General features: G+C 39.6%; 1 pseudogene; it reads right to left on the reverse strand.

Annotated features, from left to right (window-relative positions):
* Positions 1-2,999: 2,999 nt before the first annotated feature.
* LOC145099743 (uncharacterized) lies at positions 3,000-48,656 on the reverse strand (annotated as a pseudogene).
* Positions 48,657-72,089: the final 23,433 nt, after the last annotated feature.

Genomic DNA, 72,089 nt, shown 5'->3' on the forward strand with positions numbered 1-72,089 from the left:
TAACTATCCCTATGATAGTTAAATGGAAAGTAATTGGTTGTTCAAGTAGAGTTATGCACCCTTGATACACCAGGGTGTGGGAAACTGAACGAAGGATAGAAACTATAACATCAATACATACATAAGAACATATGCGTATAAGTGTAGTTTTGTTCAAGAAGGTAAAAATAATGGTTTTGCAAGATATCTAGGAGTTTTGAACAATAAATAAGAGTGACTTGATGTCATTTTAATAAACATTTCAAAACTAATACTTTTGTTATCAAGGTATTTTAAGATAGAAAACCATTTCATGTGTCACCTTTTGAAATATGTGAAATCTACTGAGTGAAAACACAGTTATAAAATACATAAAATTGATTTAATAACATACTGTTTTCTACTTGTATTTTCCCCATTAAAGCATTTAAAATCATTTAAAACATTGATTAAGGGGTATGAACTCACCTATTGTGAGGGGTTCTAGCGGGTACGCGTGTAGGGATGAGAAGTTCCACGAATGAAGTCTCGAGACACAATAAGTCCTAAATGATATTTAAGGACACATAATAACATGAATATAGTGTTTATAAACAACTATATGAAAGATAATACCTTCTGGGACTAGGAAACACCTTGACCAAGTGTTGGAATCACATGTGATTCAACATTGGGAGGTATAAGTCACACATATGAGTTTACTACCATGAGTTCACGGCCCAAGGGAGTTTACGGCTGTAAACTCATGGTTACTCATGGGTTAGTGCAAGTATGAAAGCTAAGGAATGATTTAGGGACATTAGCTTTAGCCTAGGATGAGAAAGACCACTTCTTTTGGCACTTTTGGGGTGTTCACGGCCCAAATGAGTTTACAACCATAAACTCATGTCCAAATATGTTTATGAGGGTCTTAAAGGTCACAAGGAAGCATTCTAAATTCATGCCTAAGCCTTAAGAAGTGTTTGTGGCACCAAAACACCCCTAACTTGAGTTTTCGGCCCATAGACCATTTGGTCATGTGTTTGCGGCCGTAAACACTTGTGGGTGTTGGTATTTTGGTTGTTTTGGGTCTTAGACACATCAAGGTAAAAAGCTATGCTAGATTATTGGCTTAAGGGTGGAATTTAGGGCATTTTGACACCCTAAAATGGAGTTCACGACCCAAGAACTTCCTTGGCTGTGAACTCACTTTCAACCCTTGATTCTATTTGTTTTGGATGCCTAAACATGTCATGGGTAGTATCAAGGTTCATTTCTAAGGCTTTGAGGGACATTGGGACACTTTTGGCCCTTAAAATGGAGTTTACTCTCCAAAAGGAGTTTACTCTCCAAGATGTTCTTGGGGAGTAAACTCTCAAATCTTGTTGCTTTGAGTTTGTTTTCTGTCCCTAAACTCGTTAGTGTACAAGTCCAAACTAGTTTCATGGCTTAAGGAAGGACTAGGCATCATTTGGCTTTTGAAAAGGAGTTTACTCTCCAAGGTGTTCTTGGGGAGTAAACTCACAGATCTTGCTGTTTTGTCATTATTTTGATGTTTTTAACTACAATCTAAGCTATATAATACAAATAGATTGAAGTGCTCACGATTTGGGATAAAAACTCGAAGATCCGTGAGAGAGAATTTGGCTTTTCTCTAATTGGAAATGTAACTAATGAGTTATTTGGTTCAGATTTCTATATACAGTCCTGAGATATTTTTTGGCATAAAATATTTTTATTCCTGAAATGATTTCTAATATAACAGAGTGTTGGAATAACAGTGTTGCACAAAACCCTAGTGCATCCACTCTCCTGATATTTCCTGAAGTGTAAACCCTGAAAAACTGCCAAACTTACACCCAAAGTCTGGAATTTCATTGAAACTGTTCTAACCTCTATTGGCTTGATATGGTTTGTTCAGAATGGAAATTTCAGGTTGTCACACTGAGGCTGACCGAACGTGAGATGAAAATCAATCAGTTCACAGTCAACTTGAGGATGAGGAGAAGGAACCTCAACAGTTGAATCAAAGCAGTGAAAAACGAATGCCTTTCGTGTTATAGGCATATCAAACTGTGAATCCTTCGTATTATCACAGTCAAACGAAGCCACAAGTTCAAGCCAGAGTATGCTTGGAGACTCTATGGATTCTTTGACCAGTGTCTCCTTAGTCCAAGGAGGGAACAACATATTCTTGCAACTTAATGCATCATCCTCTTCTTTCTTCTTCTTTTCTCTTTCCTCAGCTTCCTTAGCAACCTGAGGATTTTCATATATCTCCTCATCCCTCTTCTTTCGTTTCAGGATCTCAGAGATAGTTTCTTGATCCATGTCACTATCATCGTTTTCACCAATAACATGCTTTTTCTTCTCTTTGATACCAGAACCCGAAGCCAAATTATCTTTCGGTTCGGTTTTGACCTTCGATTTAATTAGAATTGGTTATGGCTTCTCTTCTTCTCCCCTTGTTGCGGAGGAACAATACTCTCCGAAACACCCTTCATTTCTCGTAAGAGTTCAAGTGAGGGAAGGTGTTTCGAGGTCAAATGATTGCGAATTGTAAGGGTCAGAATTGGATCATGAGCCTGAAGAACGCTGTGTAACTGAGACAAAACATCCCCATCACAACTGCGAAAAACAGCTCTTTCAGTTTTCAATAGGGAAACTTCACGCTTTACTTTTGCCAGTTCGGCTTTCTATACCGCATTGATAGCAGTCTGTTGGGCAAGATCATCTATGAGTTTCCTTTCCACGAGAAGATTAACTATGACCTTTTCAAACTGAGAGCCAATGGAAGACAGGAAGGTCTTGTTGTCAGTAGAGATGTCAGAACGGACAGTCTCAAACTTGGTTTGTTCGGCTTGAAGGGATTGAGAAAGCAAAACGACGGAGTCTGTGACTTTGGCAACATTTGAATCAACATGACCCTTGAAAGAGTCAAGAAAAACCTGGGAGTCACGGATAAGATCTTTAACCTTGGAGGTGGCTCGTTTGCACATGGAAGTAGAATCCTCCATAGCCACAGTACATTTATCGATTGATTATGTATATTGGTGCAGAGCTGTATCCATGAATGCTTTGAGCACACCATCAATATACTTCTTGGTTGAATCGATTAGTGTATCAAGCTTTTCATGAACACTGTCGATTTGCTGCTTGGTTGTAGGAGCAGATTCATCTTCCTTACTGGGGATTCGGTAGGCGCTATAGTAGGTGGAATCAAACTCAAACTCAGCTCTTCCAAGAACTGGACTAGAATCATCAGAAGGAGTTGGGGAAATTGGCTCGGTGGTGACTTTAAGAGATTCTTCAGTCTTCGCCCCCACATCAGATGTGTTCACGTTGACAGAAGAATCTGTTGTAGAGGTGATGATAGGTGTTGTGGTGAAGGCTGCTTTGGAGAAAACAGGAGTTGGTATTGAAGCAATGATGATGGGAGGAGAAGTAACAGGTGGTGGTGAAGCAATTATAGAAGCAGGTTGAGATACAGGTGGAGGTGGAACCGAATCTTGAGCTGTTGTCTTGGGTGGAGATGAAGGGGGTGTAGGAACAGAATCATCGACAACTTCCTCCGGAGTTGGAGGCCGAGGAGGGGTATTACCCCTGGGTGAATGACACACCCCAAAACCGAAAATGGCAGAATACGTTCTGGGGTGGAGGACGTCATGTACAGTATCATAACAATGCATAATAGTAAAGACAAGCAACAACATCCATTGCATTAATATAATAATTGTAATACAAGCGTGTTCTGTACAGTTTGTTAGACACCAAAAGTATAATCAAAATAAAAAGGTTTCTTGTATGTGCTCCATCTTCTCAAAAGCTGCATCTGTACCTGTCTACTGATGACCTGAGAATACAAGTTATTTTGAAAACGAGTATCAGCATAAAGCTGGTGAGTTCATAAGTATTTAGTGTCATTGTTTGTATAAAAGTGTTTACAATCATGTAATATAATAGCTGTCATCAATGTTTGAAAATAGTGTGTTCCCTAGAAAATCCTATATTTTCTAGTAAAAGTGGTCTTCTACCAAGACTCGGTTATTTGAATATTTGATCCTTTCGAAAGTGTAAAAGTTTTCCTAGTGAAACTATCAGTATGAAAATATAGTTTTAGACTTCATTCATGTAAAGTAATTGGGAAAATAATATTTTACCCCAACATTGTCACTGTCGGCTGAATGTAATAAAAATGCAGACTCCAGGTAGTATTAAATATACAATACACCTCGGGGAGTCTGTTTTGCCTTTAATTCTTAATGTGTTAATTAAAGGTCCGAATGTGAACTCGTATGTAACCATGCTGATTGACGATCGAATAACGGATGACCCTCCAGGTCACACGTAGTATGGTGACATTTTGTCACCCCTGGGCCTAGTCAGCTTGGACTGTAGCTAGCCGTCGGGATGTGGGAGTGTATGTCCCGTATAGATCTATACACATAATGCCCGGTCTCCCTCCAGGAGACTCTGGTTAGGAGGTGATGGCACAATGAAGTGTCGTATCGAGAAGTAGTATGTCACATTCTGTTTTAGTATATTCTCTTGTATTAGAGTATGATGTATTTCTTGTTATAATGTATAGAATATTCTCTTGTATAGTATATAGTATTCTCTTTGCAAAGTATTTAACCTGTATTGATTCATAACTGTACTAATTGCAGTAAGTGTCATGGTAATAGTAGTAATGAGCGGTAATCCTTAACTATACCTATTATAGTTAGAAATGTGAGTTGGATGCCTTTGATACACAAAGGTATTGAACTAGAGTGAAGAATTTTATATCCAACACAAATATATAATATATAACTAAGAATTCAACGATAGTCGAACAGATAACAATATACCCTAAGTCCACATCAAACAAGAACAAGAAGTAAGGTGAGCTATCAGTCCTAAGTCCTTCAAGTCTTACTTATATAAATATATTGGTGTAGATATGGTTTGGAAACAAAAGAAGTTTAAAAGAATTTGGAAATAGTTTTATAACAATTTTACATATAAAAATGAGTTTGATAATTTTGAAAGCAGTTTTGTTGGAAAAATAGTTAAAAGTATAGAAAATCCTCTTGGTTGCAAGTTATAAATCACATGTGATTGATACTATAACTTGTTTGATTCAACTTGTATCCCCCCCATAAAATCATTTAAAAACATTTAAAAGGTTGATTAAGGGGTATGAACTCACCTGTAGTGAGTAACTCGTATTAAAGATTGCTATAGGATTGTTGGGTGTCAAATGGGGTGTTTTAGTAAAGATCTAAGGGTGTTTACTTACTTGATTTGATGATTAGAGAGGGAAACTTAAGGAAATCTTGAGAGAGAATGTTCCAACTTGAAGGAGTGTGAAAAAGGGTGTAGCGTTGACTTAAGTCCTTTATATAGGTTGGAGTGTAAGGCTAGGGGGGTGTGCGGTTTGCTGTGTGCGGCTGGCTAGCCGTACACACCTTGTTGTGTGTGTTTGGCCCGATTTTGTGATGTTTTACACATTCTAACCCTCCCTAAGACTTTTATCTCGATTGTGTTAAGTCTAAAGCACTTTATATGGACCTAAAACTTATTACAGAATAGCAAAACGAGGCTAACTTTTATTAAAATGAAGGATGTATCGGTTAGTAAATTCGGGTTGTCACATCATCCCCCCGATAGAGGAAAATTCGTCCTGAAATTAGAGTTCAAGGACTAAATTATTACAACACAACTAAGTAAAAAGATGAGGATATTTAATTTTCATTTGATCATCGCGTTCCCAAGTGAATTCAGGTCCTCGCTTGGCATTCCAGCGAACCTTCACTATCGGGATACGGCTTTGTTTTGTTCGCTTGACCTCTCGGTCCATAATCTCCACAGGCTCTTCCATGAAGTTGAGGCTCTCGTTGATCTCGATCTTGTCGAGTGGGATTACGAGAGTCTCGTCGGATAGGCACTTTTTCAAGTTCGAGACGTGGAAGGTAGGATGTATGTTGCTGGGTTCGCGGGGTAGATTGAGTTTGTAAGCTACGCGGCTGATTTTAGCGAGAATCTCGAATGGCCCTATGAATCTTGGATTCAGCTTTCCACGCTTTCCAATGCGTATCAAGCCTTTCCAGGGTGAGACTTTTAAAAGGACCTGATCTCCCACCTGGAACTCCAAGGGTTTTCTTTGTTTGTATGCGTAGCTTTTCTGTCTGTCTCTAGCGGCTTTCAATCGTTCACGAATCTGAACGATCTTCTAGGTCGTCTCTCGAATGATATCCGGACCCATGAGAGTGCTGTCAGGAACTCGTCCTTTAGCTAACTGAGTGTCACCCACCTCAGCCCAGCACAGAGAGGACCTGCACTTTCGGTCATAGAGGGCTTCGAATGGAGCATCCTTGATGCTCGTGTGTCAACTGTTGTTGTAGGAAAATTCGACAAGGGGTAAGTAGGTATCCCACGTCTTCCTAAAGTCTATCACACAAGCTCATAGCATGTATTCTAAGGTCTGGGTAGTTCTCTCACTTTTTTCGTCGGTCTGTGGATGGTAGGCTGTACTCATGTCCAGCCTCGTTCCTAAGAAGCTTTGCAGTGACTGCCAGAACCTCGAAGTGAATCTGCTATCCCTATCGGAGATAATAGATATGGGAACACCATGAAGTCGTACGATCACCCTAATGTATGTTCTTGTGAGTTTCTCCATCTTGTCTGTTTCCTTGATGGGTAGGAAGTGCGCGGACTTGGTCAATTTGTCGACGATGACCCATATGATATCAAGCCCACCCGTTGTCTTGGGTAGCTTGGTTATGAAGTCCATAGTGATCTGCTCCCACTTCCATTCAGGTATCTCCGGTTGCTGTAGTAGACCTGATAGTTTCTGGTATTCAACCTTGACGTTGGCGCAAGTAAGGCATTTACTCACGAAGGTAGCAATCTCTACTTTCATGTTAAGCCACCAGTATAACTTTTTAAGATCCAAATACTGATGGGTTTTGAGCATTCTAACACTTCCTAAGTGTACATGCAACCCTAATAACCTTGGATCTATGTTTGTCTAATTATCATGCAAAGTTGAATTCCAAGGTTATATTCCTATCTAGCATACATGGGGAACAATTTTAACTTGAATCATAGATAGAATAACTTACCTTGTTGTTGCTTGTGTTCCTTGAAACCTTGTGAGCCTAGCACCCCAAGTGTGATGCCTTAAATGCTTCACACAACACCAAATGCTCTTGGAAAGACTCTTGAGATAACACACACTTCTCAAAATCGGCCAAGCCCTCTAGTTTCTTAGTGTTCAACTTGTGTAGCCAATTTTGTGGAGAATGGGACTCTTATATAGTGTTGGCACATCTAGGGTTACACCATGTAAACCCTAATGTGTCATGACTCTTCATTTCCATGACCCATGGGTTTGTAACTCCCATGGAGCATCCATAAAGCATCCTATGGGTAGAACCCAACTTGATAATCCATGGAGCCTCTTAGCCCACTATACAAGATATGGATGATTTACATAATCAACCCATATATTTAATTAGTTATCCTTTGATCACTTAATTAATTCCAAATTAATTCTTGATCAAACTAATCAAATAATATTATTAATATATTAGAACTTATAATATATTAATAATCTCCAAGTGTTATTTCTCTCATTTAGTCTATCCAATTGCATGGTGCCATGCAACCCAAATGGACCATGCCGGGTCGGGTCAAGTACAAGCCCGAAATAGTTATGGACTTAGACACCTTATCCAACAGTCTCCCACTTGGATAAGTCTAATAACTATATCTCTAGTACTTCAGGAACCGACCGGCAATCGTAGCTCTTTCAAGGTCTCTCGGAACTGAGAAGATGATGGTACGCCATTTAAGATAAGTGATCATATAATCCTTTGTTCTAGATATCAGCCGGACAAGTACATGGAACATTGTCTTGCCTTTTGTCCAGCATTTGTTTCCCGATTTCCGATTTGTTTGATATAGAACTTAATTGAACACATCAACTTAGTTCTGACCGGGCCCGGTACATGGGTCAAAACAAAATCATCGAGGGGCCCAGATATCAGCTTCTAATCCAAGAAGGAACAGATAAACTTCGACTCATATGTTTGTTCTACCACTCATTGAATTACACACAAAAGTACGTTTTATAACATCGAGTTACCAATGCGGTTTCGTACAGTCAATGGATAACCAACTTGTAAGTAACAAATCATATCTCTTGGTTTGAAGACTTATATGATATTACCGTCTCACGATCACTCGAGATAAAATTCCATGAAGTGATTCCAGTGAGCGTGGGTTGAGTCCAATGCTCAGAACTTATGAGCACTCATGATTTTTGTAGCCTTGTCCAAGACCTCTACAACCAAACATGACAGTCTTGATTCATATCTACTTCCAACATATGACCGACTGTGGAGGTTTGAATAATATGTTATACCAAACAAAATTATTCTGGAAGTCAAAACATGCAAAAGAAATATAGTAAACGATTGACAAGATATAGCAACACTTTACTCATAAATAAAACATCTTTTATTCATTATATAATGTCAATTACACTTTACAAATTTCGAGATTATCTAACTACTAAATCTAATATCATCCTTCAGCCCTATGCTCCGAGCATGCTGAAGATGCTTAACCCGAGTCAATCCCTTTGTGAGGGGATCTGCCGGATTCTCATCTGATGATACCCTCTTTGCCACGAGGTGTCCTTCTTCGATCCGATGTCTAATGAAATGGTATTTTCTGTCGATGTGTCTGGATCTCCCATGATCCCTTGGTTCCTTGGCTAAGGCAACAGCACTTTCACTATCACAGAAAATTTCCATTGGCTCTTTAATAACTGGTATAACTCCAAGGTCTCCAATGAAGTTCTTCAGCCATATCGCCTCCTTTGCTGCCTCGCTAGCTGCAATATACTCTGATTCACAAGTAGAATCTGCCACTGTCTCTTGCTTGGAACTCTTCCAAGAAATTGCTCCTCCGTTTAAGGTAAAGACCCAGCCCGACTGAGAGCGGAAATTATCCCTATCAGTCTGGAAGCTAGCATGACTATACCCTACAACTCTCAAGTCATCACTCCCACCGAGGGTAAGAACCCAGTCCTTAGTCCTCCGTAGGTACTTGAGGATATTCTTTACCGCAGTCCAGTGTGCCTTGCCAGGGTTCGCCTGATACCTGCTAACCATGCTCAAGGCAAAAGCTACATCGGGTCGAGTACACGTCATAGCATACATGATCGATCCTACAGCCGAAGCGTAAGGTGTTCGACTCATTTCTGCTATCTCAGCCTCAGTGCTAGGGCTTTGTGTCTTACTCAATCTGGTGTTACTCTGGATGGGTAACTCTCCTTTCTTGGAATCCTGCATGCTGAATCTCTTCAGCACCTTATCCAAGTAGGTACTCTGACTAAGTCCAATTAGTCTTTTACTCCGATCTCTCAAGATTCTTATCCCTAAAATATAGGCAGCTTCACCAAGGTCCTTCATAGCGAAACACTTCCCAAGCCAGGACTTTACTTCGTGCAGGGTTGGAATGTCGTTTCCTATGAGTAGTATGTCATCCACATACAATACCAAAAAGCTGACTATACTCCCACTAGCCTTGACATACACACAAGATTCATCTTCACTCCTAGAAAAGCCAAATTCCTTGACCTTTTCATCAAAGCAAAGATTCCATCTGCGAGGTGCTTGCTTCAATCCATAAATGGATTTCTCAAGCTTACACACTCTATTAGGGTACTCGTTGCTAACAAAACCCTCTGGCTGACTCATGTAAACATCTTCAGCCAACTTTCCATTAAGGAAAGCGGTTTTGACATCCATCTGCCATATTTCATAATCATGAAATGCAGCTATGGCTAACAGAACCCGAATAGACTTAATCTTGGCTACTGGAGAAAAGGTCTCATCATAATCCACTCCAGGAATTTGAGAGAAGCCGTTTGCAACCAGTCTAGCCTTATAAGTGTGTACTTTACCATCCATGTCGGTCTTCTTCTTGAAGACCCATTTGCACCCTACTGTCTTACGACCTTGTACATTTTTAACCAAGTTCCAAACTTGATTATCATACATGGATTGTATCTCGCTATCCATAGCCTCTTTCCATTTAGCAGACTCGGGGCCTGCCATGGCTTCCTCGTAGCTGTTAGGGTCATCTTGACTTACTAGTGTCTCATCACTAATAAGTGTCTCACCTTCTGCAGTAATATGGAATCCATAGTAATGCTCAGGTGCACTCCTAACTCTCGTGGAACGTCTCAGAGGTACATATTTGTCAATTGGCTCAACAGGAGTTTCCTCCTCAGGTTGAGGGCTAGAGTTTGAAGTTCCTTCACCGCTTGATTCTTGAATTTCTTCAAGATCAATTTGCCTCCCACTGTCTCCTTGGCTTATAAATTCTCTCTCTCGAAAGACTCCTCTTCTTGCTACAAAGACCACATTGTCACTAGGTCTGTAGAAGAGGTAACCAAAGGATCGCTGTGGGTAACCGATGAAAATACACCTCTCGCTTCGAGGTTCGAGCTTATCATGAGTCTCGCGTCTCACAAAAGCCTCACAACCCCAAATCTTGATGTGGTCTAGTTTAGGTACTTTACCAGTCCACATCTCGTGAGGAGTTTTGGCAACTTTCTTTGTAGGGACTAGATTAAGAATATTCTCTAAGGCATACCCCCAGAATGAGATTGGTAGCGTAGCTCGACTCATCATGGAACGAACCATATCTAACAAGGTTCGATTACGCCTCTCAGCCACACCATTCAATTGTGGTGTCCTGGGAGGTGTCAATTGTGAGACTATCCCACATTCCCTTAGATAGTCGAGGAACTCTGAACTAAGATACTCACCACCACGATCAGATCGAAGCATCTTAATGTTCCTGCCCAATTGATTCTCGACTTCCTGTTTAAATTCCTTAAACCTCTCGAAAGTCTCTGACTTATGCTTGATCAAGTAGACATATCCATATCTACTATAATCATCAGTAAAAGTCAAATAATAACGATTAGCATCCCTTGTGGCATGTTTGAATGGTCCACACACATCCGTGTGTATAAGGTCCAACAAACCTTCACCCCTCTCACACGAACCTGTGAAGGGTGACTTTGTCATTTTTCCAAGTAGGCATGATTCGCAACTATCATCTGACTTTAGGTCAAACGACTCCAAGACTCCATCCTTTTGGAGTTGGCCTATGCGTTTCTTGCTTATATGTCCAAGACGACAATGCCATAAAGATGCTTTATGCAAGTTATTATTAGTAGAATCAATACACAAAACATTATTCCCTAAGTTATCTACAACAGATACAGCTTCATACACACCATCACAAGGTAATGCTTTAAAATAAAAAACATTATTAAAGAAAGCATCAATAGAACCAACTTCATTATTAAATGAAAAGGTAAACCCTTGTTTGTACAAAGCATGAAAGGAAATAATACTTCTTGCCATTCCTGGCGAGTAACAACACTTATTCAAATCTAAACTAAACCCACTACTTAGCGATAAAGTATAAACTCCAATCTTGGTAACAGGTATAGCTTTCCTATTCCCCATGATCAAGTTTATCCTTCCTTGCTCCACATTCTCACTTCTTCTTAGTCCCTGCAAGTCACAACAAATATGAATACCACAACCGATATCAAGGACCCAAGAATTAGAATGGGGTGAGTTATTAGAAATGATAGTGTAAATACCTGCATGGTTGGGTTTAACTTTCCCATCCTTCACATCTTGCTGGTATTTTGGGCAGTTCCGCTTCCAATGAGATTTTTCATGGCAATAGAAGCATTCAACCTCTTTTGGGTCAGAAGAAGGAGTAATGAAACCTTTCTTGGTTCCACTTGAAGAAGAGCCATCAAGGGTCCGAGCCTTGGTACCCTTCGAAGATCTCTTTCTCTTCCTCCCCCGACTTTTCTCGATTGCCAAAACCGGAGTTGAGTTTGGAGTAGGAGTGATAGCAACCGACTTCCCCTTAAGACCTGATTCTGCGGTCTTGAGAAGTCCCTGAAGTTTGCTGAGGGTGACTTCTTCCTTCTTCATGTGATATGTCATGCGGAATTGATCATAGCACGATGGTAAGGAATGCAAAATAATATCTATTGCAAGATCCTCCGGGAAGTTCACATCAAGCTTCAACAAACGATCCACATACCTTTGCATTTTCTGCATGTGGCTCGTGACGGATTCCCCGTCCTTCATCATGGTTGTTATCATGGAGCAGATGATTTCATACCTCTCTTGTCTTGCACTTTGATGGTATCTTTCCATCAAATCTTGGTGCATGTCATAAGGGTAGAAATCCTCATAAGACTTTTGGAGTTGCGCTGTCATCGTGGCCATCATGATGCAAGCCACTTTCGTAGCATCCCTTTCATGTGCCCGAAATTCAGCGATCTCCTGAGGAGTTGCAGTGGACTCATCAATCTCCTTAAGCTCCTTGTCAAGGACATATTCTTTGTCCTCGTAGCGGGTAATCATCATGATGTTTCTGATCCACTCATTGAATTTGGATCCATCAAAGGTGACTTTCCCACACAAGTTCATAAGGGTAAAGGATCCATTAGGATTAGAGCCAGAAGCATTGTTGAAAGACATCTGAAGAAAAGAGGACAAGATTAGTTTAGATATAAGAGAGTCCTTAATAAAACACCCAAATGTAATATTAAGGCTAGGATCCAATCACAATATAATATAACTTAGAAGAGGTATGCCGTAATCTAAGCTATATCATATTTGAAAGGTAGGTGAATGACGATTCACCAATTTCCACCACGAAAACCGCAATATTTTAGTATTAGGTTTTTGAATGGTTCTTAGAAATTCCTAGATTCTTTGAGATTCAATGAACTTTTCAAAGGCATGTTTCAATCTCGAGTGTGCCCTCCAAGTTTTGTGACTGGGATACCGAGGATCACAAAACGAGGTGTGAAGTAACCATGCAAATCACTTGGTACCCTTAAAGTTTATCACTCAATCGATGTGCCGGTTAACCACACACACTCCATCGATACTATAATAAACCCTAAGTCACCCTTTACCTACCTTGTTAAGTCCAAGTTAGTGTGCCGGTTAACCACACACGCTCCACCAACGACTTAATCAAAGTGTAAAGTGTAATTTCATGGAATAGCACCTTATTCACATTTTTCCTAAAGTAACTAAGATTGGGAATTTAATAAAACATTTAGTTACTTTATAATATTCATCATACTTTGAATGAGAATTAATAAGTCCTTGTCTTACCCGTTCGGCTAACGACCCTCCACCAATCAAGCAAGCGGTGGGTGAGAGTGGACACCCATTAAGTCACCATTTTATAGGCAACAACCTTATACCCACCTTATAGACCGGCTTCGTGAATGAGGCGTACTAGCGGTAAGACGACTTTGTTCTTATACATATATATATATATATATATATATATATATATATATATATATATATAATTATTAAATGATAATAATATAAGTATAAGGGTTGAATTTTAACTTTTAAAATTCTAGGGGTTGGAACTAAAGTTTTAACTTAACTTTACTTGTTCCAAAACTTGAGGGCAAGTTTTGTAAACTTTCAAAACTTTTCATTTCTTGTAACTTATGAGTTTAATAGAGTAATAAAATGAGGACTTTTCATTTTTCCTAACTCTTGTGTTCTTTTAATGGTTTTTAATCCAAGAGACTTTTGGTTTTCCATAACTTGAGGACAAGTTATGGACTCCATTAAAACACATTATGATCATGAATTAATCTACCACATAGGTTACAAATAATTCCTATGATCAACTAAACATCATAAGAACAAGAATATGAATATGAACACTTTCAAGAATCAAAATCACATTTAATCTTTGTAATTTTGATAACTAGTTGTTGTAAATGAGTTAGAAAAGACATTACACCTTCTAAAACAAGTTTTCAAGTACCAAAACATTTTAGGGTAATGATTCTAATCCATTTCCAGCAACTCAAGTCGAAATTCTGCACTCTGTCGACCCTACTCGCTGAGTGCATAAACCTACTCGCCGAGTAGGTTGAAGATACACATGAACTCGACGAGTCCTCCCCCGGGACTCGCCGAGTCCATCAGTCAGACAGCAGAATTTTCGACTTTCTTCAACTTTTAAGCACAAATAACAAACAAACAAGCCTAGGGTCTGATACCACTGATGGCTTTTGAGCATTCTAACACTTCCTAAGTGTACATGCAACCCTAATAACCTTGGATCTATGTTTGTCTAATTATCATGCAAAGTTGAATTCCAAGGTTATATTCCTATCTAGCATACATGGGGAACAATTTTAACTTGAATCATAGATAGAATAACTTACCTTGTTGTTGCTTGTGTTCCTTGAAACCTTGTGAGCCTAGCACCCCAAGTGTGATGCCTTAAATGCTTCACACAACACCAAATGCTCTTGGAAAGACTCTTGAGATAACACACACTTCTCAAAATCGGCCAAGCCCTCTAGTTTCTTAGTGTTCAACTTGTGTAGCCAATTTTGTGGAGAATGGGACTCTTATATAGTGTTGGCACATCTAGGGTTACACCATGTAAACCCTAATGTGTCATGACTCTTCATTTCCATGACCCATGGGTTTGTAACTCCCATGGAGCATCCATAAAGCATCCTATGGGTAGAACCCAACTTGATAATCCATGGAGCCTCTTAGCCCACTATACAAGATATGGATGATTTACATAATCAACCCATATATTTAATTAGTTATCCTTTGATCACTTAATTAATTCCAAATTAATTCTTGATCAAACTAATCAAATAATATTATTAATATATTAGAACTTATAATATATTAATAATCTCCAAGTGTTATTTCTCTCATTTAGTCTATCCAATTGCATGGTGCCATGCAACCCAAATGGACCATGCCGGGTCGGGTCAAGTACAAGCCCGAAATAGTTATGGACTTAGACACCTTATCCAACAGATACATCTTATCTGAACCTGGGTGAACGGAGTATCGAGTGTTGTGGGCTTCCTTCATGACCAAGTCTCTGAAGCCACCGTATCGCGGTGTCCATATTCGGTCCATGAACCCTTGACTTCCAAGTTCTTATCCATTCCCCTCAGGGATTCTCCCGCAACATTTTCATGTTTCATGGCTTCGAGCTGAACCTCCTTAATCTGTGTGGATAGATGCGAATGGATAGTTATTGTTAATGACTTGACCCTTCGACCAGAATATTCCTTTCGGCTTAGGGCGTCTGCTACTACATTGGATTTACCAGGATGATAACGAATTTCGCATTCATAGTCATTGAGTAGTTTGACCGACCATCGTTGCCTCATATTGAGTTCCTTCTGGTTGAATATGTGTTGTAGGCTTTTGTGGTCGGTGTATATCATGCTCTTCGTACCATACAGATAGTGTCTCAAGATCTTTAGGGAAAATAAAACCGCTCCTATTTCGAGGTCGTGTGTGGTGTAGTTAACTTCGTGTGTCTTCAGCTATCTTGAGGCAAAGGCGATGACCTTACCTCGTTGCATCAGTACACAACCGAACCCTTGATTGGATGCATCATAGTATACCACGAAATCTTCCATCCCTTCGGGGAAGGATAGTATTAGTGCGGTGCATAAGGCTCGTTTTAGGGTTCGAAATGCCTTCTCTTGTTTCTCTCCCCAGTCAAAGGCCACGCCTTTTAGGGTCAATGTTGTAAGGGGTTTCACAATTTGAGAGAAGTTCTGTATGAATCTGCGGTAGTAGTCAGCGAGGCCTAGAAATTGGCGAATTTCTTTAGGCGTCTTCGCTGCTGACCAGTTCTCAATTGCTTTAATATTGGATGGGTCCACATGGATTCCTTCTTCACTAACCATGAGTCCTAAGAATTTGAATCTTCGGATCCAAACTTCGCACTTAGAGAACTTCGCGTATAGCTTCTCCGATCGTAGAGTTTCCAGGACTTGTCATAGACGCTCGCTATGCTCCTCCTTACTTCAAGAGTAGATAAGTATGTCATCAATGAAGACGATGACGAACTGATCTAAGTAAGGGCGGAACACCCTATTCATTAAGTCCATGAATACCGCGGGCGCGTTGGTCAGTCCGAAAGACATCACTACAAACTCGTAGTGTCAATAACGAGTTTAGAAGGCTGTCTTCGGGACATCCTCTTGAAGAACCCGTAACTGGTGATACCCGGACCTCAGATCAATCTTGGAAAAGTAACTTGCCCCTTGCAGTTGGTCAAATAAATTGTCTATACGAGGAAGAGGGTAACGATTTTTGATCGTCAGCTTGTTGAGTTCTCTGTAATCGATGTACATACGGAATGATCCGTCTTTCTTCTTTACGAACAAGACCGGTGCTCCCCAGGGTGAAAAGCTTGGCCTTATAAAGCCCTCGCTGAGCAGCTTGTTAAGTTGACCAGACAATTCTTGCATCTCAGCGGGAGCTAGGCGATAGGGCGATTTGGCTACGGGGGTGGCTCCTGGAATTAAGTCGATCCTGAACTCGACCTAACGTTGGGGAGGTAAACCTGGCAGCTCTTCGGGAAAGACGTCGGGGAAGTCGCGTACCACGGGGAAGTCTTTTAGATCTTTCGTTTTCTAGCTCGTATCAACGATGTGTGCAAGGAATGCGCGATATTCCTTACGCAAGTACTTCTGGGCTTGGATACTTGAGATGATGCGGAGACTCGTACTGGGTTTGTCTCTGTAGATTAACAAGGTTTCGTTATTCGGTAGGTTTAGGTGGATGGCTTTGTCGAAGCATATAATATCAGCATAATGGAGACTCAACTAGTCTATGCCCACAATGACATCGAAACTCTTGATCGATACTGGTATGAGGTCGATTGGGAACGAATGATTATCGGGATTGAAGGTACAACCTATGTAGATCTCGTTAGAACTCTCTGTCTTTCTGTTAGCCATTTCTACGACGAAGGTTTCTTTTAGTGGTTGTGGGGATTGTTTAATTAAGTGTTTAAAGTTTTGGTTTACGAAGCTTCTTTCTGCCCCACTATCGAATAGGATACAAGTATAAGAGTTATCAAGAAGGAACGTACCCATGACTACCGTGGGGTTTGCTACTGCTTCATTGTGTCCAATAGCAAGTAGTCTTCCCGTTCATCCCGTATTCCCAGCTTTCGGACATTTTCTTTTGAAGTGCCCTGTATCGCCACAACCATAGCAGGTTTGGCTCACTCCGGTGCTGGGAACTTGCTAGATGGTCCTTTTGGTCATAGTTAGTGCAGTGCATTTCACGATAGGGGCCGTTATGATGGAAAAAGCACTTGGTGCACTTGGGTAGGTTTCCAACATATGTTTTGGCTGGTACAAGGGTAGCAGGAGTAGTGGCAGCATGGATAGCCACAATTTGTTGGTTTTTGGAAGAGGATTGAGTTGACTTACCCTTCTTTCGGTCCCACCACTTCCTCTTGTTGTCGGCTGTCTTGGTCGGTGCAGTGGCAACTGTTGTGGTTGTTAATGCTGTGGAAAGAACTTCATGATCAATCAAACTTTGGGCCAATTCCTTGGCACTGTCAAAGGTCGTAGGGTGTGAGGCTAGAACGTTCCCTCGATACTGGGCACTAAACCCCAGATGTATCGTTCAATCTTCTTGCCCTCAGTGGGGATCATGTTAGGACACATAGTTACCAGGTCGCAGAACCTGGTCGTATAAGCCACTATGTTGGTCCCCTTCATTTTGAGGTTACAAATTTCCTCCTCGAGTTTCTGAACTTTACCCTTAGGGAAGTACTCCCTCGCCAGAAGGTCTTTCAGTGTGTCCCAGCCCATGGCGTTGGCTATTACCAAGGAGAGTGATTTGACATCACCATTCCACCATGTTAGGGCCCTTTCAGTGAATTTGCAAGCAATAAACTTAATCTTGCTTTCCTCGGGGCACGAGCACATCTCGAAGACGACTTCAGTTCTTTCGATTCATTAGGACGGTGCAATGATCCCTCCGGCCCCATTGAAGAATGTTGGTTTGTAGCTCATGAAATCCTTATAGGTACACCCCTGTGTATGCGAGTGGATTTCACCATGCCTATAGTTGGTGCCCATTCCAACTCCACTTGCATCACCATAATTTATTTGGGCCATAGCTGCGGTTACATTTGTCTGAAACATCACCGCATCGAACTGTGGAGGAGGAGGTGGTGGAGTTTGAGTTGCGGGTCTGCCCTTGTTCGGACGAGGATGAGGCGACATCTTTTACTGAAAAGTTATGAAAAGAGAATCGACCACAAATATGATGAGAGTGTTTCATGGAATAAATCGCCATAGTCCAACTATCAGATAGGGTTACAACACAGAGTAGAGAAACATAAGGGTATAGACTTTTCCAACAGATTAGATAACTACCAATATTATTGGTATTACTGATGCCAATAAGTTCAGGAAAAGGACCTAACAGTAGGTCTTACATCAGACCATAAGGGAAAATGTTGACAGCTTAGAAGTCTAGTTGGAGTACTTTCAAGTTTAGGAATGTTTACAGACAAGTGCTCTACCGAGCATAGAAAAGAAAAGGCTGTTCCTTAAACAAAAGAGGAAGATGAGTTGATATTTTATACTGGCGACAAGTATGTCTGGGGTGAACCCTATGATCAGCCAGTTGGCGTACAACTTCTTGAAGATGTCGTTCCTGAGCCCTCTGACGCACTCGGAGTTCCCTGACTTCGGCTCGGGATGCAGCAAGTTGTTGCTGCAGAGCCTCATTGGTCCTCCTAGTCCAATCCATGGCTTCTTCCAGTTGGCGGATACAGACAGTGTTAAGGTTAGAGTTGGCATCAATTTCCACAACTCTGTCGATGGCTGCATGACCTTGCTCGACGTTGCTAGCAATCCACTGGACCATGACGGGTAGGGCTCAATCAGCCGAGCCACCCTTGCTTATGTTGTAAAAGCTTTTGTCTCCGTTGAAAGGTAAAGTCTGGCCCTGCTCATCACTCCATCGATTCAAGGTTGTTGCCCACATGGGAGTGGGACCTTGAAATGCTGGACGAGGGTTGGGGTTTGGAGATACTGGAGTAGGTTGTTGAATTCTGGTTCGGAGTTGGAGCTATCCGAAAATCCTTTGGCATGGTGATCTTCCAAAGGGATCGGGTGATCATCTTCTGACTCATCATCGAGCCATCCTCCAATGCCTTTGTTCGGATAGTACGGATCGCCGAGAAGGTGGAAGCCAACCATGCTATCTACGCGAGAATGGGGAAAGAAAAGTTAACAGACGTACTAATCTAAGATACTTATAAGATGATCGTTATTAATTTACAAAATACATTCATAATGCATACCAATTACATGTAATCGAGACAGGATAGACCTTCGAATAAGTGACCCTAACTCTAAATCCACATCCAAAAAAGGAACTGGAAGTAAAGCAAAGATCACAGATTCTAAGTCTATAGCATCTTAATCACATGTAACCATAGAGTATCCACTTAGCAACTATTGCCCTACTAATAACGACCCTTTTAGTTCTTACATTTGTAACTTACAGAAATACAGAATACTCATATATTATTCTTGTTCCTATGTTCTTGTAGTAGTGTTGGTAAGTTTTTAGACTTGTTGCAACACCACAACCACTCTTAGGCACATGCTAGTCACTCCTAGGAAAAATGTAGTTGATCAGGCTACATTCACCCAGATTTGACTATATGTCTCTTAGCCTAATTGTGCCGTTCAACAATCTTAATACTTTTGTTCTGTTCTAGTATGATACTGACCCTCTGTATTGATGGATGTATCTATATATACTTAATTAAATATTTTATTATTTAAAAGTATATATTCTTGGTCAGAGTGTTTTAATCCCGATGTGTTTATAGTTCATATATCTTTTATGGGTTGATATACTAGATTCACTATAAACAATGCTTTGATACCAATCTGTCACAGCCTAAAACCAAGAATGGCGGAATACGTTCTGGGGTGGAGGACGTCATGTATAGTATCATAACAATGCATAATAGTAAAGACAAGCAACAACATCCATTGCATTAATATAATAATGTAATACAAGCGTGTTCTGTACAGTTTGTTAGACACCAAAAGTATAATCAAAATAAAAAGGATTCTTATATGTGCTCCATCTTCTCAAAAGCTGCATCTGTACCTGTCTACTGATGACCTGAGAATACAAGTTATTTTGAAAACGAGTATCAGCATAAAGCTGGTGAGTTCATAAGTATTTAGTGTCATTGTTTGTATAAAAGTGTTTACAATCATGTAATATAATAGCTGTCATCAATGTTTGAAAATAGTGTGTTCCCTAGAAAATCCTATATTTTCTAGTAAAAGTGGTCTTCTACCAAGACTCTGTTATTTGAATATTTGATCCTTTCGAAAGTGTAAAAGTTTTCCCAGTGAAACTATCAGTATGAAAATATAGTTTTAGACTTCATTCATGTAAAGTAATTGGGAAAATAATATTTTACCCCAACATTGTCACTGCCGGCTGAATGTAATAAAAATGCAGACTCCAGGTAGTATTAAATGTACAATACACCTCGGGGAGTCTATTTTGCCTTTAATTCTTAATGTGTTAATTAAAGGTCCGAATGTGAACTCGTATGTAACCATGCTGATTGACGATCGAATAATGGATGACCCTCCAGGTCACACGTAGTATGGTGACATTTTGTCATCCCTAGGCCTAGTCAGCTCAGACTGTAGCTAGCAGTCGGGATGTGGGAGTGTCTGTCTCGTATAGATCTGTACACATAGTGCCTGCTCTTCCTCCAGGAGACTCTGGTTACGAGGTGATGGCACAATGAAGTGTCGTATCGAGAAGTAGTATGTCACATTCTATTTTAGTATATTCTCTTGTATTAGAGTATGATGTATTTCTTGGTATAATGTATAGAATGTTCTCTTGTATAGTATATAGTATTCTCTTTGCATAGTATTTAACATATATTGACTCATAACTGTACTAACTATAGTAAGTGTCATGGTAATAGTAGTAATGAGCGGTTATCCTTAACTATACCTATTATAGTTAGAAATGCTAGTTGCATGCCTTTGATACACAAAGGTATTGAACTGGAGTGAAGAATTTTATATCCAACACAAATATATATAATATATAACTAAGAATTCAACGATAGTCGGACATATAACAATATACCCTAAGTCCACATCAAACAAGAACAGGAAGTAAGGTGAGCTATCAGTCCTAAGTCCTTCAAGTCTTACTTATATAAATATATTGATGTAGATATGGTTTGGAAACAAAAGAAGTTTAAAAGAATTTGGAAATAGTTTTATAGCAATTTAACATAAAAAAATGAGTTTGATAATTTTGAAAGCAGTTTTGTTGGCAAAACAGTTAAAAGTATAGAAAATCCTCTTGGTTGCAAGTTATAAATCACATGTGATTGATACTATAACTTGTTTGATTCAACTTGTATTCCCCCCCTAAAATCATTTAAAAACATTTAAAAGGTTGATTAAGGGGTATGAACTCACCTGTAGTGAGTAACTCGTATGAAAGATCGCTATAGGATTGTTGGGTGTCAAATAGGGTCCTGAGCGCAAGTAAATCCTATTTAACATATAGTTACATATATGTGAATACATTAGCAGTTATCACCACTAATGATGATAGGGACATGTACTAAGGACATAAAATACTTAGAGTTAAGTGTTATCAACTCATATGGTTGCACATAAGGAGTGTATAGTCCTATATTGGAGTGTAAGGCCACAAAAGCATGGCTTTTGTGTGTGTGTGGCCAGAGTGTGCGGCCAAGTGTGTGTGCAGCCGCAAACTCACTATGGAGTGTGTCAAAATCGTGGTTCCAAGCCTTTGGGACGTTCTAGTGAGGATGTTTTGACCATTGCTTAGCCGGATTGGGAGTTTGGGGCCATTTTGGACCCTAAAAAGGGTGTGTGCGGTTGCACATGGCGTGTGCGGCCAGGCCTATGTGCGGCCGTACACACACCTACAAACTTTTCCAAATCGATTTTCCAAGGCTTTGTGATGATTCTAATAAGGTGTTTTGGTCGATGTTAAGCTTGGGTGAGTGTATAAGCCTATTTTAGGGCCAAAAGATGCGTGTGCGGTCACACATGATGTATGTGTGGCTGTACAGACATGAAGATCATCTAAAATTATGATTTCATGGATCAAACTCGAGGCAATGGCTTTCCAACATGTTTTTGTAAAGATCTAACGGTGTTTACTGACTTGATTTGATGATTGGAGAGGGAAACTTGAAGAACTCTTGAAGAACTCTCTAGAGAGAATGTTCCAACTTGAAGGAGTGTGAAAAAGGGTGTAAGGTTGACTTAGGTCCTTTATATAGGCTGGACTGTAAGGCTAGGGGTGGGGGGGTGTGCGGTTTGCTGTGTGTGGCTGGCTGGCCGCACACACCCTGTTGGGTGTGTTAGGCCCGATTTTGTGATGTTTTACACTTTCTAACCCTCCCTTAGACTTTTATCTCGATTGTATTAAGTCAAAAGAACTTTATATGGACCCAAAACTTATTACAAAATAGCAAAACGAGGCTAAGTTTGATTAAAATGAAGGATGTATCGGTTAGGAAATTTCGGGTTTGATGAGTTCGTAAACTCTTTGATCGATTAGATCTTTGTAACAGGTAAATTAATAAAACAGAAACAGTAATGTAAAAACACAAGTATGGATCTGAATGAGTCGAATGATTTTAATTAACTCAATCCTCAGCAGAGCTCGATGAAGAACTTCCGCTGTAGAGGATTCTAGGGTTACAAAAGATAAGAACTTGTACGCTATCAAATCTCTATCAATCTTACGTTAAGAATGCATGCAAGCATCTATATATAATAAACCCTAAACAAAACTCACGGATGGACAGGCCCATACCGGAGAAAAAACTTGGACTTTCTAACGAGCCCAAAAGACACAACACTAAACTGGACCTTACAATCTCCCCCTTTGCTTCAATTTGGAGCGAGACCATCATTTCTTCTTGCTTGGACCGGCTGCTGGAACTTTCTTGGTTGTATCAAACAGACGCGAGATAAGTGCGAGAATTGTCTGTCTGAAGCGAATGTACCATTGAATCATATCATCAAAGTACTTCTTGTCATCCGCCGAATTCTGCTTGCACCGATGAATGATCCCTAAGACGTGTTCCTGACATGCAGTGGTATAGAGATGTTTGTCTGCCAAAGCGAATAGGCATTTTTGGCCTTCGTTTATGGTAAACATAACTGAATTTTTCTTTGGGTCTATCTTTCCCATCTGCATCATGTTTAGGTCACTTGCTGAGCCAACAGGAGATATGGTAGGCTTTTTCTTGAATACGCTCGCTATCTCCAGATCCATCTTGGCGACTTCCATGATGTAACAAACAAGCATCCTATTGAAGTGGTCGATGATTGGACCATATTCTGCTTCGTTTGTAAGAAGGATGTTGTGCAAGATGATCCAGTCGTGTGGATTCAAGTTGGGAAGATCAGCAAGCGAGATGGCATGTTCGGTCTTGGCAGATCCTCTCTGCACCTTAAACCGAACGTTGGTGAAGTTTCCTTCCCTGTACGGCTTTAGAACCCGAACATTGATAATCTTCTGAGCGCTCCATGTTTGGTACTGTGGTTGAGCGGCCCTCAGATAGAAATCGACTAAGTCCTTGTCAACCTTTGGATGAGGATGAGGGAACTCAGCAATGTTGTCAAAGGCATGGAATACGAACGCCTTTCGGGTCAGTGGCATGTCAAACTGAGAATCGACAGTATTAGAACGATCTAGAGAGATCACTGGTTCTAGCCACAAGATGCTTGGAGTATCGATAGCTTCTTTCTGCAACTTCTCAAGAGTCCAAGGAGGAAAAAGAGTTTTCCTGCTCTCGAGAAGGTCGTGAGCTTCTTTCTGTCTTCTTTCGGCTTCTTCAGCCTCTCTAGCTACACGAGCGCTGATGTGAGCATCTTTATCTCGACATTGCTTCTTCAGAAGTTCGGCAATGGTCTCCTTATCTTCATCGCTCTCCTCAACAATTTGCTTGCCCTTGTCTTTTACACCCGAACCTGAGGCTTGGCCTGTAGGAGGAGGTTCGGTTGTGTGTGTTGCTGTTGAAGTAGGAGGCGGTTGAGACACATTTACTTTTTCTCCCCCTTGTTTCGGAATGGAAACGAAATCAAGGAGCCCTTCAATCTTGCTCAGGAGATAGAGGGCAGGAGCAAGTTTTTCTGCAAGAGTTCGCCTGACAGAATAGTTGAGTATCGGGTCATGTGCTTCCAGGATGTTTGAAATGGTTGCGTTGACATCCGAAACACACGATGAAATCACCTCCCTTTCAGATCGAAGAGACTCAATCTCCTTTTGAGAATTGGAGAGGTGAAGACTCTTGACCTTCAGAGCGGTGGTCTTTCTGGCAAGAGCGTCCATAAGTGAGTTTTCAGCAGCAAGGTCCTCATGGAGCTTAGTCAATCGTTCCTCAATCGTCGGCTTAAACGCTGAGTTGTCGTTTGAGAGAGTCTAACAAAGAGAAGCAAAAGACTTCAGTTCTGATGCAACTAAGGTAGCCAGCTGGTTGACAATGGGTTCCAGCTTTGTTTTGGTGACTTCACCATTTTCCTGTAATGACTGTAATAAAGAAGAAGCATCAGTGAATAGTTTATCGACTTTTTCGGTCGCTGCCTCACAGGCTTTGGTTGAGGCATCAATGGCTGCAGTGGCAGAGTCTAGAGAGACTTGATGAGCTTTGGAAAAAGCATCAACAATCTTCTGAATGGCAGCTTCAGAGATGGTAGACTGGGATGAAGAAGAGGAGGCGATGAGCGAATCTATTTTATCATGAAGCTCCTTGAGATGCCTCTTTGTGACAGGAGCATCATCATCGTCATCACTTTGAACTTGAAACGGACTGTAATAGACCGAATCAAATGTCATATCCTCCCCACCGAGGAATGGTTCTTCACTCTCTGCTACATGAGCAGGAGATGAGGGGGGTGGTGAGGGTGGAGGCTCGGTAGTTGTAGTAGGTTCGGGTTGGGTTGTATGTTTGGTAGTTGGTGTGGGTTCGGGTGCTTTAGTATGAACCCTCGTATCAGATACGTTGGTTCTTACTTCAGCCGTGGTTGTGGTGGTTGCTTCGGTAAAGATGGGTGGGGGTACTGGGATGGAGGTAGATGGTATTTGAGTGGTGGAGGTAATGGGGGGAATGGAAAAAGGAATGGTAATTGGTGGAGAAGAGATTGGAGAAGTGGAAAAGTGAACTTCTGGAGTAGGTGATCGTGGTGGAGTGTTACCACGAGGAGATCCATCAGAGTCAGAACTCTCTCCCTCAGATTCGCTTGAGGAGGAAGCGATAATCAGCTTTCGCCTTGGTTGGATTTTTCTCTTCTTCAGCGGAGGAGATTGGACAGCCTTGGTGGTTTTTCGTTTCTTGGGAGATGGGCCTTTCGCTCCCTTACTAACTTGCTTGTTTTTGCCTTTGTCACTTTTCTTTCCCCTTGGCGCAGGCTTGTTAGCTTCATGGATGGACTATAGCATTTCAGGAGTAAGCTCTCGTGGACCGGAGCGTCGAAACTCCTTGTATGTTTTAATAATCCGGCTGTCGACAGGAACGTCTCCATACATCGACTCAGGGATTGAGCCAATGAATTGAAATTTTGAGGCATCAGAGACAATGATCTTCGTGGTATGAAAAGTACCAAATGAAGACATTGGTGAACCAGCAACAATGGGGACGTGGTACTTGTCCATCACCCATTTTGTAATGAGAGTCCAAAATCGAGCATAGGAAATCTCGGAATGCTGAGATGTAGAAGAAAGACTCTGAATGAGCTGTTGCCATAGGACCGACCCGTAGTCCAGGTTGATACCATTGTAGATCCGGTACAGAATCGAGATGAACAGACGACTTACTCCGTCTAATCCAGCACTGCGTTTAGACAGCCCCTTGAACAGCACTGTAAACAACCCATTCCACTGAGGAGGCAGGCACGATTTCTTGAACTTCGTGACCGTTGTCAGCACCTCAGTATACCCCATGTTGTAAAACATCGAGAACATGTGACCCACCAGAATCGATTCAGGGTTAACCCTAGTTGATTGCCTTAAGCAGAAACATTGCTTGGAGATTGACGCCTTATGATCAAGCACGTCGAAGAAGATCCTGTCGACTGCCTTGTCGTAATGAGCAGTGGCAAAAATCTGAGATAAGAACTCCATAGGAACTGCTTCAACTTTGGTAAGAGCAGGAGCAATCGGCGAGTACTTGAGGCATTCGATTATCGGGAACATGAAAGCATCATAGACTTGAGGAGTAAGATCGATGATCAAACTCTGTTGGGGACGAATCGGGAGGATGTGGGATGTGGCATGAACTGATGATGAATCCGCCATTGCTGTGAAGAAGATGGGAGAGATGATGAATAGTAGAATGCTTGAAGGTTTTCTTGCTCTCTGAAATATGGGTAAAGTAAAGAGGTAAACAATGGTTTACGTTACCTTTTATACTGTGGGTAGAGGGGAGAGAAGAATCTGTCCCAAATCTTCGAGGGAAATACGAAGGGATTTTCGGAAGTGATGGATACGTGACAGTTGGTATCACCGATGATTACGCATGAGAGAGAGAGTGTTAGTCCCGATTTACACGCCTTCCCACAAGGCGCCGTTTTTAAACACAACGGTTCCACTTCGCACGCCTTTCCTTCAAGCGCCGTTTGAAAATCAAATCGATTGGACTCCCGCCTGAGTCAGCATCTTATCCTTTTAGATTAAACAGCATCTTAAAGAAAAATTGACCACGTGGATCAATATTAACCACAACTCCCTTATAACTGCAAATCCCATTTAAAAATAAAGCAACACATATGAGGGATTTTTTGATGTCAGTAAAGACACGAAACAAAGGATCCCGGGCACGAATCTCTTCCTTCAAAGTCAAGAGAGACTTTAAAGTGTTTGTATGGTTTCCCGTTGAATAACGATCAGACACTTGTTGAGAAGTGTTGAAAGGCTTCTTTTAATTAGGCTTATTTGGGTGGATTACGCTTCAATTCAGAATTCCTGATCTTGATATAAGACAAAAATCGACCGAAGTACTTGTGAGACCAATGTAGTCTGTTGCACAAGTAGGTTTAAAATAATATAAGTGGCTAGATAAAATAGTTTATGTAAAATCTCAAAAAATTTAAAAATGGATTCCAAGGGAAGAAATGTTATAGGACTTAACAATTTCATAAGAATCACACAAAAGAAAATTAGAGATTTGACTTTCCATCCTCATTGATAAATCCGTCAATTCGTTAGTGAAAGCTTAGAGCAAAATTGATTGTTCACCGTCAAAGCATAGTAGGTATTGAATTGTGGGTTTCACTGAGTACATAGTGACACGAAGCTAAGATCATAAACACAGAAATTGTGTAACCATAAACCTCAGTGGTAATTTCTGAGAGTCTCAAGGGTTACGTTTGTGAAGCGAATGAGATGGAGAAAAGTAGTGTAGATGGTGTAAAGAAACGAATGTACCTCTGCTGTTAAAATAGGGACCAAGTAGAAAACTCTTATCTCATGTGAGAAGAGAGTTAGGTAGCTCATGATTAGAATAAATATGAAAGCCTAATTGGGAAGACAAGGTTTGTTTGTACCAAGTCTGTAAGGCTATTATTCAGAATCAGGTGAGGCTTTGGACACATACAACAACATGCTTCTAGGGACACTTAACTAGTGAAATGATTTCCCCACAAATAGACACAAAAGGATAAGACACAAAACAAAACAAAACAATAGAAAAAAAAATAAAAAATATTTTGGAGTTTTTGAATTCACGAAAAGAAAATAAGAAAAAGAGTAAAAAGAGTTTTTTGGAATTTTTGATTTAAAAAAATAAAAAAAATAAAAAAACTGAGACACACAAATTTTTTTTTGGAACCGAACCCGAGCGTTCGGTCTATTTCGGCTTAAAAAAATTTTGGAACCGAACCCGAGCGTTCGGTCTATTTCGGTTGTAAAAAAAATGAGTTTGAAAAAGAAAAGAACTTTGAAAATAAGAGAAATGAATTTGAGAAAATAATGCAAAAGGTTTACAACCAAAGAAACTACCTTTGAGTGATAAGCGACGATCAGATAATACGACCGAACCCGAGCGTTCGGTTCATTTCGGTATACCAGAACAAGACCCGAACCCGAGCGTTCGGTTCATTTCGGCACACATGAGACCCGAACCCGAACGTTCAGTCTATTTCGCTTCCAACTTTTAATTATGAGAAGTATTCTTTGGTACTGACTCCGATTCCATCATTCCTAGCCCTTGTAGAATTTTGGTTAAAGATGCTTCAGGAAGAGCTTTGGTGAAGATGTCAGCCAGTTGATCAGTGGTTCGAACAAAGTGAATTTCGACGTTCCCATCTTCCACATGATGTACAGGAGGCAGCTGCGATGTACTCTGCTTCGGCTGTAGACAGAGATACACATGTCTGTTTCTTTTGATTGCCAGCTAACCAACTTCCCGTCTAGGAATTGGCAGTCTCCAGTGGTGCTTTTCCTGTCTAAACCACAACCTCCAAGGTCTGCATCTGAGTAGGCTTGAACGAAGAAACCTGAGTTTGATGGATACCATAAACCGAGAGAGGTAGTTCGTTTCAGATATCGAAGTATGTTTTTCACTGCAAGCATATGTGGTTCACGAGGATTCGCCTGAAATCTAGCATAGTAACAGACAGAAAACATTATATCAGGCCTGCTAGCAGTAAGGTACATTAAAGAACCAATCATCTGGCGATATAACGTAATATCGACTGCCGGTTTTTCCAAGGATGGTGTGAGCTTGGTGCCGAATGCCATTGGAACTTTAACCTTTGAGTCTCCCAACATGCCAAATTTAGCAAGAAGAGTCTTGGTGTAAGCTTCCTGGTTGATAAAGATGCCTTCGGGTCCCTGTCTAATATTTAAACCAAGGAAAAAGTTAATCGGACCCATTGAGCTCATTTCAAATTTAGTCTCCATCAACTTTCTGAATTCAGCTGTTAAGCTAGGATTCGTTGAGCCAAAGATGATATCATCGACATAGATTTCAACAATCATAAGGTGGTTACCTTCCTTCTTACGAAAGAAGGTTGGGTCAAACGAACCTTGTTTGAATTTTGACATCTTTAAAAACTTGGTTAGCGTTTCATACCATGCCCTAGGTGCTTGTTTCAGACGGTAAACCGCCTTGTCCAGAATATAACAATGATTGGGGTACTTTTCATTAATAATTCCAGGAGGTTGTTCCACGTAAACTGTTTCTTCAAGTTCTCCATTCAGAAAGGCGCATTTCATGTCCATTTGGTAGACGTCAAAGTTCTTATGTGCAGCATAGGCCATAAATATTCGAACAGATTCCAGCCTCGCTACCGGAGCAAAAGTTTCCTCATAATCAATTCCTTCCTCCTCGCAGTATCCTTTCACCACAAGACGTGCTTTGTTTTGAATCACATTGCCTTCCTTGTCCATTTTATTTCTAAACACCCATTTGAGACCAACAACTAAGGCATCTTTAGGAGTTGGAATGAGACGCCATACTTTGTTTCTTTCAAACACGTTGAGTTCATCTTGCATAGCTTGAACCCAGTCAGAATGATCAAGAGCCGCATTTACTGTCTTCGATTCAACTTTTGATACGAAAGAATTATACATGCAGAACTCTACTTTGGAGAATAGAGATGTTTGCTTTGCCTTCAGTTGAGATCGGGTGAGGACCTTTTCAGAGACATTACCCACTACCTGGGATACAGGATGATCTTTTGTCCACTTAACAAGAGGAGGGTAATTTTGATCATAGGATGGATCCAATTCAGCATTGACCATTTCTTCCAATTCAAATTGACTATCGTCGTCGTAGAACATATCAGAGTTCTCCCCCTCGACTGATGAGCTTTCCGGTGTAGCTGGACTTTCTGGTGCTATAGGACTTTCGGGTGTTGTTGAGCTTTCGGGTGCTGAAGGGCTTTCAGGTGCAGTTGAGCTTTCGGGTGGAATTGGAATAGAATTCTCCCCCTCAATTTGTGAGCTCGGTTGTTTTGAAGAAGGTGGATTCTCCCCCTCAACTGAAGCACCTTGCTTAGGAGGTTCGTTTGGAACTTGTTCTCCTTCACCCATTCGTTTGGCGACATCTTCGACAATTTGCTTCAGATGGTCGACTTTGTTGTTTGCTGCATTGGCTTCCGAGAGAGTAGCTTTCTCAGGTTCATCAAATAATTCTACAAAGTGATCAAACATATTAGCAATTGAGGCCTTGACTTGACCTGTTTGAGTGAAAATTTCTCCAATTGTTTCTTCAGTAGCTTTTAGCTTTTTGATGTAGTTATCATCGAATGTCACGTAATATGTTTCTTTGATCTTCCTAGAGAGCTTATTTAAGACCCGGTAAGCTTTTGAAGTAAGAGAATATCCCAGAAAAATTCCATCATCAGCTTTAACGTCAAAATTGTTACGATGTTCTTTGGAGTTGAAGATGAAGCATCGTGAGCCGAACACATGGAAGAATTTTACGTTCGGCTTCCTGTTGTTGATGATCTCATAAGGAGTAAGAGAGAAACGCTTGTTGAGATAAGACCTGTTCTGTGTGAAACATGCTGCAACAATAGCATCAATTCCGTTCTGTTGAGGCGTATAGGGAGCTGAGAAGTTGTGACTGGTTCCTTTTTCTGCCAAAAAGTCTTCAAATTCTTTATTCTTGAACTCCAGTCCATTATCGCTCCTGATGTTGCGAACGACTTTTCTCAGTTGCACTTCAACCTGCTTAATAAACATCTTTAGCATAGGAGTAGTCTCAGATTTGTGATTCAGAAAGAATACCCATGTAAAACATGAGAAATCATCAACAATAACAAGAATATACTTGCTACCGCCAACGCTTTCGATAGATGATGGACCACACAAGTAATTGTGAAGCAACTCAAGTGGTTCAACAACTTTTGTGTTTATAATGGATGGGTGACTTTGACGACTTTGCTTCCCCATTTCACACGCAGCACACAAATGTTCTCGATCAAACTTGAGCAATGGTAGACCCCGAACATGACCTCCTGTGACAAGCTTGTTGATGTCTTTGAAGTTGAGATGTGAGAGCCTTCGGTGCCACAACCAGCTTTCGTCAGAATGAGCTTTGGATAATAGGCATATAGCTGGATTTCCTTTGATTGGTTTGAGATTGAGAGGAAACATTTCGCCTTTGCATTCTGATTTGAGAATTACCCGTTTTGATTTCTTCTGTATGATTTCTGAACCTTCATCATCAAATGAAACTTTGAGACCGGTGCCTCCTACCAGTTGAGACACACTGATGAGATTATGCTGTAGACCTTCAACATACGCCACCTTTCTTATTGTGAAGTCTCCATTGGTTATCATCCCATAGACCTTTATCGTACCATAAGAATTGTTGTCGAACTTGACATTCCCACCATTCTGAAGAGATTGAAATTCCCTTAGCTCCTCCTTCCTTCCTGTCATGTGACGTGAGCAGCCATTATCAATATACCATTCTTCGTCGAACTGCTCGTCACTTATAACCTGCAAAAAATTAAGCAGATTTAGGAACCCAAAGTTTCTTGGGTCCACGTGAGCCTTTCACAGGAACATGAATAGTAAGAGTAATATCAACATAGATATGTTCGTTTTATTAAGGTTGTTTCATCTTTTCTTTTAATGGTAAACACTTTGATTTTGTTAGGATTAGCAACAGTGGGTTTGGTTTCAGGTTTTGGTGTTTGGGCTTTAGACTGCTTTCGGTCTTCCTAGATAGAGGAAATCTTCGATTTTCCTTTCAGGTTCGTTGACGATTTAGAATTTTGTGCACCAACAGAATTGGGTTTAGAAGAGAATTGAGAACTAGAAGAATTAGAATGGGAATTTCTTCTGACTTGCGGTTCAATATGACCCTTTTGTTTTTGGTCATTGGAGGGACCGAACCTGGATGTTCGGTAGCTATTTCTTTCGGGACCGAACCTGTCCTTTCGGTTGTTGTTGCTCTCTGAACCGAACTTGTTCTTTCGGTTATGTGCCTCATGTGACCCAAAAGCCTTTTTCTCTGACTTTGAATTTCTATCATGATAAGAGAAATGATTGTTTTGAGAGCGCTAAAACTGCTTTTGCTCAGAGAGATTCTTTTTGTATCTTAGGTTTCTTTGTTGCTTTTGATCTTTCACTTGTTTCGCCTGTCTGTGGATGTTGGCCTTTTGTTTCAGCTTCTTGTCAGCCGATTCACTTTTCACAGATGATGTTTCGCTTGTGGAGGTGACTTCTTCTACAGGTATTTCTTTTGTACCACTAGTGCTTGGCACGTCGAAGTTGTCAGATTTGTTCAGTGGCTCTGGTACATATCTGCCTTTGGTTTTCCAGGACGTCCGCTCTGACAGACCAACAGTTTCATCGACATTATCTATATGAGCAGAACAGAAAAACTCATCACAGCCATCTGCGTTATCTTCGTTCACTATGGCAGTGAGTTCGGCTGTTTGATGCTCGGTTACTCCTGTGACCTTCTACACCTGATTTGGTGTTGTTCTCACCTTTTGGTACACAACAGCCTTTTCTTCAAGAATCGGGGACTTATTTTGGGACAATCGAGCGAACTCCACAGAATTTTCAGAAATAAGATTTTTGTGGTTTTCGGGTTCGCTCTTAACAAACTCATAACAGCCGACTATATCCTCTACATAAATTTCACTCATATCATCGTCCTCATTAAGTTCAGATGCGTTTTCAATATCAATTTTATTTTCTGAACTTAAATTAGCACTCAATGAGTCAAATTTTTGGACTTTATGAAAGAGTCTATTTTGTCCAGACCATACATGTAAGTGGGATTCACATCATCAAACGATACAACACTTTCGCAGTTATATGCTTCAGCATCGATTTCATCCTCCTTAAATTCAAGGAAGGGCAAAATCATGCGATGAATTTTCTGCCCTATTTCACAATTCAGATGTAGTTGAGTGATGTTGGCGTAAAGTTGTTTAGCAATCAAACAAAAAACATTTCTCTGTTTTTAAAGTTTTAAATTGTCTCTTTGTAAATAAATGTTTTCATCCTTATACTTTATCAGCTCCGACTCTTTTTGCTCTATCCACATCCTTCGCTCCTCACTCTTGGAAGACACCCTGCTTATTTGGTCAGTTAGGTTAGAATTGGTGACCCGTTTTTGAGTTAAACAACTATCCAGATTTGAGATTCTTGAATTTAAGCTATTTAATTCTTTTTCATATGATTTCTGTGGGACTTTGAATGAAATAAAAAGAGATTGTACCTTCTTGATCAATTCATCAAGCTCATTGATCTGCACACTGAGAGGTTTTGCTGCGAAGCATAAGTCCTCTCGCTCCTTGGTGTCCTCGTTTCCACCATCAGTATTGTATCCCCTTATGTGAGATACATCAGTCATCACCAAACATTTTCCACTGCTTTCGTCACCTCTTGCAACATATGCCTTTGCATGTGAAGGCTTTCTCATTTCATCATCCTCTAAGTCGGTTGACCATACCTGCACGCCACCGAACTCGTCATCCTCTGCCGAACCTGTACAATAAGAGCATTCATAGAAGGGTTAGTAGCAGCTTTCTTCCTCTTGATCTCTTCAAGCTTTTTCATTAAGACAGCCTCTTCATCTTTTTCTTCATCTTTCTCTACCATTTTCTTCAGAACACAATCTTTAGGATAATGGTTCTTTCCTCCACAATAATAGCAGTTAACGCCAGAATCTCCTTCAACTTTCGCCTCTTTCTTTGGTTCCTCTGTCTTCGGCTCCTGCCTTACCTTTTCAGAACTATAGCTCCCCTGCCAATTTCTGTTTTTATTGGTAGGAAACCTCTTCTTGATGAACCTCTTGGGATTGGGTACCATCATATCATAATCTTCTGACGTAAGATCATAGTCCTCTAGGTTCAGATCTTCGTCTTCCACTACATTCTTGCCTTTTGATAGGATGGCCAAGGACCCCAAACTTGAGACCACATTCTTTTCTTGCATGACAATCTTTTCTTGGGATTTCAGAATTCCCACCAGCTTTCTAATGAATATGACTTGAACTGCTCATGAGCTTTAACTATAGACACGACAACTCTCCATTCAGATCTTAGGCCATTCAGAAAGGTGACCTTCTGTTCAATCAACTTCCTTTCTATATCATGTATGATCATCTTGCTAAAAAGATGATTGAAGCGATCAAACGTCTGAGTGACAGTTTCATCAGAATTCTGCTTAAATTCACCAAACTCAGACAAAAGCAAGGTCTGAATAGAATGCTGCAAATCTTCATTTGTGGAATATAGCTCTCGCAACCTATCCCAAATTTCTTTAGCGGTACTGCAGGAACTCACCAACCTAAATGTATCAGATTGAAGAGCGAATCGGATCAGTCTCAATGCTTTAATGTTGCACTGAAACTTTTCCTTTTTGTGTTGAGCAACGTCTTTTACATCTTTTAACAGATCATTATACTCTTTCTGAGTTCTAATGATTTGAGATGTTCCTGAGTAAGCAAATGGTCCAGACACAATGGCTTCCCAAATAAGATACCCTTTATCTTCAGATCCGATGACATAGTCTTCAAAATGATGCGCCCAAACTTCGTAATCCTGGGTGGAAAGAATAGGAATCTTTGTCGTTGTTCCAATGCTGTTTGAGATGTTGATAGGATTAGATTGAGACTCGTCCATGCTTGATCGTTTAACCTGTTTGAAAGATCAGACTTGTAATATGTAATATTAGGGCAAAACGAATAAATGCTGAGATACGTTAATTATGGAGTGACGACTCAATAAATATCAGTTAATGCGGAATAACCCTAATCGAAAACTCTTTCACAAAAGAGATGTGTATGAATTACACAGCCTCCTGGTCTGATACCAATTGATGAGTTCGTAAACTCTTTGATCGATTAGATCTTTGTAACAGGTAAATTAATAAAACAGAAACAGTAATGTAAAAACACAAGTATGGATCTGAATGAGTCGAATGATTTGATTAACTCAATCCTCAGCAGAGCTCGATGAAGAACTTCCGCTGTAGAGGATTCTAGGGTTACAAAAGATAAGAACTTGTACGCTATCAAATCTCTATCAATATTACGTTAAGAATGCATGCAAGCATCTATATATAATAAACCCTAAACAAAACTCACGGATGGAAAGGCCCATACCGGAGACAAAACTTGGACTAGCTAACGAGCCCAAAAGACGCAACACTAAACTGGACCTTACAGGGTTGTCACAGTGAACCTTCATGTTGCTCTTCCTCTTCTTCACCTGCAGAATGCTCTTGTTTCTGTTCAGAATGTGAAGGTGAAGAGATCATTTTTCTGTGAGCCATTTGTTGGGTTTTGAGCATTCTAACACTTCCTAAGTGTACATGCAACCCTAAATACCTTGGATCTATGTTTTCTCTATTATACATGCAAATAAGAACTTCCAAGGTATTATCCTAATCTAGCATATAAAACAATGGATATAGTAGGATAGAATACATACCTTTTTGGTGTAGTAAGTCTTCATGAAGCTTGAGTGCTTAGTGCCCCAAGTGTGACACCTCAAATGGAATCACAATCATCAAAACACTTGGAATGACTTGAGAGAATTCTACACTCATCAAAATCGGCTAGCCCTTTCTTCACTATCTTTAGTGGCCGATTTTTCCTCAATAATAAGATGCTTATATAGTTACAAAATTAGGGTAAACTCTTAATTGTCATGGCTTTCCATTTCCTTGGATCCATGGGTACAAATACACCATGGAGCATCCATGGACCATCCTATGGGTTTTAGCCCAACTTGATTATCCATGGAGCATTAGCCCACTATACAAGTATGGATGATTTACACAATCAACCCATATATTTAATTAGTCTTCTTTTGATCACTTAATTAATCCTAGATTAATTCTTGATCAATACTAATTAAATAATCTTATTATTCTTATTATTAATATACTTATAATATATTAATAACCATAAGTGTCTTATTTCTCTCATTCAAGTGCATGATGGTATGCAACCCAAATGGACCATGCCGGGTCGGGTCAAGTCTTACCAAATATAGTTATGGACTTAGACATTAATCCAACAGTCTCCCACTTGGATAAGTCTAAAACTATCATTGCGTATGACTTCAGGAACCAACTGGCAATCGTAGCTCTCAAAAGCTTCTGTCGAACTCTGACCTTGTAGATGAACTCTGACCTTTGTCAGTGACTTGTCCATTAGATAAGGGATCATATATTCCTCCATTCTAAATATCATATGGACTGAGACATGGATTATAATCATTCTCTCTGTCCATTTGTTGTTTCCCGATTTACGATTTATGACAACTGACTAATTGAACAAATCAAATCAGTCCTGGCCCGGCCGAGCACTTCCATTTGTCATCATCAAATCATCGAGGGGCCCACAGATATCGCTTTTATCCCGAAGGTAAAAGGAACGGATAAACTTCGACTCATATGGCTTGTTCTACTACTTGTTGAATCATACACAAAGGCACGTTTTATAGCACCGAGTTACCAAATGCGTTTTCGTGCTATCAATGTACTATCAACTCATAGTAACAACTCATATCTCTAGGTTTGAAGAATATAAGATATTATCGTCTCATGATCACTCGTGATAAAATCCATGAAGTGATTCCAATGAGCGCGGGTTGAATCCAATACTCAGAACTTATGAGCACTCATGATTGTTGTAGCCTTGTCCAACACCTTAGACCTCTACAACCCATCATGACAGTCTTAATTCATATCTACTTCCAAAATATGACCGACTGTGGATGGTTTGAATAACTTAGTCATTCCGGAAGAATAACCCAGTTTATTCGGGAAGTCAAAACATGCAAAGTGAAACACAATAATAATAGAATCCAATATGGTATCAACCCTTTGAACATAAATAAAACACCTTTTATTTATCACCATATGATTACACATTATTCATTGTACACTGTTTCAGCTATCAACTTTATTCTTGAATTTAAAACAATAGTTGTCCCATGCTCCAAGCATGTACACTATGTTTTCTTAAACACTAGTCATGCCACACACCAAGTATGCATACTATGTTTGTCTATGATCTTTACTTTGTGAACTAGATCAATTGAACATAACTTCAATGATTCTCTTTTCACACTCCCAAATCCTTACTGCAAATGCGAGAATTCCAAATTCATGCCATTTACAGAAATCTGTTAGATTCTAAACTTATATTCATTGATCCTCTTGTAGCGATTATGCACAAAGTCAGAAAGACTTGACAACAATCATTACAGAGTATTCCAAAGGAGATCAGCTCCTTGGAAACATCCTTCTTGCATTAAGTTTCCTAATCTTAAACAGATTGAAAATTCTAACTTTGAAACATTTCCAGATTCCATTTTGACTATCACTTCTGAACAAGAGTTGCCTCCTTACAGATTATGTCAATATGGTCCTTCCAGAATTATCACTATACTTCCAATTGTCCTTGAGCAACCAATCTTTGGTAAACCTTAGATTGTCCTCGAGAATTGTTTAATCCTTTTAGTCATATCCAGTTCTAAACCTTTTCCCTTCTTAATGCCCCAGGCATTTGGAAAATTTTAGAACGGATGATTATAGCACATGTAATCGATCCTATATCCGAAGCATATGGGACACGATTCATGATGTCTTACATAAAGACTAAACCAGTCTTTTGCTATAATATTTCCATTTCAATTTGCCAAGTTCTCATAATTCAGATTATGAAAAGGGATGCCGTAATCATAATCGAATTTTAGAACGCAAATAATGGACCCATATACAGAATTTCCTTATGTTGAGCCATTCCAACATGAAATTCATATATATCCTTGACTAAATGATTAAAACCTCAGATCTAAACCTTATAGATTTGATATGAAGTATAATTTCCTCTCCCTTAATTATAGCAAAACAACTTTTTCCCAATTGAAATTTTTTTGTTTTCTATAATTAACATTGCTAACTTGCAATACTTATCATAATTATCATGCTCCCACTAACATGATGATTACTAGCATAACACTTATGCTCCCACTAGCTTTGACATGTACTCAGAAATCAGCTGACTTTCTTACCAAAGTTCAGATTTCTGATACTAGATTGTTTTGATAAGTCTTTATCAAAAACATACACCTTCCCTTAGATAGCACACTTGTGTATCTAAACAATTATGAAGAGGGATGCCGTAATCATAATGTTTAGACCTTTTTGCCACTTCTCACAAGTCCAAATTAGTGTGCCGGTTAACCACACGCGCTCCACTAACGACTTTGAGAATGCAAATATCACAATTGCTATCTAGATAAAATCTACTTAGTGAAAGTGTTTCCTCACCATCATTTTCATGAATCGGAGAGAAACCTTATGACACTTAGATTTATATGGTGTATGTGTTCTTATCCATGTGAATTGTCAAAATCATAGTCACAAGAAAAGGATAATGACAAATCCAAACTCATATGGACTGAACTCAATCTTAATTTCTTGCCACCTGGCAGCTCAAGGGCCTACCATTGCTTCCAAGTTGTTGTGCAACAAATTGAGAACTCTAAGAACTCATATGCAAAACCAACTTTAACTGGAATGGGCACAGAATATGTCAACACGATAGGTTATGAACCTCAAGTTGTGTGCTAGTGAAGAACTTTAGGTTTTATTCTTGATTAGTTCTTGAGACTTTCAAGACTTTTAAGACTCCCACTGACCTCTTGACCTATAAGACTCCCTTGTCAAATATCCAAGAGATAGTATGGATTCTAATCAAGACAAACACTTCACACAATTGGCCTAAGTTGGTCTTTGTTTTATCCAAAACATCACAACTTACCAATTTCAAATGTACAAGAGTAGAAAACTTTTACTCTTACATTTGACAAGTGTTTTAAACCTTCTTTAAGACATGTCACTCAAATGACAATCTTGGAGTATGACTCTAAGACTTGTATTGGAACGAAGTATGACTCATCTTCTTGATTTAACCATTTCAACAATTCAAGTTCCTCTTCTTAGTCATAAGAATGCACTAAGATTTCCTTAGAGAACTAATTTTGATATGGTTTCTTAATCATTAAGATGATCTCAAAACTGATACTAAAGTACTCTCCCATCTTTTCAGATATGAGAAACTTTTATCCTTCTGCCTAATTTGATTCTTCTTAACGATCTTTAGTGGTGGACTTAATCAGTGCACAAGAATGTGTACTCGATCCCTAAGTCCTTTACTTGACTCACACATCCATGTGAACAAGTAATTAGTCTTAATTTTCCAAAACTTGAAAGTTCTCATTCATCATGCTATACAACTTGCATGATTCCAAGTTCCGGTCCAATTGAACCTTGGATGATGAGAATCTTTCCTTATTTGGTAAATTTAGACATTACCACAAATGAAAGAATCAATTTCATATTTCCACTCTTGCTCTTAACGGAATTATATAAGCAACAATTTTTCCTCAAATGCCATTGTAAGGATATTTTAAAATAAATAAAATCAAAAAATTTTCTTTTATTTTAAAACTTTGCGGAAAAACTATCCTTACAATCCATATGAAAACTTGTTGTTATCTATTCCTAAGCAATATCTCATAACTCCTAAGAAGTAGCTCAAGAATCCGATTTTTCAAACTATGCGATAGAAATCCATCTATGCGATCAGATTCAGCATATTCTTCCTTTAAGTTTCTTCACATTCCTTTGATTCTTAAACCATCACCATGCGACCCGGTCACATCATGTATCAAGAATCTCAGAATAGAAACTTAACAGAGTTAGATAGTGGATTTTACCTGAAGTAGAGTCAAACTTATTGACTTTAACATCCTTAGGTAAATTTGGCAGCTTCGCAACCAATGCCCTTTCTTTGGCAATACAAACATATGGACCCTTTGATAATGGTACACAGGACTATCACAGACTTAGCTTTTCTCTTTACCATTTGGTCAACCGAGTTGACTATGGCCGATCCCTTTCCATTGGGAAGAGAATGCTTTCCGAGATTTCCTGTGTCACTATTGTCAATGTCCATCAAGTTTTAAGAAAGTTGATCTTAGATAAGATCATTAAGGGTCTTGTCATAGTCTATTTCATAGGTGTCCCAAAGGAACTCACTATGTGACTTAGAAAGTGATTGAACCACCAACTTTCTCAAGACTTTGACACTCAACTCTCCCGGCTTGTCAATATGTGACTACATCTCCAAGATGTGCTCACACCTAGACCTTGCCTTGCCAATAGGGCTTGATTGACCTTAAACTTTTCAAGAACTTGTGGGTTAGGGAGAATAGTTGGAGGAGGAGAAAGAAGTATGATATCCATGGGACATCATCTTCATTAGGAAACCTTGTTTCAAGAGATTTGGGAAGATCATAGGTGTCTAAACCAGACATCTTTTGGGAGATATTCAAGATAGTTGATTTAAAGTCCTTAATATGACACCCAATATGAAATATTAAGGCTAGGACCCAACAAACTATTTTATAACTCAGAAGAGGGATGCCGTAATCCAAGCTATAAAATATTTGAAGGTAGGTGAATGACGATTCACCAATTTCCACCAAGATAAAAGAAATGTATAATTAGGTTTTAATTGGTTTTGAAACTCCTAGATCTTTGAGATTCATTGAACTTTTCAAAGGCATGTTTCAATCTCGAGTTTGCCCTTCAGGTTTTGTGACTGGGATGCCGAGGATCACAAAACAAGGTGTGAAGTAACCATGCAAATCACTTGGTACCCTTAATAAATTACCCCTCAATCGATGTGCCGGTTAACCACACACGCTCCATCGATACTATGATAAATATTAAGTCACCCTTTACCTACCTTGTTAAGTCCAAGCTAGTGTGCCGGTTAACCACACACGCTCCACTAACGACTTAGACAAAGTGTAAAGTGTAATTTCATGGATTAGCACCTTATTCACATTTTTCCTAAGTAACTAAGATTGGGTATTATTAAAAGTTTAGTTACTTAGTATTTTCATTAATACTTTTAATGAAGGGAGAATTATAGTCCTGTCAAACCCGTTCGGCTAACGACCCTCCACCGGTCAAGCAAGCGGTGGGTGAGAGTGGACACCCATTAAGTTGCCATTTTATAGGCAACAACCTTATACCCACCTTATAGACCGGCTTCGTGAATGAGGCGTACTAGCGGTAAGACTGACTTTACTCTTATACATATATATATTATTAACTTATAATATTATAAAGTATAAGGGTTGAATTTTAACTTTTAAAATTCTAAGGGCTAACTTGGAATTAAAGTATTCATTAGAGAAAACTTTACAAATTCCAAAACTTGAGGGCAAGTTTTGAAACTATTCAAAACTAATTAATTCCATAACTTATGTGTTTAAAGTAGTTTTAATCCAAAAACTCTTCAAGTTCCATAACTTGAGGACAAGTTATGGAAGACTTTAAACTAATAAAAGAATTAACTTTTCTTTATTTTATAACTTATGGAATTAATTAAGGTTACACCTTTTTTTTATTTTATTTTTATTTTATTAAATGAAGAGACTCTTGGTCCTCCATAACTTGAGGACAAGTTATGGAGTCATAAAACCATTTAATTAGAACTAGACTCTTCATTTTGTAACCTTTGCCAATTTTTATGAGTTTTATGATTCTTAAATGTGACTTTTCATATAACTTGAGGACAAGTTACAGAAACACATTTTAGAATCAATTCTTAGATTAATTTGGATTAAAACCAACTATCACATAATTTTCATCATTAATCCAAATTCACTCATAAAACAAGATAACACAAAAAACTTTTGGTGATCCATAACTTATTCTTAAGTTATGTAATCCTTTAAAACATTAACACCAAATTTTGTAACTCCAAAAAAACTTTGAATCAATTTTTTTTTAAACCTTTTCAAATCCATAACTTATGGAGGTTTCAAAAAAAAAAAATAAAACTTTTTAGATCAAACTTTTAAAACTAATAAAATAATCATATTATTTTATCTTTTATTAAATTTGACCTAATTCAACTCATAAAGCAAATTATTCAAATTTTACAAATAATTAGTTTTTCACAAGAACAAGTAATTATTTTAAAATTTGACAAACTTCATGTTTTTTTTTTCCAACTTTGAAAATAAAATATTTGCATCAATATAACAGAAAACAACTCGTGGCTCTGATACCACTGTTGGGTTTTGAGCATTCTAACACTTCCTAAGTGTACATGCAACCCTAAATACCTTGGATCTATGTTTTCTCTATTATACATGCAAATAAGAACTTCCAAGGTATTATCCTAATCTAGCATATAAAACAATGGATATAGTAGGATAGAATACATACCTTTTTGGTGTAGTAAGTCTTCATGAAGCTTGAGTGCTTAGTGCCCCAAGTGTGACACCTCAAATGGAATCACAATCATCAAAACACTTGGAATGACTTGAGAGAATTCTACACTCATCAAAATCGGCTAGCCCTTTCTTCACTATCTCTAGTGGCCGATTTTTCCTCAATAATAAGATGCTTATATAGTTACAAAATCAGGGTAAACTCTTAATTGTCATGGCTTTCCATTTCCTTGGATCCATGGGTACAAATACACCATGGAGCATCCATGGACCATCCTATGGGTTTTAGCCCAACTTGATTATCCATGGAGCATTAGCCCACTATACAAGTATGGATGATTTACACAATCAACCCATATATTTAATTAGTCTTCTTTTGATCACTTAATTAATCCTAGATTAATTCTTGATCAATACTAATTAAATAATCTTATTATTCTTATTATTAATATACTTATAATATATTAATAACCATAAGTGTCTTATTTCTCTCATTCAAGTGCATGATGGTATGCAACCCAAATGGACCATGCCGGGTCGGGTCAAGTCTTACCAAATATAGTTATGGACTTAGACATTAATCCAACACCATTTTCTTTACTTTCTTGGGTACAGAGGAATCACCCTTGTCAGCTTTCCGTTTCTTTGCCTTAGTTGGTTTGGAAGAGGGCTCTTCCGTTGCTTCTTTCTTGACAACTGCTTTCTTTCCTCACTTTGCAGGTTTCTCCACCTCGTCTAATGCAACTTGCATCTCTGGAGTTAATTGATGAGGACTCTTGGGATGAAGCAGTTTGTAATCAGAGATGAGTTTACTTTCCTGAGAGACAGACCGGTACATGGTTTCTGGAATAGATCCGTTGTGCAAAAACTTGGTTGGATCAGCCATAATGATTTTTTGGTATGAGAATCCTTCATAACTGGTATATTGAGTGAGGTTATAGCCTATTGAGCAACGATGGTCCAAAAGCGACCACAAGAAATTTCTGAATGCTTGGTCGAGAAGGACAGACTCTGTACCAGTTGGGACCATATCAACGACCCGTAATCCAGGTTGATCCCATTGTAGATACCGTACATGATCGTCATGAAGCATTTGTTTGACCCATCACAGCCACTAACACGTTTAGCCAATCCCTTATGAAGAAGGGTGAGCAACTCATTCCATTGTGGAGGTAGGCAAGACTTCTTGAACTTGGTGATGGTGGTAACGACCTTCGTGTATCCCATCTCGTAGTTAATCGAGAACAATTATGTTGTGGTGATGAAGTCTGGTGAGATGACGGAGGCGTCGACTGCAAGCCCTAGAATAGAGCAAAATCATCCTTTTGAAATCGAAGCTTTATGAGAATGAATCTAAAAGTAGATGCACTCTTTGATTTTTTTCGTAAGTTGTTATGGAGTATACTAGAGATAGGAGTGACATGGGAACAGATTCCACTTGATTTAGAGCGATTACGAGAGGGGAAATTCTCGAGACATTCTACTACTTGAAGCATGTAATGATCATACAAGAATGGAGTCGTCTGAATGATCGTATTCTGGTTGTGCTTGATCGAAAGCAGGGATGACGATACAGTTTGATCATGAAGAGATGAAGAATCCGCCATTGTTGAGCTATGTGAAGAAGATGAATAGTTGTTAAAAAGCAACAATTTGTTTGAGAGAAGAGGAGTGTGGTAAAAGGTACAATAGAGCGAGAACCCCTTTATATACGATTTCCATGAGAGAGAAAGTGTCTTCTATAATGATGAAACGATCTCTGAAAAAGAGCCGGTAAAAGCAGCATTTGGCTGCTTGGTTTTCCCCAGAGACTCCTCATACGAAGAAGGTTTATGAGCCGTTTCAACTTCACGCGCCCATTTTCGAACTTATCCACAGACACGTTGGAACGTCTCATCCATTCAACTTCTTCAATCCAGTACTCATTCAGGATAAAGAATCCCTTACCACTTCCATAAGACTGTTTAATTTTTAGAGCCGAAAGTAAAACCACTCACAATTGTCACGAACCAGAGTTTTGGAAAATTAGAAAGATTTTCGTGCATTAGTGTGCCAACAGATACGAAATAAAGCAAAACAAGTGTATGGGATGTGAGTGATGTCAAATAAGACATAAAGCTGAGGATCCTGGGCACGAATCTCTTCCTTCAAAGTCATGAGAGACTTGAAGTGCTTGTGTGGTTTCCCGTGTGAATACGATCAAATGTTTGTTAAGAAACATTGAAAGGCTTCTTTTTAATCATAGGCTTTAGAGGTGGCTAAGCTTCAACCAAACTTCGATGTTTAACATAAGACTGAATGTTGGAAGAAGTACTTGTGAGACCGATGTGGTCTGTTGAACAAGTAGGTTGGATAGGTTGGAAGTAACAGAATTTAAAATAGAAATCTCAAAAACAAAAATGAAACTGGATCTTTTGGGAAGAAATTTCTTGGTGTTAGACAATTTCATAAAGATCACGCAAGAAAATAAAATGAGACTTCTTTAGGTAACAAGTTAAAGCTTGAATATTAAAATTCACCGTCAATTCAGTATTGGTGTTGGATTTAGGGTCTCACTTAGCACGTGGTGTACGTATCTAAGATCATAAACACAAAATTTGTGTAACCATAAACCACAGTGGTAATTCCTGAGAGTCTCAAGGGTTACATTGATGACCCGAAAGTAGATGGAGAATATAGATGAGGTGGTTAAAGAGCTGAATGTACCCCTGCTTTTAAAGAGTGACATAGTAGAAAACTTTTGTCTCATTTGAGAAGAGTAGGGTAGCTTGGGACTTGAGTGAATGGTACATCCTAATTGGGAAGAAACGATAGGTACAAATCGAATCATTAAGGCCTCACTCAAAGTTTTAAGAGGCTTTAATCTACATGCAACAACATGCTTCTAGGGACACCTAGCTAGTTCATAGTTAAAATTGACATGCCTGCCCCTCCACGAGTTCATAAGATGTTTTGACACTTGATACCTAGCAAGGAAGAAGCGAGAAACAAACGACAAAAAAAAAAAAACAAACAAAACAAAAAAATAAAAATAATAAAACAAAATTTTTTTGAAATTTTGTATTTTCTGATAAATAAGGAAAATAATAAAAAGAAAAAAACTTTAAAACATCTTAGAAATAAAGAAAAAAATAATAACGGACGAAAAAAATAGAGTGTAAAAATATACAGCCGAACCTTTACCTTAAATAATAGAAGCTAAATAAACCAAGCGATCATTTCATTTCAGTTCCCAAAAGTTAAGGAGCCGAAATAAGCAGAGCGTTCAGTTCATTTCAGTTCCCTAAAATTCCGGAGCCGAAATTGACTAAGTGATCGGTTCATTTCGGTTCCCAAAAATTAAGGAGCCGAAATAAGCAGAGCGTTTGGTTCATTTCGGTTCCCTAAAATTAAGGACCCGAAACAGACCGAGCAATCAGTTAATTTCGCTTGCCTAATTTTTCAGAGAGAGGTTTGAGGATTCGGTACCGACTCTGCTTCCATTATTCCCAAACCTTGCCAAATTTTATTGAAGCTTGCTTCTGGTAACGTTTTAGTGAAAATATCTGCAAGTTGATCTGAGGACCGTACGAAATGGACTTCGACGTTGCCATCTTCAACATGATGCTAGATGAAGTGATACCTGAGTGCAATATGCTTTGTCTTTGAGTGCTGCACTGGAGTGTGACAAATTCTTATCGCGCTTTCAAAGTCACAATAAAGAGAAATCTTCTTCATACTCAGTCCATAGTCTCAAAGTTGACTTTGTATCCAGACTACTTGTGAAGTACACGAACCGGTGACTATGTATTATGCTTTGGCTGTTGAGAGAGACACACATGTTTGCTTCTTGGACTGCCAGCTAACTAGTTTTCCATCAAGGAACTGGCATCCTTTAGTTGTGCTCTTTGTATCTAGAACACATCCACCCAGATCAGCATCAGAAAAGGCTTGAACAAAGAATCTGGATTTTGCTGGATACCAGAGACCGAGCGATGAGGTTCGCTTCAAATATCAAAAAATGTTCTTCATTGCACCCATGTGCGGCTCTCTAGGATTAGCTTGAAACCTGGCATAATAACAGACAGAAAACATAATGTCCGGTCTACAAGCAGTTAGATACATGAGGGATCCTATCATTTGACGATAGAGAGTCATATCTACAACAGGCCTTTCCAGAGATGGTGTTAACTTGGTGCCAAACGCCATAGGAAACTTCACCTTCGAGTCTCCCGTCATACCAAATTTTGCCAATAAATTCTTCGTGTAAGCCTCCTGGTTAATAAAAATACCTTCTGGTCCCTGTTTTATATTCAACCCAAGAAAAAAGTTAATTGGACGCATTGCGCTCATTTCAAATTTAGTCTCCATCAGCTTCTTGAATTCAGCTGTTAAGCTGGGATTCGTGGATCCGAAGATGATATTATCAACATAAACTATCATTAGATGTTCTCCTTCTTTCTTGCAAAAGAAGGTTGGGTCAACCGAACCTTGATTGAATTTAGACATTTTTAGAAAGCGAGTTAGTGTTTCATACCAGGCCCTTGGTGCTTGTTTCAGTCCATACACATCTTTATCTATCACATAGCAATGATCAGGGAATTTCTCATTCACGAACCCAGGTGATTGCTCAACATACACTATTTCTTCTAGTTCCCCATTCAGGAAGACACATTTCACATCCATTTGAAAAACTTCGAAGTTTTTAAGAGCAACATATGCTAGAAAGATTCGAACCGATTCCAATCTGGCTACAGGAGCGAAGATCTCCTCATAGTCTATTCCTTCTTCTTGGCAATATTCCTATACCACCAGTCGGGCCTTATTCCTAATAACATTGCCTTCTTTATCCTTCTTGTTCTTGAAGACCCACTTCAATCCAACCACAAAAGCATCCTTTGGTGTGGGTATTACTCTCCAAACTCGATTGCGTTCAAACTCATGAAGTTCATCTTGCATTTCCTGTACCTAATCAGCATGATCAAGTGCAGTGTCGACTGTCTTTGGTTCGATTTTAGAGACAAACGTATTAACCATGCATAATTCAAATTGAGAGAATAATGCAGTTTGCTTCGATTTCAACTAAGACCGTGTGAGAACTCGTTCGGATGATTCACCAATTATTTGTGTATGAGGATGATCCTTAGTCCATTTTGTGAGAGGAGGGTAGTTCGAGTCATAAACTGGATCCAACTTTGCATTAATCTCTTCTTCAAATTCTGATTGATCGTCTTCGTTATTTGCATTTGCATTCTCCCCCTAAAATGGCGAAGTATGTTCCTTGACTGGTTCAGGATCCTCCCCCTCAGTTGGAGATGGATTCTCTTGCTCGGTTGGAATTTGATTCTCTTGTTCGATTGGAATTTGATTCTGTTGTTCGATTGTATGACACACATATGAGCCCTCCCCCTCGAATACTGCGCTGTTATTTGGAGGTTCATTTGAGGGTTGATCATTAGCTTAGTTTGGAGGATCCTTTGCCATGTAATTTGCAACATCTTCGATGATTCTTTTCAGATGGTCGATTTTGTTGTCTGTTGCATTCGCCTCTGAGTGTATAACTTTTTCTGGTTCATCAAATAATCTCGTATATTCTTCAAACAAATTTGAAAAAGGAACCGATACTTGTCCTGATTCAGGAAATATTTCACCCATGGCGCTTTCTTTTGCATGAGCTTTCTTTATGTAGCAGTCATCAAAGGTTACGTAATAAGTTTCCTCAATTCGTTTGGAGTGTTTATTCAAAACCCTATAAGCCTTTGAAGTGAGTGAATAGCCTAGAAAGATTCCCTCATCCGCTTTAACATCAAACTTGTTTCGGTTCTCTTTAGAGTTAAAAATGAAGCACCTGGAACCGAACACGTGAAAGAACTTGACATTGGGTTTTGGGTTTTTCAGAATCTCATACGGAGTGATTGAGAATAGCTTGTTAAATAAGGATTTGTTTGAAGTATAACAGGCAGTAGCAACAGCATCAACCTAGAAGTATAATAGGAGAGAAGCGAAACTCAGCATGGTTCTGGCTGCCTCACATAAGGAACGGTTCTGTCTTTCAACGATTCCATTCTGTTGTGGAGTATATGGAGCAGAGAAGTTATGAGATACTCCCTTGTCGGCCAAAAAGTCTTCAAACTCTTTATTCTTGAATTCAAGCCCATTGTCGCTTCTGATGTTCCTTACAACTTTTTGTAGCTGCAATTCAACTTGCTTGGTGAACATCTTTAACTTGAGAATAGCTTCTGATTTCTGTTTAAGAAAAAATACCCAGGTGAAACGTGAAAAATCATCTACTATAACAAGAATGAACTTACTACCACCGATGCTTTCAATAGTTGAAGGTCCACATAAGTCAATATGTAGAAGATCTTGGTAATGATACGTGATAGATGGCTCTTTCTGCTCTGTTTACCCATCTCACATGATGCACACATGTGTTCCTTATCAAGCTTGAGAACAGGAAGACGTCGAACATGATCATCAAGCACCAACTTATTGATATCTTTAAAGTTCAGGTGCGAGAGACGTCGGTGCCATAGCCAGCTTTCATTAGAATTTGCCTTAGACAGCAGGAAAATAGCTGGTTTTCCTTTAATTGGACTAAGGTTTAGGGGGTACATCTCTCATTTTCGTTCAGATTTCAACAAGACTCTTTTGGATTGCTTTTCGACAATTTCCGATCCTTCATCATCGAATGAGACTTTCAGCCTCGTACCCACAACCAATTGAGATACACTAATGAGACTGTGCTTCAATCCTTCCAGGTACGCTACTTTTTGAATTGTGAACTCTCCTTTGGTTATCATTCCATATCCTTTGATTGTTCCATAAGAGTTGTTGCCATACTTCACGCATCCACCATCCTTAAGGGACCAAAACTCCCTTAACTCTTTCTTTCTCCCTGTCATGTGACGTGAGCAACCACTGTGTATGTAACATTCGTCGTCGAACTGCTCGTCACTTATAACCTGCAAATTAAAGCAAATTTAGGAACCCAAAGTCTCTTGGGCCTTGGTGTGACAACCCAAAGTTTATTCCATCGCTATAATCCGTTCCGTCCGTAAAACCCGTCTTAAGCGATTTTTTCCGATTACATTTTTGGGCTAAGTTTTCTAAATTAATATGTTTATTATGATATCATGAGTGTCTAAACCCGTTATAAACTCATATAAACGGCCTAAATTATTAATTTGAGAAATTTTAGATTCGACTCCGCCGGGTTACGACAACTTAATCGGGTGCGACCAAAAGTCGTGTCTAACGTCAGTATCGGGTAACTTTCCACTGAGCCTCAAACTCGAGCCTTATATAAAGGATGAGTGAACTTTAATCTAGCTTTTTACCACCACCTCATAACTTTCTCTCTCTACTCTCTCTCATCAAATCCAAGTTTTGATAAAAAAATCATCCATTTCAACCTCTAAATTGGTAAGAAATCCATCCTAGCTCACAGTATAACATGCTTGGCTTTCAAATTCGAGTTTAAATCATGGAATAGGACCAAAGACTTGTGTTTACGGTCTAGGAACCCTCCCAAAACCGTGAACTCCTTTAAATGGGGCTTTGAAGCCCCAAAACCCTTCCAAACCACTTCTAGTGCTTAGTTATGACCTTTGGACTTGCAGGAATGGACTTAGAACACCAAAATCTTACCATTTAGGGGGTAAACTTGAGTTGACCATCCAAGAACATGCTTGGACCATAAACCCTCATTCATAGACCTTAAACACCTTTTAAGGTGTTGGATTGCCCCTTAAACACCTTCAAAAGCTTCCATGAGCTTCCATGAGTGCATAGAACCTTATATTCCTTCATGAGACGCACCAAAACACACACAAAAGAGTCACACTTGAGTTTACGGCCCAAGAACATTCTTCGACAGTAAACACCCCTTCTTAGATCATAAACTCCTCCAATGGGTGTTAAAGTGCCCTTAACACCTTGTATGGCTTAGAAATGGGTCTAGAACTTAGCATGCTTAACTTTCAACCACCAAATCACATGAATCATGGACAAACATGAGTTTAATACTGTAAACTCATGTGTTTAAGGTAGTAAACTCCCCAAGAACGTCTTCATAGACCGTAAACTCCTTTTCTAAGGCCATTTCAAGTCTCGATCACTTCCTAAGCCATGGAATCAACGCTAGAACCTTCCCATGTGCAATGTTTGACCATTTAGCATCAAAGAACACACCACCCATGAGTTTACGGCCGTAAACTCATGAGGATATGGTCATTTGGACCGTAAACTCCCCTAGGGCTTACTCTTGAAGAGTAAACTCCATATCTAGGCCCTACACATCCATAGATGCCACCCGGGTCACTCCAAACACTTGAAATGGAGTGTTTTTGCAACTAGAAGTGTATATCCTCAACTAATTAGTAGTACAAGGCCTAATTAGATACAAGTGTATATCTTTTCATATTACATAGGAACCTCACATGCGTTCAAGCCCCGAACTAACAATTAGCATCCAATCAGGCACATTCCGCGACTGGTGAGTTCATACCCCTACTTTTTTTCAGTGTTTTTCAAATGTTTTCAGGGGGGTGGGGAATACAAGCAAAAGTACAAGGAAATCTTGTACTCAAACTTATTATTTTAGTTCAAATGTTTATATTCTGTATGTTTTTAATATTGAAAAACCGTATTAAGCAATAATTCGAATTGCAGAGTTAGCTTTCAGACTAATCATAGTCTTCTTGATAAAGTGTTATACTCTATGTTATATTTCAAAATTTATGAAGAATTTATACTAATAATTAATTAGGATTAATACTAATAAGATATGCCATCAGATAGTAACAGAACGAATACGAAAGTACTGTTAGAAACAGAGCGAATACGAAAGTACAATTAGAAACAGAGCAAATATGAAAGTACAGTTAGAAACAGAGCGAATACGAAAGTATAGTTAGAAACAGAGCGAATACGAAAGTACAACTAGGAATAATACGAATACGAATAATACAAATACTAACAAATACGAATACGAATATGAATACGAATACGAATATGAATACGAAAGTACGCCTTTGGATACATTCGAGTGTAGGACAACTAGGATATCAAAATACCTAACTAATATGACAAGTATGATAGATACTAGGGCATAGCATTCCAAACGAATAACTAACTCACATATAGAAAAATAAGGGTTTTTCTTGGGATAACAAAATGTTCCAAATTAAACTGTAGGATAAACGAATAACTAAACTTTACTTATAAGAAAATATGGGATTTTCTTGGATAACGGCTTTTTTTAAAAAACCAAAGGAAACTCGTACATTTTCAGAAAACAAACTTCTTATGAACTCACCAGCTTTATGCTGATTTTCAAACTGCTTATATTCTCAGGTCCACATTAGACAGGTACACCGCGATCTTTTAGAGAAGATGGAGCGTATAGAAGACTCGTCTTTACTTCTGTTCATATGATATATATGTATAACTCTTGTAACACTTTGACTTTAAACAAATGTAATAACTCTATGTAATGTATTGTTTTGTGTTTACTATGCTTACTATGTACATTGGTTGCGATATACATGATGTCGTCCGCCCCTAAACGTTTCCGCCTTCGGTTTCGGGGTGTGACAGATTGGTATCAGAGCCCTTGTTTATAGTGAACTAGTATACCAAACCTTACATGCTATAATACTATAAACATTAAGGGGCCTAAGTGCTCTGAACTAAAAGTATACTTTAAAATATAAGTATTTTCAAAAGTATACAAGTATACCGAACCATCGAAATCTGTAACTACAAGTAGAACAAAACATAAGTAAATGGGTGTTGTACACTGCAGTTAAACCTGGGCAGTTATGTAGTCGTGTCTAGGATCAATACAGCCTGATCAACTATATTCATTCAAAACATGGCCAACATGTGCTTGGGAGTGACTGTGGTATGCGGCATGCCTAAAACTTACCCAATACCCAAACAACGAGCCGTCGTCACAGTGAATCATGAAATACTATGGGAGTATTTCTCGAGGCAAATTCGTTATAGAAGTTCTCATTCCAGCGTTGCTCCTCAATCATTCCTTTAGCGATAGTTTAGTTGCTTTGATAACTCTTTCGTACTTATCGCTTATAGAATCCTTTATCTGTCTTAATGAGATATCCCCTGTTCCATATCTCTTGATTCAATTTAGAGGACTTATGATCCTCTCTTCCTGGCTATTTTAGATCAAGATGCCTCCGAGGAAAAGACCCAGCTCAAAGAACAACAATCCTCCTCCGCCACCACCTCCTCCTCAATTTGATCCCGTCATATTTCAAGCAGCTGTCAATGCTGCTATGGTTGCTACCCTATCGCAAATGAACCTTAGTGGCTTAGGTGGGCAAGGAGGTGGTCCCCAGCCCCAAAACTAGAAAGGTAGAAAGGGACACCGGAAGGAGTGTTCCTATAAGGACTTTATGAACGCGAAACCCACATTCTTCGATGGCACAGGAGGTGTCATTGCCCTAACTCGGTGGTTAGAGAAAATCGAATCTATCTTCGAGATCTATGCTTGTTCAGAATCCGACAAGGTGAAATTCGCCGCCTGCACGTTCACCGATAAAGCTCTGACTTGGTGGAACGGCCGAGTCAAATCCTTAACCCTACCTATAGCCAATGCTATGGGTTGGGAAGTCATGAAGGAACTCTGGAAACTGAACTCTGGAAACTGAAGATGAAAGGTTCCGATGTCGCCGCTTACACTTCATGGTTTGATGACTTAGCGCTTCTTTGTCCGGGGATGGTTACCCCTGAGAGTAAGAAGATTGAGAGGTTTATCTGGGGGTTGACCCAGCCAACCAAAGGGAACGTTTTAGCTGCAAATCCGGATACATACGACAGCGCCAAATGCTTAGCACAAATCCTGATCGACCATAGTGAGGACACAGAGGAAGCAGCCACCACTGCTGAGCCGACAGAGAAAAGTGGTGAGAAAAGTAAGTTTTGGAAGATGGAGAAGAAAAGTCAGCCTTCACAGGAGTCCTTGAAGAAATAGCAGATAGTGGCAGTCCACGCTGCCATTACCCCTGCTGTTGTTTCTGTCGTCGGTTCCTCAGCCCAAGCACGTATCACCGGATATGCCGGTATTCTCCCATGGTGTAACCGATGCAGTTACCACCACCGGATCTCCGGTCCCTGTCATGAGAAATTTTGCAAAAAATGTGGCCAAGAGGGTCACCTTGCACGAAGCTGCAAAACACCAACCAATCAAGCTTCCGGAGCGGGCATCGGTCAGGCTTGCTATGGTTGCGGTGAAGTCGGGCATTATAAGAGAAATTGCCCCAAGGAAGCAACAACTGGTAACACTGGAAGAGTCCTAGCTATAGGACAAGGTGAGGCAGCCACCAATCCCACCGTTGCCACAGGTATATTCCTCTTCGACAACCCTTATGCTTGCAATCCTTTTATATTCTAGTACTGAAAGATAATCTGTTAGCGATTCATTCGAACATCTTCATAAACATAGTCCTCAACTAGTAACCGAAACATTTATCATCGAGATAGCTAACGGTGAGAAAGAGAGCATTAGCGATAAACTTAGTTCCCAGCCTATGTGATCAACGAGAAACAGAAAGTTAAAGACCTTGAGAGCATCCCCGAAGTCTGCAATTTTTCCTGATGTCTTTTCTGAAGAGCTCACAGGAATTCCCTTCGGACGCCAAGTAGAGTTTTGCATCGACCCAATTCCCGGAGCAGATCCCATAGCCAAATCTCCGCATCGATAGGCTCCAGCAGAAATGCAGAAGTTACCCAGTCAGCTTCGAGTTCACGAGAATGATGTTACAAAACAACATTCATGATTCGATATGGTCACTACGAGGATGTAGTGATGCCCTTCAATCTAACCATTTTCTTTGGTCACGTAGTAAGTGAAGAAGGTACGATACATTTTGAAATGTGTAAAACTTAACCCGAGGAACGTAGGACCTTTCGAAATCCTCATTAGGATCGATCCCATATCCTACAAACTCCGATTACCCTCAGAACTTAGCAGCATCCATTCGGTATTCTACGTCTCTGTCCTTAAGAAGTGCCTATTCGACAAAACCCTAGTAATCCCTTTGATGAGACCGAAATCAAAGAAAGTCTGAACCCCAAGGTAGAACCGATCGAAATCATAGATCGAGAGATTAAACGTACGAAACAAAGCCGTATCCCGATAAGCAAAGGATCCGAATTCACTTGGGAGCGTGAAGATCCGATGAAACAGAAGTATCCGTATCTTTTTCCAAATCCTTGAGTCGTATCTAAACTTTGAATTTCAGGACGAAATTCCCTCTAACGGGGGGATAATGTGACAACTCGAAGTTTATTCCATCGCCATAACCTGTTCCGTCCGTAAAACCCGTCTTTAGCGATTTGTTCCGATTTCGTTTTTGGGCTAAGTTTTCTAAATTAATATGTTTATTATGATATCGTGAGTGTCTAAACCCTTTAGAAACTCATATAAACAACCTAAATTAGTAATTTGAGAAATTTTAGATTCGACTCCGCCGGGTTACGACAACTTAATCGGGTGCGACCAAAAGCCCCGTCTAACGTCAGTATCGGGTAGATTTCCACCGGGCCTCAAACTCGAGCCTTATATAAAGGATAAGTGAACTTCAATTTAGCTTTTTGCCATCACCTCATAACTTTCTCTCTCTACTCACTCTCATCAAATCCAAGTTTTGATAAAAAAATCATCCATTTCAAGCTCCAAATTGGTAAGAAATCCATCCTAGCTCACAGTATAACATGCTTGGCTTTCAAATTCGAGTTTAAATCATGGAATAGGACCAAAGACTTGTGTTTACGGTCTAGGAACCCTCCCAAAACCGTGAACTCGTTTAAATGGGGTTTTGAAGCCCCAAAACCCTTCCAAACCACTTCTAGTGGTTAGTTATGACCTTTGGACTTGCAGAAATGGGCTTAGAGCACCAAAATCTTACCATTTAGGGGGTAAACTTGAGTTTACGGTCCAAGAACATGATTGGACCGTAAACCCTCATTCATAGACCTTAAACACCTTTTAAGTTGTTAGATTGCCCCTTAAACACCTCCAAAAGCTTCCACGAGCTTCCATGAGTGCATAGAACCTCATATTCCTTCATGAGATACACCAAAACACACACAAAAGAGTCACACTTGAGTTTACGGCCCAAGAACATTCTTGGACAGTATACACCCCTTCTTAGACCATAAACTCCTCCAATGGGTGTTAAAGTGCCCTTAACACCTTGTATGGCTTAGAAATGGGTCTAAAACTTAGCATGCTTAACTTTCAACCACCAAATCACATGAATCATGGACAAGTAGGAGTTTACTGCCATAAACTCATGTGTTTAAGGTAGTAAACTCCCTAAGAACATCTTCATAGACCGTAAACTCCTTTTCCAAGGCCATTTCAAGTCCCGATCACTTCCTAAGCCATTGAATCAACCCTAGAACCTTCCCTTGTGCATTGTTTGACTCTTTAGCATCCAAGAACACACCAACCATGAGTTTATGGTCGTAACTCATGGGGATATGGTCATTTGGACCGTAAACTCCCCTAGGGCTTACTCTTGAAGAGTAAACTCCATATCTAGGCCCTACACATCCATAGATGCCACCCGGGTCACTCCAAACACTTGAAATGAAGTGTTTTCGAGACTAGAAGTGTATATCCTCAACTACGTAGTAGTACAAGGACTAATTAGATACAAATGTGTATCTTTTCATATTACATAGGAACCTCACATGTGTTCAAGCCCCGAACTAACGATTAGCATCCAATCAGGCACATTCCGCGACTGGTGAGTTCATACTCCCACTCTTTTTCCGTGTTTTTCAAATGTTTTTCAGGGGGGAATACAAACAAAAGTATAACGAAATCTTGTACTCAAACTTATTATTTTAGTTCAAATGTTTATATTCTGTATGTTTTTAATATTGAAAAACCGTATTAAGCAATAATTCGAATTGGAGAGTTAGCTTTCAGACTAATCATAGACTTCTTGATAAAGTGTTATAACGTATGTTATATTTCATAATTTATGAAGAATTCATACTAATCATTAATTAGGATTAATACTAACAAGATACGCCCTCGGATAGTAACAGAACGAATACGAAAGTACAGTTAGAAACATAGTGAATATGAAAGTACAGTTAGAAATAGAGCGAACACGAAAGTACAGTTAGAAACAGAGCGAATACGAAAGTACAATTAGAAACAGAGCGAATACGAAAGTACAACTAGGAATAATACGAATACGAATTATACGAATACGAATACGAATACGAATACGAATATGAATACGAATACGAATACGAAAGTACGCCTTTGGATACATTCGAGTGTAGGACAACTAGGATATCTGAATACCTAACTAATACGACAAGTATGATAGATACTAGGGCATAGCATTCCAAACGAATAACTAACTCACATATAGGAAAATAAGGGTTTTTCCTGGATAACGACTTTTTTTAGAAAACCAAAGGAAACTCGTACATTTTCAGAAAACAAAATTCTTATGAACTCACCAGCTTTATGCTGATTTTCAAACTGCTTGTATTCTCAGGTCCACATTACACAGGTACACGACGATCTTTTGGAGAAGATGGAGCGTATAGAAGACTCATCTTTACTTTTGTTCATATGATATATATATATATATATATATATATATATATATATATATATATATATATATATATATATATATGTATAACTCTTGTAACACTTTGACTTCAAATAAATGTAATAACTCTATGTAATCTATTGTTTTGTGTTTACTATGCTTACTATGTACATTGATTGCGATATACATGATGTCCTCCGCCCCGGAACGTTTCCGCCTTCGGTTTAGGGGTGTGACACCTGGTGAGTTTTTCACAGAAAAAGGAACAACAACAGATATATCGACAAGATAGGTTCTTTTTATGAGTGTGGTTTCATCTTTTCTTTTGATTGCAATGTACTACATGGTGTTGTGACATTCGGAGTCCTCCTTGGATCCCTAGGGTTAGCTTCCCTTTTATTATGATTGAGATCTATTTTAGAATCAAGTTTTCCTTTCCATTTAACATCCTTTATTGAGTTAGGTTTCTTTTGAGAAGAACCGAGACTTGATCCTTCAGTTCTCAGTTTTGGTGTTGGGACCGAACCACGAAGTTCGGTTCTGAGCTCTGTTATTGAAACCAAAACCGGATGTTCGGTTTTGTCCTTTGGAGTTGGAACAGAGACTGGATGTTTGGTCTTGAGATTTGGAATAGTAAGAACTGGGACTAAAATTATTCTTTCTTTTGATCTCTGTTTTGTCATTTTCTACAACAGTTGCTTCTTTCTTCATGTACCTTTGATTTCTTTGGCGTTTCTGTTCAGCCAATTCCTTCTGAGATTTATGGATGTTGAAGCTTGATTTTGGCTTCTCATTTTCAGCTTCGGTTAAATTGGAAGATATATTCAAAGTCTTCTTTGATTCTTCCGGTTTCTTTCCTGGTTCTTTCGGTATCTCTTTGGTTCCACTTGTGCTTGGTTTATCAAAGCTTGAGGGTTTGTTGATTGGTTCGGCAACATATCTGCCCTTTACCCTCCATGAGGTTTGCTCTGATAGACCCACTGTCTCGTCTGCATTATCGATAGGAGCAGACCCAAAATAGTTATCACACCCTTCATCATTGTCTTTGTCAACCAGGATTTTTAGTTTAACTGTTTGTTTTCCAGTGACCCCTGTAACAGCTTAAACCTGATTTGGCATGGTTTGAACCTTCTGGTAAACCACTGTTTTCTCTTTGAGTTTCTTTGACTTATCCTTTGACAAACGTGCATATTCAACTGAATTTTCAGATATAAGGGGTTTCTCATTTTCACTTTTCAAGAACTCAGAGCAATCAACTTCTTCTTCTACTGAAATTTCAGTCATCTTACTCTCGTCATCAAATTTAGACGTATTATCCACATTCATTTTATGTTCGGTCATTAATTTTTATTTTGAAGAGTCAAATGATTGTAAGGTCTCTGTCTTAATTTTTAGCTTATCGTTTTTGTCTAAGAGCCTTTTTAGCATGCATTTGTTTTCTTTTGAGTCAATGAAAGACTCAATTTTGTCCAGACCAATTTTATAAGTGACAGAAGTCTCTTCTAAGGACATTATGGATTCACATTCAACAATGACCTCATCCTCCTTAAACTCTAGGAAGGGTAAGATCATCTTATGAATCTTTTTCCCTATTTCGCAATCTAAATGTAATTGAGTAATATTTGTATATAAGCGTTTAGCAACTAAGCAAAAAATATTTCTTTGTTGTAGAAACTTTAAATTGTCTTTATGCAAATAGATAATCTCATCCCTAGCTCTAATTAACTTCGTCTCCTTTAGCTCAATCCACATGCGTCTCTCCTCAATCTTCGATGACTCCCTGCTGAGTTGGTCAGTTAGGTTAGAGTTCATTAAGCAAGTTTTCATGAGACTACTACTGAGATTAGCGAATTTAAATTTAAGTTCGTTTAATTCTTCTTCGTAATTTGTGACGAGAACTTTAAGAGATTCGAGGATGGATTGTTTCTTTTTGATCAACCGATCGCAGTCGTTAATCTTTTCACTCATGGGCTTTGTTGCAAAACACTTGTCCTGCTTCAAGTTTGGCTCCTTACACTCATCTTCTGTTGGTACACCTGCAGTCACCATCAAGCACTTCCCAGCTGAACCGTTGACTTCCTCTCTTGCCACATATGCTCTGCCATGCGTAGGCTTCCTCTCTTCTTCATCCTTAGAGTCTGTTGAACAAACTTCAACACCTCCAAACACATCATCGACCACCTTCTCATGCATAATCAATACATTCATAGAATTGTCAGTTGACTTCCTTTTCTTTAGCTCCTCAAGCTTTCGCTCATGATAAGCCTCATCATCTTCACCATCCCTTTTCTCTTCCATCTTTCGTAACATGCAATCTTTGGCAAAGTGATTCTTGTCGTGACAATAATTGTAGTCGTATCTAGAATCTCCTACTAGCTTGCTTTCTATCTTATCATCATCCTTTTGAGTGACGTTCTTCGATTCTTCTTTCACCTTGTCGGAGATGTAACTTCCTTGCCAGTTTCGGTTTTTATTGGCATGAAATTTTCTTCTTGCAAACTTCTTAGGATTGGAGACCATCATTGCATATTCTTCACCTGTCAGGTCACAATCAGATAGATTTAAGTCATCTTCTTCTTCCGTCGCATTCTTCCCTTTTGAGATAAGGGCTAAAGAGCCCATGCCAGACACCAACTTTGCTTCTTTTGTAACTGTGCTTTCATGGGATTTTAAAATTCCCATCAGTTTTGCCAGCGAGTAAGACTTGAATTGTTCATGAGCCTTTATAGTTGAGAGCACTGCCATCCACTCAGGTCTTAGGCCATTCATAAACGTGACTTTCTGCTCAATCTCCTTTCTTTCAATACCATGTTTCATCATCTTGCTGGGCAAATGATTGTAGCGATCAAATGTCTTGAAGAAGAGTCTCATCAGGTTTTTGAGCAAAAGTACCAAACTCAGAGAGTAGCAAGGTTTCTATCGAGTGCTCCAGATCTTCATCAGTCGAATACAATTCTTTCATCCTGTCCCATATTTCCTTTGTGGTAGTGCATGAACTCACCAGACGGAAGGTGTTGGCTTGTAGGGAAAATCTGATCATCCTTAAGGCTTTAAGATTGCAGTGCTGCTTTTCTTTTTGATCTTGTGGAATCTTCTCTATGTCCACTAAGATTTGATTGTACTCCTTTTGAGACTTTACAGTCCTACTTGTTCCTGCATGGACAAATGGACCGATTGTAATAGCTTCCCAGATGAGATACCCATTGTCTTCAGATCTGACCACGTAATCTTCAAAGTGATGTGCCCACACTTCATACTCTTGAGTGTAAAGAATGGGAACTCTTGTGGCTGATCCAATGCTATTCGAGATGTTGATGGGATTGCTTTGAGAGTCTTCATGCGACATGATGATCTTGTGTTCTGGATCTGCTAGAATCAGACTTGTAAATTAGAGATTACGGTTTTATCAAACACTAAAGTTACCGTCGACGGTTAGAAGACGGCCTTTATATATTAGATAAAAGCGGAAACCCTAATGAATTCTTCACACATAAGGAATGCGTATGAGTAACACAGTCTCCTGCTATGATACAAATTGTTGGAATAATACTCCTTAATGATTGATAAATTCAAGCAGAAAAGAAATAAATAAAACAATAAGAACAAAAGAATGATTTGAACGATGTCGAATGATTAAACTTTACCACCCCATAAGAGCTCAATGAAGAACTTCGACTGTAGAGGTGTTTAGGGTTACAATACTGTTAGGTCTAGTTTAGTGTTGCGTCTTTGGGCTCGTTAGCTAGTCCAAGTTTTGTCTCCGGTATGGGCCTGCCATCCGTGAGTTTCGTATAGGGTTTATTATATATTGATGCTTGCATGTATCCTAAAACGTAATGTTTTGATAGAGATTTGATAGCGTTAAAGTTCTTATCATTTGTAACCCTAGAATCTTTGACAGCGGAAGTTCTTTGTCGAGCTCTGCTGAAGATTGAGTTAATCTAATGATTCGACTCATTCAGATCCATACTTGTGTTTTTGTTTAACTGTTATTACTTTCTTTATTCGCCTGTTTTAAAGATCTAATCGATCAAAGAGTTTTATAAACTCATCAATTGGTATCAGAGCAGGAGGCTGTGTAATTCATACACATCTCTTCTGTGAAAGAAGTGATTAGGGTTATTCCGCATTAATTGATATTTATTGAGCCGTCACTCCATAATTGACGTATCTCTTTATTTATTCGTTTTCCCTAATATTACATATTACAAGTCTGATCTTTCAAACAGGTTAAACGATCAAGCATGGACGATTCTCAATCTAATCATATCAATATCTCAAACAGTATTGGATCAACGACGAAGATTCTTATTCTATACACCCAGGATTACGAAGTTTGGGCTCATCATTTTGAAGACTATGTCATCGGATCTGAAGATAATGGGTATCTTATTTGGGAAGCCATTGTGTCTGGACCATTTGCTCACTTAGGAACATCCAAGATCATTAAAACTCAAAAAGAATATAATGATCTGTTAAAATATGTAAAAGACGTTGCTCAAGACGAAAAGGAGAAGTTTCAGTGCAATATCAAAGCATTGAGACTGATCCGATTCGCTCTTCAATCTGACACGTTTAGGTTGGTGAGTTCCTACAGTACCGCTAAAGAAATCTGGGATAGGTTGCGAGAGCTGTATTCCACTGATGAAGATTTGGAGCACTCTATTCAGACTTTGCTTTTGTCTGAGTTTGGAGAATTTAAGCAAAATTCTGATGAGACTGTCACTCAGACGTTTGATCGCTTCAATCATCTTCTTAGCAAGATGATCAAACATGATATCGAAAGGAAGCTGATTAAATAGAATGTCACCTTTTTGAATGGCTTAAGATCTGAATGGAGAGCTGTTGTGTCTACAGTTAAAGCTCATGAGTAGTTCAAGTCATATTCATTGGCTAAACTGGTGGGGATTCTAAAATCCCAAGAAAAGATTGTGATGCAGGAAAAGAATGTGGTCTCAAGTTTGGGGTCCTTGGCACTCCTGTCCAAAAGCAAGAATGTAGTAGAAGATGAAGATCTGAACCTGGAGGACTACGATCTTATTTCAGAAGATTATGCTATGATGGTGTCCAATCCAAAAAGGTTCATCAAGAAGAGGTTTCCTACCAATAAGAACCGAAATTGGCAAGGAAGCTACAATTCAGAAAAGGTAAGGGAGGAGCCGAAGACCGAGGAACCAAAGAAAGAGGCGAAGGTTGATGGAGATTCTGGTGTGAACTGCTACTACTGTGGAGGAAAGAACCATTATGCCAAAGATTGTGTTTTGAAGAAAATGGCAGAGAAGGATGAGGAGAAAGATGAAGAGGCTGTCTTGATGAAAAAGCTAGAAGAGATCAAGAGGAAGAAAGCTGCTACTAACCCTTCTATGAATGCTCTTATTGTACAGGGTTCGGCAGAGGATGACGAGTTCAGTGGCGTGCAGGTGTGGTCAACCGACTCAGAAGATGATGAGGTGAGAAAGCATTCACATGGAAAGGCGTATGCGGCAAGAGGTGGTGAAAGCGGCGGAAAGTGTTTGATGGTGACTGACGTATCTCACATGAGGGGGTACAAACAGATGGTGGAAATGAGGACACCAAGGAGCGAGAGGACTTATGCTTCACAGCAAAACCTCTTAGTGTGCAGATCAATGAGCTTGATGAATTGATCAAGAAGGTACAATCTCTTTTTATTTCGTTCAAAGTTCCACAGAAATCATATGAAAAGGAATTAAATAACCTAAATTTAAGAATCTCAAATTTGGATAGTTGTTTAACTCAAACACTGGTCACCATTCTAACCTAACTGACCAAATAAGCAGGTTGTCATCCAAGAATGAGGAGCGAAGGATGTGGATTGAGCAGAAGGAGTCGGAGCTGATTAAGTCTAAGGATGAAAACATTTATTTACAAAGAGACAATTTTAAACTATTAAAACAAAGAAATGTTTTTTGTTTGATTGCTAAAAGACTTTATGCTAACATTACTCAACTGCATCTAAATTGTGAAATAGGGCAGAAAATACATCGCATGATTTTACCCTTCCTTGAGTTTAAGGAGGATGAAATTGATGCTGAGCCTTACAACTGTGAAAGTGTTGTATCGTCTGATGATGTGAATCCCACATACATGTATGGTCTGGAGAAAATAGAATCTTTCATAAAGTCCAAAGACCATAAGGAGATGCTGAAAAATCTTTTGGATGAAAACGATAAGCGGAAACTAAGGACCGAAACCATACAAAAATTCGACTCATTGAGTGCTAATTTAAGTTCAGAAAATAAAATTGATGTTGAAAACGCATCTGAAGTTAATGAGGACGATGATATGAGTGAAATTTCTGTAGAGGATATAGTCGACTGTTCTGAGTATGTCAAGAGCGAACCCGAAAACCACAAAAATCTTATTTCTGAAAATTTTGTGGAGTTTGCTCGTTTGTCCCAAAATAAGTCCCCGATTCTTGAAGAAAAGGTTGGTGTGTACCAAAAGGTGAGAACAACACCAAATCAGGTGTATAAGGTCACAGGAGTAACCGAGCATCAAACAGCCGAACTCACTGCCATAGTTAACGAAGATAACGCAGATGGCTATAATGAGTTCTTCTGGTCAGCTCCTATAGATAATGCCGAAGAAACAGTTGGTTTGTCAGAGCGAACGTCCTGGAAAACAAAAGGAAGATATGTACCAGAGCCGCTGAACAAGCCTGGCAACTTTGACGTGCCAAGCACAAGTGGTACAAAAGAAATACTTGTAGAAGAATTCACCTCCACAAGCGAAACCTCATCTACGAAGAGCGAACCGGCTGTCTAGAAGTTAAAGAAAAAGGCTAATATCCACAGACAGCCGAAACAGGTGAAAAATCAAAAGCAACAAAGAAACCTAAGATACAAAAAGAATCTCTCTGAGCGAAAGCAGTTTTGGCGTTCTCAAAACAATCATTTCTCTTATCATGATAGAAATTCAAATTCAGAGAAAAAGGCTTTCGGGCCACATGAGGAACAGAACCGAAAGGTTAGGTTCGGTCCTGAGAGCAACATCAACCGAAAGGATATGTTCGGTCATGAAGGAACAAGCTACCGAAGGTCTAGGTTCGGTCCCTCCAGTGACCAAAAACAAAAGGGTCATATCGAACCGCAAGTCAGAAGAAATTCCCATTCTAATTCTTCTAGTTCTCAATTCTCTTCTAAACCCAATTCTGTTCATGCACAAAATTCTAAATTGTCAACGAACCTGAAAGGAAAATCGAAGATTTCCTCTGTCCAGGAAGACCGAAAGCAGTCTAAAGCCCAAACACCAAAACCTGAAACCAAACCCACTGTTGCTAATCCTAACAAAATCAAAGTGTTTACCATTAAAAGAAAAGATGAAACAACATTAATAAAAAGAACATATCTTGTTGATGTTTCTCTTACTGTTCCTGTTCCTGTGAAAGGCTCACGTGGACCCAAGAAACTTTGGGTTCCAAATCTGCTTAATTTGTGCAGGTTATTAGTGACGAGCAGTTCGACAAAGAATGGTACATTGACAGTGGCTGCTCACGTCACATGACAGGAAGGAAGGAATAGCTAAGGGAATTTCGTTCTCTTCAGCATGGTGGGAATGTCAAGTTTGGCAACAATTCTTATGGAACGATAAAGCGTTATGGGATGATAACCAATGGAGACTTCACAATAAGAAAGGTGGCGTATGTTGAAGGTCTACATCATAATCTCATCAGTGTGTGTCAACTGGTAGGAGGGACCGGTCTCAAAGTTTCATTTGACTATGAAGGTTCAGAAATCATAGAGAAGAAATCAAAAAGGGTGATTCTCAAATCAGAACATAAAGGCAAAATGTTTCCTCTCAATCTCAAACCAATCAAAGGATATCCAACTATATGTCTATTATCCAAAGCTCATTCTGACGAACGTTGGTTGTGGCACTGAAGGCTGTCACATCTCAACTTCAAAGACATCAATAAGCTTGGCACAGGAGGTCATTTTCGAGGTCTCCCATTGCTCAAGTTTGATGGAGAACATTTGTGTGCTGCGTGTGAAATGGGGAAGCAAAGTTGTCAAATTCACCCATCCATTATAAACACAAAAGTTGTTGAACCACTTGAGTTGCTTCACATTGACTTGTGTGGTCCATCATCTATCGAAAGCATTGGCGGTAGCAAGTATATTCTTGTTATTGTTGATGATTTCTCACGTTTTACATGGGTGTTCTTTCTGAAGCACAAATCTGAGGCTACTGCTAAGCTAAAGATGCTTATTAAGCAGGTTGAAGTGCAACTGAGAAAAGTCGTTCGCAACATCAGGAGCGACAATGGACTGGAATTCAAGAATAAAGAATTTGAAGACTTTTTGGCAGAAAAAGGAACCAGTCACAACTTCTCAGCCCCCTACATGCCTCAACAGAACGAAATTGTCGAAAGACGAAACCGATCCTTGTGTGAGGTGGCCCAAACGATGCTAAGTTTCCCTTCTCTTCCTTTATATTTCTAGGCTGATGGTATTGCTGCAACATGTTTCACACAGAATAGGTCGTATCTCAACAAGGGCTTCTCTCTTACTCCTTATGAGATCATCAATAACAGGAAGTCGAACATAAAATTCTTCCATGTGTTCGACTCACGATGCTTCGTCTTCAACTCCAAAGAACATCGTAACAAGTTTGACGTTAAAGCTGATGAAGGAATTTTTTGGGATATTCTCTTACTTCAAAAGCTTACCGGGTCTTAAATAAGCGCTCTAGGAAGATCGAAGAAACATATTATGTGACTTTCGATGACACCTACATCAAAAAGCTAAAAGCTACTGAAGAAACAATTGGAGAGATTTTCACTCAAACAGGTCAAGTCATGGTCTCGATTGCTAATATATTCAATCAGTTTGTGGAACTATTCGATGAACCTGAGAAAGCTACTCTCTCGGAAGCCAAGGTAGCAGACAACAAAGTCGACCATCTGAAGCAAATTATCGAAGATGCCGCCAAATGAATGGGTGAAGGAGAACAAGTTCCAAACGAACCTCCTCAGCAAGGTGCTTCAGTTGAGGGGGAGAATCCACCTTCTTCAAAACAACCGAGCTCACAAGTTGAGGGGGAGAATTCAATTCCAGTTCCACCCAAAAGCTCAACAGCACCCGAAAGCTCAACAACACCCGAAAGCTTGACAACACCCGAAAGTCCTGTAGCACCAGGAAGTCCAGCTACACCTGAAAGCTCATCAATCGAGGGGGAGAACTCCGATATGTTCTACGATGACGATAGTCAATCTGAATTGGAAGAAATGGTCAATGCTGAATTGGATCCATCCTATGATCCAAATTACCCTCCTCTTGTTATATGGACCAGAGATCATCTTGTATCTCAGATTGTGGGTAATGTCTCTGAAAAGGTCCTGACCCGATCTCAACTGAAGGCAAAGCAAACATCTCTATTCTCCAAAGTAGAGTTCTTCATGTATAATTCTTTCGTATCAAAAGTTGAACCGAAGACAGTAAATACTGCTCTTGATCATTCTGACTGGGTTCAAGCTATGCAAGATGAACTCAACGAGTTCGAAAGAAACAAGGTATGGCGCCTCATTCCAACTCCTAAAGATGCCTCAGTTGTTGGTCTCAAATGGGTATTCAGAAATAAAATGGACAAGGAAGGCAATGTGATTTGAAACAAAGCTCGTCTCGTGGTGAAAGGATACTGCCAGGAAGAAGGAATTGATAATAAAGAAACTTTTGCTCCGGTAGCGAGGCTGGAATCTTTTCGAATATTTTTGGCCTATGCTGCACACAAGAACTTCGAGGTCTACAAAATGGACGTGAAATGCGCCTTTCTGAATGGAGAAACGGATAGGTTTTTTCAATGAAAAGTACCCCAATCACTGTTATATTCTGGACAAGGCGGTTTACGGTCTGAAACAAGCCCCTAGGGCATGGTATGAAACGCTAACCAAGTTTTTAAAGATGTCAAAATTCAAACAAGGTTCGTTTGACCCAACCTTCTTTCGTAAGAAGGAAGGTAACCACCTTATGATTGTTCAAATCTATGTCGATGATATCATCTTTGGCTCAACGAATCCTAGCTTAACAGCTGAATTCAGAAAATTGATGGAGACTAAATTTGAAATGAGCTCAATGGGTCCGATTAACTTTTTCCTTGGTTTAAATATTAGACAGGGACCCGAAGCTCTTCCTAAAGCATCTTTCAATAAAATTATACAAGGGCTAGGAATGATGGAATTGGAGTCAGTACCAAAAACTACTTCTCAAAATTAAATGTCGGAAGCGAAATGAACCGAACGTTCGGGTTCGGTTCACATGTGTGCCGAAATGAACCGAACGCTCGGGTTCGGTCCTATTATCTGATCTTCGCTTATCACTCAAAGGTAGTTTCTTTGGTTGTAAACCTTTTGTAATATTTTCTCAAATTCATCTCACTTATTTTCTAAGTTCTTTTCTTTTTCAAAATTATTTTTCTTTGAAACCGAAATAGACCGAACGCTCGGGTTCGGTTCCAAATTTTTTTAAGCCGAAATAGACCGAACGCTCGGGTTCGGTTCCAAAATATTTTTTTTGTGTGTCTCATTTTTTTTATTTTGAAATCAAAAACTCCAAAAGCATTTTATTTATTTATTTTATTTTATTTTTTATTTTTATTTGTACGATATTTCCTTTATCTCTTATTTTTGTGTGGCTATTTGTGTGAAAAATCTTTCATTAGTTAAGTGTCCCTAGAAGCATGCTGCTGTATGTGTCCAAAGCCTCACCTGATTCTGAATAATAGCCTTACTGACTTGGTACATACAAACCTTGTCTTCCCAATTAGGCTTTCATATTTATTCTAATCATGAGCTACCTGACTCTCTTCTCACATGAGATAAGAGTTTTCTGCTTGGTCCTTATTTTAACAGCAAAGGTACTTTGGTTTCTTTACACCATCTACACTACTTTTCTCCATATCATTCGCTTCACAAACGTAACCCTTGAAACTCTCAGAAATTACCACTGAGGTTTATGGTTACACAATATATGTGTTTATGATCTTAGCTTCGTGTCACTACATACTAAGTGAAACCCGCAATTCAATACCTACTATGCAATGACGGTGAACATTCAATTTTGCTCTAGCTTTCTCTAATGAATTGACGGATTTATCAATTAGGATGGAAAGTCAAATCTCTAATTTTCTTTTGTGTGATTCCTATGAAATTGTTAAGTCCTATAACATTTCTTCCCTTGGAATCCAGTTTTAAATTTTTTTTGAGATTTTATATAAACTGTTTTATCTAGCCACTTAAATTATTTCAAACCTACCTGTTCAACAGACTGCATTGGTCTCACAAGTACTTTGTTCGATTTCTATCTTATATCAAGATCAGGAATTCTGAATTGAAGCGAAAGCCACCCAAATTAGCCTGATTAAAAGAATCCTTTCAACACTTCTGAATAAGTGTTTGATCGTTATTCAACGGGAAACCATACAAACACTTTAAAGTCTCTCTTGATTTTGAAGGAAGAGATTCATGTCCGGGATCCTTTGTTTCGTGTCTTTACTGACATCACAAAATCCCTCATATGTGTTGCTTTATTTCTTTTTCTTTTACACACTAAGCATGAAAATCTTTTTGATTTTCCAAAATTCTAGTTTCATTAGTCACAAGGCATATTTTTTTTAAATGGGATTTGGAGTTATAAGGGAGTTGTGGCTAATATTGATCCATGTGGTCAATTTTGCTTTAAGATGACGTTTAATCTTAAAGGATAAGATGCTGACTCAGGCGGGAGTCCAATCGATTTAATTTTCAAACGGCGCTTGGAGGCCAGGCGTGCGAAGTGGAACCGTTTCGTTTAAAAACAGCGCCTGATGGGAAGGCATGTGAATCGGGACTGTCATTCTCTCTCATGCGTAATCATCGGTGCTACCAACTATCACACATCAATCACTTCCGAAAAACCCTTCGTATTTCCCTCGAAGATTTGGGACAGATTCTTCTCTCTCCTCTACCCACAGTATAAAAGGTAACTTCAACCCTTGTTTACCTCTTTACTACACCCAAAATTCAGAGAGCAAGAAAACCTTCATGTACTCTTCTTCACAACAATGGCGGATTCATCATCAGTTCATGCCACTTCCCACATCCTGCCGATTCGTCCCCAACAGAGTTTGATCATCGATCTTACTCCTCAGGTCTACGATGCCTTCATGTTCCAAATCATCGAGTGCCTCAAGTACTCGCCACTTGCTCCTGCGCTCACCAAATCTGAAGCAGTTCCTATGGAGTTCTTATCTCAGAATTTCGCCACTGCTCATTACGACAAGTCAGTCGACAGGATCTTTTTCGACGTGCTTGATCACAAGGCGTCTATCTCCAAGCAGCGATTCTGCTCAATTTTAGGGTTTGTACCTGATTCATCTAGGGTTAACCCTGAATCGATTCCGGTTGGTCACATGTTCTCTATGTTCTACAACATGGGGTATACTGAGGTGCTGACAACGATCACGAAGTTCAAGAAATCGTGCCTGCCTCCTCAGTGGAACAGGTTATTTACTGTGCTGTTCAAGGGTCTATCTGAACGCAGTGCTGGGTCAGACGGTGCGAGTCGTGTATTCATCACTGTTCTGTATGGGGTTTACAATGGTATCAACCTGGACTATGGGTCGGTCCCATGGCAGCAGCTGATTCAGAGTCTAGCTTCTACTTCTCGGCATTCCGAGATTTCCTATGCTCGTTTCTGGACTCTCGTTACAAAATGGGTGATGGACAAGTACCACGTCCCCATTGTAGCTGGTCCTCCAATGTCTTCGAATGGTACTTTCCATACCACGAAGATCATTGTCTCCGACGCATCCAAGTTTCAATTAATTGGCTCTATCCCTGAGTCGATGTATGGAGACGTTCCTACCGACAACCAGATCATTAAAACCTATAAAGAGTTTCGTCGCTCTGTTCCTAGAGAGCTTACTCCTGAGATGCTCAAGTCCATCCATGAAGCTAACAAGGCTGCCCCAAGGGGAAAGAAGAATGACAAAGGCAAAGACAAGCAGGTCGGCAAGGGAGCGAAAGGCCCTTCTCCGAAGAAGGGTAAAACTACAAAGATTGTTCAGTCTCCTCCGCTGAAGAAGAGAAAAACCCAACCAAGGTGAAAGCTGATAATCGCTTCCTCCTCAAGCAAATATGAGGAAGAGAGTTCTGACTCTGACGAATCCCCTCGTGGTAACACTCCTCCACGATCGCCTACTCCAGAAGTTCATTTTTCCACTTCACCAATCTCTTCTCCACCAGTTACCATTCCTATTTCCATTCCCCCCATAACCTCCACCACTAAAATACCACCTACCTCCATCCCAGTACTCCCTCCCATTTTTTATAGAAGCAACCACCACAACCGCCAAAGTAAGAACCAACATATCTGATACGGGGGCTCCTACTAAAGCACCCGAACCCACACCAACTACCGAACATACATCCCAACCCGAACCTACTACCACTACCGAGCCTCCACCCTCACCGCCATCCTCATCTCCTGCTCAGGCAGCAGAGGACAACCCACACCAACTACCGAACATACATCCCAACCCAGTCTATTACAGTCTGTTTCAGGTATAGAGTGACGACGATGATGATGCTCCCGTTACCAAGAAGCATCTCAAGGAGCTTCACGAAAAGATAGATTCGCTCATCGCCTCCTCTTCTTCATCACAGTCCTCCATCTCTGAAGCTGCTATTCAGAGGATAGTTGACGATTTTACTAAGGCTCATGAAGTCTCCGTTAGCTCAGCTACTGCCTCCATTGCTGCATCCACCAAAGCCTGTGAGGCTGCGACCGAAAAAGTCGAAAAAGTATTTTCAGATGCTTCCTCTCTGTTACAATCTTTACAGGAAACTGCCGAAGCCACCAAAACAAAGTTGGAACCAATTGTCAACCAGCTGGCTACCTCAGTTGCATCAAAACTGAAGTCGTTCACTTCTCTTCATCAAACTCTCTCAGACGACAACTCCGCTTTTAAGACGACCATTGAGGAGCGACTGACCAAGCTTCAAGAAGATCTAGCCGCTGAGACTTCCCTCATGGACGCTCTTGCCAGAAAGACCACTGCTCTGAAGGTCAAGAGTATTCAACTCTCCAATTCTCAAAAGGATATTGAGTCTCTTCGATCTGAAATAGATATTGTGTCTTCGTGTGTTTCGGATGTCCACGCAGCCATTTCAAACATCCTGGAAGCACATGACCCGATACTCAACTACTCTGTGAGGCGTGATCTTACAGAAAAGCTTGCTCCTGCCCTTTCTCTCCTGAGCAAGATTGAAGGGCTCCTTGATTTCGTGTCCATTCCGAAACAAGGGGGAGAAAAAGAAAATGTGTCTCAACCGCCTCCTACTTCAACATCAACCAAAACAACCGAACCTCCTCCTACAGACCAAGCCTCAGGTTCGGGTGTAAAAGACAAGGGCAAGAAAATTGCTGAAGAGAGCGATGATGACAAAGAGGCCATTGCCGATCTTTTGAAGAAGCAGGGTCAAGACAAAGATGCCGAAATCAGCGCTCGTGTGGCTAGAGAGGCTGAAGAAGCCGAAAGAAAGCAGAAAGAAGCTCACGACCTTCTCGAGAGCAGGAAAACTCTTTTTCCTCCTTGAACTCTTGAGAAGTTACTAAAAGAAGCCATCGAAACTCCAAGCATCTTGTGGCTAGAACCAGTGATCTCACTTGATCTTGATAATTCTGTCGATTCTCAGTTCGACATGCCACTGACCCGAATGGCGTTCTTCTTTCATGCCTTTGACAACATTGCTGAGTTCCTTCATCCTCATCCAAAGGTTGACATGGACTTAGTCGAATTCTATCTGAGGGCCGCTCAACCACAGTATCAAACATGGAGCGCTCAGAAGATAGTCAATGTTCGAGTCCTCAAGCCGTATAGGGAAGGAAACTTCACCAACGTTCGGTTTAAGGTGCTGAGAGGATCTGCCAAGACCGAACATGCCATCTCGCTTACTGATCTTCCCAACTTAAATCCACACGACTGGATAATATTACACAACATCCTTCTTACAAATGAAGCAGAATATGGTCCGATCGTTGACCACTTCAAGAGGATGCTTGTTTGTTATATCATGGAAGTCGCCAAGATGGATCAGGAGATAGCGAGTGTATTCAAGAAAAAGCCTACTATTTCTCCTGTTGGCTCAGCAAGTGATCTCAACATGATGCAGTTGGGGAAGATAGACCCGAAGAGAAATTCTGTTATGTTTACCAGAAACGAAGGCCAAAAATGCCTGTTCGCTTTGGCAGACAAACATCTCTATACCACTACATGTCTGGAACATGTCTTAGGGA

The sequence above is a fragment of the Lactuca serriola genome, chromosome 4 (assembly GCF_051521515.1).
Source record: "Lactuca serriola cultivar US96UC23 chromosome 4, Lser_US96UC23_V15, whole genome shotgun sequence".
NCBI classification, from domain to species: Eukaryota; Viridiplantae; Streptophyta; class Magnoliopsida; order Asterales; family Asteraceae; genus Lactuca; species Lactuca serriola.